Source organism: Mytilus californianus, unplaced genomic scaffold (assembly GCF_021869535.1).
Source record: "Mytilus californianus isolate M0D057914Y unplaced genomic scaffold, xbMytCali1.0.p SCAF_14, whole genome shotgun sequence".
Taxonomy (NCBI): domain Eukaryota; kingdom Metazoa; phylum Mollusca; class Bivalvia; order Mytilida; family Mytilidae; genus Mytilus; species Mytilus californianus.
In genome coordinates this window covers 22085205-22157293 of record NW_026262626.1, presented here as the reverse complement: position 1 = coordinate 22157293, position 72089 = coordinate 22085205, and the positions used below count along the sequence as shown (strand labels likewise).

Genomic DNA, 72089 nt, shown 5'->3' with positions numbered 1-72089 from the left:
ATTTTGTGAGATCTCAACCTTCCTCCTATACCTCTAGCAAATGTGGAACAAACATACACACAGCGATACGCACAGTAGTAGCGCGATATTACATGTACAATAAGTAACTTTAGAAACTAAACACGTGACAATGATCATTACTATGAGGACTACTCGCAACTACTAACATGCCAGCTTCAGACCTCAATTAAATTGATCGTAAGATAACGTTTTTATCATATGAAAAAGTTCTTTTGAGGCTGTCTTCGATCATTTGGCTAGATGTTACGTGAAAAACATGATGAAGTATCGGTATTTCTAGTTCAGAAACTCTCATCACTTCAAAATCCAAACATAAGTTAACCAAAATATGATATCAACTGAACATGTTTTAAGGATTACTGTTTATCTGTTACTTTCCCACAACCATTGCTAGAGGTGGATATTTTCCCTCCGAGTAATAATTTTCTTTTATTGTTTTTCCGTCTTTTTTATCCTAAAAAATCTGCAAAATTTTACAGCGTCAAGTGAACTTCTGATAAAGATCCGACTTTTTTTATCATTAAATTGTAAATGCACGTAGGCTTTGTGTTTCTATAGTCATTCATTGTATCAAAACACAAGTCAGTATGAAGGTTAATAACTTTGAAACTTTTGGAGATATTGCTACAATAGGTATAATATACATGTGTTTTTGGGTTGTTGGGTAGCTGTCTCATTGTCGTATTCCATATCTCTTTTTTCATCAGCAAATAAAGTTTCTCTATAGAATCACCTAATTTGTATTTCACAAGTTCTTTCTATTGGAAAAAAAATATTTTCTTCGGTATTTGTAAGCTATACTGTGCATTTGTCTTGTTAAATATGTTGTAACTGATTGCCGTGATAATGACTAATTCGTTTTTGTTGAGTTTTTTTTTAAAATATCGTTCAAATACTTTTATGTTATTTCGAATAAAGCAAGCACAATGGTATAGACGTTGCGCACGATGTTGGTACTACTTAGCGTTTCACGACGTTCCTCAAAATAAGGCGATTTCGACGATTTCAAAGAAAGTTTCAGGCGTTCAAGCATATTATTGATGATGTCAATTTACTGTTGTGAATTTGGTAACCGATTTTGCTTTGTCTGAAAAAATGCATAAATTTACAAATAAAACTCAAAGTGGTCGTATAGATATTTTTTAAATGAAATTCATTTACAGGAGTTGTCAGTCTTTCCAGGCCATAATTGATAATTTTCCTTTCGGCAGCAGTTCGCATTAATGAATCCGATACAATAATGTCCAAATTTACACAGATTTTTTTTTAATATAAATTAGATTTTGAATTCATATTCTCCTATTTTTTTGCATATTTATTCCTTTTGTTGCATTTCTTCCCGTTTCCTTTTCCTTTCTATATTTTATAATTTTCCGATGCTTTCTTTGTCGCAAAATATTTAGGAAGTTAAACATTCGGGACTCATGTTTTAAATTTTCTCATTTCCGTATTTTTGTGGCATATCCTTTGTTTGTTATAATTGCCAGCAATGGGTTTTCTCTATTTTATTTTATTAACAAAAAAATATACATGTTACTTTTGACGATTTAAAACTTGCAGATAGACAATGTTCCTTATATAAAACAAATATGCTATAAAAAAAAAACCTAAGATCCCGATATTTTTTTTTATATCGATCTCATTTTGTCAACATTTGAATTTAAACTTAAACTATTCCTTTCTCATACATTGGTTGTATTGTAATTTATACATGTATTTTTTATTTTCATTCGAATTAAACTGGAAACAAATAATTACGATATAAAATTAAAAACCAGAGCATGACATCAATTACGTTTTGCGAACGTTGGGACAAAACGGCTATACTTTTTGAAACGATCTAAAAACCTTGTTGCCTAACGAAAAAATATTAAACACTATATTGTTTAAGAAGAAAAACAGAAAAACCTTTACCGCCAAGTTTTTTTTTTAAGATCTAACTATGCTTATTTGATAGACAGCTGGTTAAAACCTCAATTTTAAAGAAAATACAGCGTTTTTTTCGTTGGGACAAGATGGCTATACTTTTTGAAGTCATTGCAATAGAAACTATACGCATGGTTTCCGGCAAAAAAATATCATGAACCAGGAGAAAAGTAAAAAAACTTTCAAAATATAATAAATATTTTTTCTCTCAGCTTTTTCAATTTCACGGTATAAATGCGCAAACCCGAAATATACTTACTTTGCATACGGTTGGACATTTTTCAGACCGTTTACAAAAATAACATTTTCCGGATTACGGTTTCAGTGATATTGATTTTGCTTTAACACGCGAATAATTATAACAATAGCAATATTATTGTGAAGTTTTACGATGATCAGAGAAAAAATACCGTAGGAGAGAAACGGAACTCTGATCTTTTGCACACAAAATGAAACGTTGGACATTACGTTTTTTGCGTAAAAATGGGATAATTAAGTGTTATAATTCCTGGTATTTTAAATTTCGGTTCCTTTTTTTCTTTAATTTCAAGTCTAATAGAATGAATTCAATCAGAAATCACTATATTTTTATCGTACTGACCAGTCTACGTATTTATTTTTTATGCTAATCTATAGCAAAATGGAATTGGTACCAACATCGTGCGCAACGTCATAGTATATTCTATTAGCACTTCTGTGTTCACATGAATTATCATTGATATGGTCAAAACTTTCAATTTTTCGAAATACTAAAGATGTTTGACCCCAGGAGTGGAGTACCTTAGCTGTATTTGGCGAAATTTTTAGGAATTTCGGGTCCACATTGTTCTTCAACTCCGTACTTTATATGGCCTTTTTAATTAGAGTGTCACTGATGAATCTTTTGCCGGACGAAACGCGCGTCTTGCGTACACAATGTCAATCCTGGCATCTATAATGAGTTTATTAACAAAGTTTTATTCAATAGTCTCACAAAACAAAGGGTTATTGGACAAGGCGGATCAAGCCTATTCTAGAATGTAAATGGCGGCGATTCCTTACTAATTTCGGGTCGGCTAATTATTTTTGATTTTATCAAGTCAATTTACAGGAAGCTTTTTGGCTTAAATAACTGTATCGTGTATGTAATGTGCATTACTATATATTACCAAATGAATAACACATTTAGCATGAGAGTATTGCAAGTGATGTTTCAAGTTACATGTATAACAAATTCAATAGAAATGTCCAGTACACCTCAAACCCTAAGGGTTGATTGTTGTAAAAAGGGATGGTCAATTAGAAATCTGTCATCCGTCAGTAAAGTGACGGGAGATTTTAAATACGCAGTTAAGTTCCATAGGAACGCGGAAATTGAATCAGTGCATTGTATATTAGAGTGTCACGCACTTCGCGCGTTAAGGGGCCATTCAAACCTACTTTATTTCAATGTCAGTAACATTTCTAGCCCTTATCCTATAACTTTTTGCAGAACATACTGCAACATATTGATTTAACTGAATATGTGCTTTCGTACATACGGTGTATTGAGTATTAAAGAAATGTCTGCCACTGAACGTCAAGCAAACAACAATCAATCAATCAATACACCCTATTTTCTCTTTTCTGTATTGGCAATGCTCTTACATTATATCATTAATTTGAATGAAAAATGTTCGCCCTTATATAGTTACATTAAAAAACTACATTTGAAATATCGAAACTGGACTTCTCCCTTTTGACAGCAAAACCTTGGAGAAAGTGAGTCGTGCGCTTGATTGTGCGGAATGTATAATTAAACTATTACTTGTCATATTAAGTTTATAAAGTTCCTGTCTTTTTCTTTTTCGTTCCCTCCAACCAAAATCGCACAATTTAGCATACGGGTCTACACAACTAATAGCTAAACAATTCTAAAACTATATAAGGTCTAAAATTATAACGGGACAGCAATGTACCAATCATGTCACAAGTTGTATTATGTTAGATTATAGTAAGATGCATATACGAGTTATTATTTCAATGCATATATAATGATGGAAAATTGTATGCTGGGAAATGAAAGCAGAATAAAGTAAACTTAGATTAATAAATGAATAAATAAATAAAATTGAATTATTACATTTGAAATATATTGCATTGCTAAAGTTTTGAGTCAAAATAGGTGACGTAAGATTAAGTAAATAGTTTCGTCTTTTTGGTAATAATATAGCTAATCTCATTTCTAGAGTTCTTTTGATCATAGCTATTTATGTGACGTTGAGAAATCAAGTACATGTAAATAAACTGTCATCTTCTCAAAGAATAAAAACGGTTGTAATTTGCCCGTAGGAAAATAATACTAAAGTGTTTCTATTGACCACTAAAATAATCCTGTAAATTAAGTAAAGATTTTGATAATCCATTCATTGTATTTACATAACTAAATAAAATAAATGTCAATCATATAAATCTTTTACATAAAAAAAATAGTTGACCAATAAATATCAACTTAAGAAAATTGAAAATTGTCGCTGAAATTTCATAGGTGAATAAAATAATTCCAATCAGCACGTGATGTTGGGTTTAAAAAGGGAAGACCGCAAACTCCCAACATAACATATCACACTTCAAATTAGATTGCTGTTTGGAATAAATCATTAAAACAACATTGTATTTTATTCACCAGGTATGTAAATTGTTTAAGTTTAAACTATTTTCAATTGAATATTAAAGTAAGAATTAATAATTAAAGTTTGATATTTAAAACTTAACTTAAATCTATAATAGAGATTTTCATTAATATAAATAAGTTAAAATAAAGTTTCCTATTCAAATTAATTTGAACACATACATGTATCACACTTCAATGTAGATTGATGTTTGAAATAAATCATTAAACAACATTGTATTTTATTCACCAGGTATGTACATTGTTTAAGTTTATGTTAATGTTAAGAACTATAATACTGAAATGAGAAAAAAGATGAAGGAATTAAAAACAATAAATCCAAAAGAATTTTGGAAATTGTTCAATAGAGGTAGAAAAAGAGAGAAAAGCAATATTTCACTGCAAAACTTATTTGATTTTTTCAAGGACTTAAACAAAAATAAGTACGAAAATGAGTTTTTGATAGAAAACGATATAAATTCTGATACCGTGATGATGACGGTAAATGAAAATTTGAATTGTCAAAATAACCCGGGATAAAATTTTGAAAGCTGTGAAAGAGGCTAAAAATAATAAATCACCGGGTGAAGACCAAGTTATTAATGAATATATTGCTTCTTCTCTTGATTGTATGGTTGATATTTATGTACATTTATTTAATATTGTATTTGATACGGGAATCTTGCCTGAGGCTTGGCTTATTGGAAATGAGGCTTGGCTTATTGAAAAAAACGAAAACGAGGTCGAAGCAAGAAGACGACATCTTGAAACAGAGAAGAAAAATTTGTGATATAAGTAGAAACAAAGCAATTGTGACAACACACATTATCAAAAACATATAAATTAATTGAAATACATCCTATGACATAAAATATTTCCTTAAATTCACAAAAATTTGTGTAAATAACCGATTTTCGGATCTCCATTGTTAGGGGCCGGTAGGAATATACGGGTTAATATCTGTCAAGATAATTAGTTAAGGGCCAACTCTTTTCTTTTTTTTTTTCTTCTTAAGTTTTATTGTAACTAATATAAGTAAATATTGTAATCACTCTCTAGTAAATATCTATTAAATTTAAATTTGAGTAAAGTCTGGCATAGAACGCTGTCCCCCCTCCCCTTCCCCAAAAAGTGAAGATTACTGGTATGTCAACGACAAAGCTCAATAAATACTTACGTCAGCCAACCACTCCAATAACTGGAAAGAAGAAACTTACACCTGTACTCTTTGCAGACATTAAGGGCAACTACCTTGAGAAGCAAATCAAACCAGGCATTGACCACCACATTAAATTTTGGTGTGCAAAGTCCAGAACAACAGCTAAAGGACTACACTGGCTACAGCAAAATTTAGCCCATAAAATCGGCCACCTAGATAATATCTCAATATATATATGGTTTGGTACATGCGATTTGACATCATTCAATCCAAAGACAAGATACGTAACTCTGCATCCTAAACCTGAAGAAGCCGTTGAAACCGCCACTAAAAATTTTCGTAATATTGCAGAACTTCTTCGTCCATATACAAACTATAAATTAACCTTCATTGAAACTCCTCCCTACTCAATCCAACAGTGCAATATTAAACAGAAACATCCGGATACCAACCAATTTATCAATCAGGACAGTGCCTTAAGCAGATATATCTACCAACTGAATCAAAACATTAGAACTATAAATCAGGGATTAGGAGTTGTATCACCGTCACTATCCGTTGACCTAAGCCACTGCCAAAGCAAAAATTCGAAAAATCGCCACAAGAGGTTAGCAGATCAATATAACGTCTCTCTATACAAGGACGGAGTGTATCCAGATCCCCTCCTGGCTCGTGTTTGGATGCGTAAAATTGGCAAACTTATGCAAACTGACTGTTTCGTCTAAATTTAATCAAAAACTACAACTACAACTATACTAACCAGTATCAACAAGAACTTCAAAAGCAATACCAACAACATTATTAACTTTCTTTTTCCATAACAACTTCAGGCTACGAGTAGACACAGAGTGCGATTGATCACTGATTTGCAGTCGACAGTGGGATTATCCACGACGTACCTTATTGCTGATCAACCGTAGTCTAGTGCATTGGACCCAACTATCCCAACTCAAAGAAACAAGGAAAATAAGACTATAGCTTAAAGAGATCAAAAGCACCATCCATAATACTGACATAATACTATAAATAGTGTATACAAAATAGCTGTACTTACACCATAAAGTTGTATTCCAAAAATCAACCATCAAAAGGAAATAATTGGGACTTAAACCTTCTCTTTCTACGTATAGACTCCCGCATACTAAATTCTGAATAACAATGCAGCAACATTTGAACTATTGAAACATGCAACAGTTGCTTATTTTGAGGAATTGCCATGAAATATAGGCAAAGCCACAATTCAAAGAGAAACTGACAGTTCCAAAGCTGCTACGGTGCAAATAACTATAAAACTAAGAGAAAAATGTGGCAAAACCTACACAGTCAACTTATACCTTACTACCTGTACAAAAATGGTAAATGGGAAAAATCCTGAAATTTTGGCTACAGAGACATAAAAGAAATACATAAGCTTATAGAAAATATGAACAATGGAGATAAGAACAAAACCATCACTAAATTAAATGAGATCATGAAATCCAAACTTGAACAAGCTCTACAAGGAAAAAGTGTACAACCGAAATATGCAGATAAAGATGAAAAAGCCAGAATTGAATGTTTCAAATGAAAGAAGAAATGTAGAACAAGAAGCACATTTTGTAGTTCAGGCCAACATTGGGTACACTACAACTGCCAACGTCTTTCTACAAAGGAGATTGAATTGTTAGAACAGGAAGAACTTGAAGTCTACACATGTCGAATATGCGAAGATGTCAACCTGAAAATATTAGACAAAGTACTGTCTCCAGGAAAGAAATGTGCAAACAGTATAACGTCTTACCATCACAATGACGTACCAGCAATCACCCAAGAAATAAGCATTAGCCGTAATGATGACTCAACTGAGAAAAGCCCTGAAACATGTGCTGTATGCGACTCAATAATAACGGATGATAAATATGAAATCTGTGATATTTGTAATGATATAGCTCATCCTGAGTGCATGACAATCAGTGGTAACAACCTCACATGCCACTCCTGTAGCAACACAATCAAAAGACTGAAACCAACACAAGGCGAAAATGAACAGAATGATACTAGCCAAACATTTATAAAGTCTTGTGAACTGCCCGAAGATAAAGAAAACAACCCAGAGCAAACCCAGGAGAAGTCTATTATAAGAACAAATAGTCCGGAAAGGCTAAAATAGTGCTCCTGGAAACTCGGTGCCAATATCTGGAATCCAAGAATTATGAATTGGAATCATTAGTCAACACAATGAAACGTAGACTTGACATGAACACTAACACCAATAATCTACAAGGTATGGGGCACTCAACACCATTAAATGAACAAATGCAAGGAAAGATTAACAACAGAATATTAGCCTATCATGAAAAACTTACAAATCTCGTTATGGACCAGGTAGAAAATCAACTACAGAAAGTAGCGGAAAGCCTAAACATCCCAGAGGCAAGACAAGACACACAGGATCATCATGAAAGTAGGGTCAATAATCCAAGCTATGAAAGTAATCAGGAAAATAGAAGAGCTGCAATAAATATCGCCACAACAGTAAGCCAGAGCGTACCCACAAACCATGAGGTCATCCAGAACCCCGTCCAGAATATACATAACAACGGCGTAGCACAAGTATATGTAATGAACTACCCACCAAGGATGGAGTCTACAAACAATTACCCAGGGTACAATGTATTAACATCAGGATATAATGTAAATGGAGGCCATAGAGGACAATTCATAGGGCCTGATGCTACCAACAACAACGATATTGATAGGTACAACTTTCTACCGCCTATATATAATGCTCACCAGGATACAGGACCAATGACACCTATCATCATAACCCAGATGCCAATAAAACATAATACTACCCCGCAGGAAAGACCATCTATACCGTCTTTATCACAACAAGTAACATCAATCAACAGGCCCCAGTACAAACAACCAAATAATAGAAACCCAGATAGAAAACATGTTACGGTACAAGACCGGAAGCGTAACGCACAAAGCAGAAACAGTAGTACTAGAACCGATGTTTCTGGCTGCATAGATTCAACTAATCACAATGAACAGGTTTTAGTTGCCAACCCGCTAATTCCAAATCACCAACAGCATTTTTTAGGCCAACAAAGCCTCCAATGGCAGATCAGGTAGCACAAACAATAGAAGCCTCAAATACTACACTGCAAATAGTTTCATTCAACTGTAAAAGTATTAAATCATGCAGTGCAACGGTAAGGGATCTGATTAGACAAAATGACTTTGTACTTATTCAAGAACATTGGCTATTTGAAAGACAATTAAATCTGATAGGAGAAATCGACGCAAATGTGAACTATGCCGCTAAAGGTGTGGATAAGTATGATCCACTCCCGCCGATATGTTTGCCAAGAGGATATTGAGGAGTAGCTATAATGTGGAAAATGAAATTGGATAGTATGATAAGAACATTTGACGACGGAAGAGAGCGTATACAATGCATGGAAGTCTTAGGAAGAGATAATAACAATCTGCTCTTAATATCTATTTATTTGCCAGCAACTGGAGGTCGTGATCATTATGAGAAATTTATAGACACTATAGATCAAGTTAATGAAATTGTGCTACAATATCAAGATACCCATTATATGATAATTGGAGGAGATCTAAACAAAGACTTAGGAAACACCGATATCATAAATAAGAGAAAAGACTACCTGGAAAAATTTGTGAAAGAAACTGGGCTTACATACGACATTCGTAAAGGTCAATGGAGAAGAATGTTCAGAATTGGACTACTTCCTACATAAACTTGGTAAAATCAAGCCAACACACAAGCAAGTGATGAATAGCATTATGAACAAAACGTCAGATCATCATCATCCTATAAAAATGAAAATACTATATGGAATCTCGAGCGATGCCGATTGCAAAAATCTAACGAAGGGTTGTACAAACCGAACTGTCAAATGGGATAAAGTTGATATTGACCTATATGTAGCCATGACAAATGAACATTCAGACTCTATACTCAACGTGCCGTTTGATACATTAGAACAAGCTACATCCGTCTTGCAGGTGCATGGATTTCTAAATGATGCAGCAGTTACATGTGCCTCAAACAAGCCTAGGTACAAAGCAAAACCGAAACTGAATGTATGGACTCCAGATATAAAACTAGCCCTAGATGAGATGCGTAAATATTACGCGCAATGGGTCAAGCAAGGAAAAATAAAGGACCCTGAAAATAATATATACCAACAAAGACTGAGTACTAAAAAGGAATTTAGGCGACAGGTGCGAATTGAAAATGCTAAAGTCAAAGATACTGAGAAACAACGCATAATGGAAACAAGAACAAAGGATGCAAAACTATTCAATCATCTAGTAAAAAGCAATAGAAAGACCAGGGGAAATGCTATCATGGATTTGCATGTAGGAGACATATGTATGTCTGGCGAGCAAAATGTTATTGAAGGCTTCAAACTGCACTTTAGAAACTTAGCAACTCCAGAGGAATCTACAGTCCTAGAGAATAGACAATATCATCAGGAAGTAGAATATGAAATAGGATTAATTACAGAGATAGTGAAAGATAAGAATATACCACCGGCCACACTACAAGAACTACAAAAGGCCATCAAATCAATTAATAAATGAAAATCAGCTGATATATATGGAATCACTTTCGAACATATACTACATGCAAGAATTCATTTGGAATGGAATGGTTGCTACTGAACCTCATCAACAAAGCTGGATTGAGCGAATCACATCTCTAGCTAAGCTCTATACCGGCTTTCGATACCTTAACAGTGATATATTCTTGCCTGGGAAAATACATCCAATATTGCGAATCAAGCACCAATCTCCAAGAGACAGCAAGAGAGTACCTACCATGATCAAACTGGAACTTATATACTACAACCTTTAAGATATACAAAGTAGGAACTGAAGATCATTGTATAGCGTGCGACTGTAAAGAAGAAACATTAGAACATTTGCTTATAGAATGTGAAGCGTGGAATTACCTTCGAGATCCAATTCTACAAACAATTAAGAACCTCCTAACCGCAAATGGGTATGTGCGTGAAGAGGACCTTACATGTGAAATGACAATTCAAGTATTAATGGACATTACAAAAATACAAAAGATATACAGAGTCACATCTGACCTGATGTCTAAAATAGAATTCCAATCAAGAAGGATACTGTTCCTCATACACAATGCACGATATCAACTGGTGATAAAAGACCAAGCAAAGAAAAAGGATACCTGAGAGAGGGTGTAAGGATGGGAGGGGCAGCAATGAATAATTAAACAAATATTTGAAAATCTAGTCTATTTAATACAATTTTTTAAAAAGTATAATTCTTCTTATTAAATCTAAAAGTCTCAGTTAATAAATATTCTGTGATTTTACTTTAAATAGTTTTAAAAAACATAACTTTTCAATTTACTCTCATAATACACAGTAAATAAATTAGTGTCAAATTAACTTTAAAGATATAAAGGGGAATTCTTAAATGTCACAGACCATAAATTTTGTCTTTTTCTTTTTGTGAATTATCTAAAAAGTAAACATGTGATTTAATCTGTAAATGTTATTACATTGAATATCAGCAGACCAAAATAATCTAGACTGCTCGAAGCAAAAAATCATAAAAATTCTAAACTTCGCATGTAAACAGTCCTAAAAGCTGTAACCTTTCCATGTAAAACTGTAATCTTCCCATGTAAAACTCTGTCTTGTCTAGGGAAAGTTTTCACGTCAATTCTTAACGACAGACTTGGTGATTTTATTGAAAATTATAGTATCTTACATGAATATCAAACAGTTTTCCTGCAAGATTATTCCCCAACGGATCATATTTTTCCATTATATGCTTTATTTGAATTGTTACGGGTGAAAAGAAGAACTATTTTGTGTATTTGTCGACTTCGATAAGGCTTTTGATTTTATTCATCGAAATTCATTATTTTTTAAACTGATATTAATCCATGTGAACGGAATTTTTTTAAGAATTATTAAAAACATGTATGTTGATGTCAAATCTAGAATTGTTCATAATTCGGAAGTTTCTGGTATCTTTGCTTGTGAAACAGGAGTTATACAAGGAGAAAACATAAGTTTTCAGAGTATTGTAAACAATGGAAATTGAAAATTAATCTAAATAAAACGAAAATTATGATATTTTCAAAAGGTAGAATACCTCGAAACTTGATGTTTAATATAGATGGAAATGAAATTAAGATAGTCAGTAGCTATAAATATCATGGTATCATATTTTCTAGAAGTGGCTCATTTCTTTCCACCAGAAAATATCTACGTGACCAGGCGATTAAAGCAATGTATGCTGTACTAAAAAATCCAGATTAATAAATAACTTGTCGATCGAATGCCAACTAGATCTGTTTGATAAGGCTATTGTCCCTATACTAACATATGGGTGTGAGATATGGGGATTCGAAAATTTAGATATTCTTGAGAGGGTTCATTTGCGTTTTTGCAAGCATATATTACGGTTAAAAAATTCAATCCCCAATTTTATGATCTATGGGGAATTGGAAAGATACCCTATTTCAGTTACCGTCAAGTCACGTATGATTAGTTTCTGGTGTCGCTTACAAGAAGGAAAAGAGAGCAAAATATCATGTTTATTATATTAGCTGTTATATGTAAATCCCAATAACTAAGGTTATGATAGTAAATGGGTATCATATATAAAAAAAAATTGTGATGACTGTGGAATGTCAACTATATGACAAAGTCACAACTTATTTCAAAAACGTTGTGTCGTATTGAGCGTTCAGCAAAGATTAAGAGATCAATTCATTGAAGAATGGTCAACAGAAAGGAACAATTCGCCCAAGGGGCTATGTTATAGATTGTACAAAAATATTTTTAAATTTGAGTACTATTTATCAGTACTACCATTTAATATATTAATAACCTTATGTAAATTTAGGTGTGGGAATAACCGTTTGCCCATTGAGACGGGAAGGTGGCGCAACATTCCAAGATCTGAAAGATTGTGTCACCTTTGCGACTCAGCTGACATTGGTGATGAATACCATTATATCATGTCATGTAATTATTTATAAGATGAAAGAAGCAAATACTTACCACAATATTGTAATAAAAATATAAATGTTATTAAATTCAAACAAGTATGTTCAACCCAAAATATTGTTGAGCTTGAGAAACTTTGTTGATTGATTAAATCTATTTCTGTGAAAGTCTATCCTCCTGGTCAAAAACAACTATATGTTTATTTATCTTTTGTGTAAATATTATCATTGATATTTATTTGTATTTCACACATGCTATATTTAATATTTGTTATTATTGTAATATCTTCTCTGTAACTATGTATTTGGTTTATGAGAATAAAGATCATTCATTCAATCAATTGGATATTAAAGTAAGATTTAATAATTAAAGTTTGATATTTAAAACTTAACTTAAATTTATAATAGAGATTTTCATTAACACAAATAAGTTTAAAAAAAGTTTCCTATTCAAATTAACTTGAACACATATCACACTTCAATGTAGATTGCTGTTTGCAATAAAACATTAAAACAACATTGTATTTTATTCACCAGAGCTAGGCTTCGAAAGAACAAGTGTCCGAGAAGATGGACACGTCTACAGAAGGAATTATTTAAATAAGATATGAGTGAGCTAGTATTCCCCAGATCACCGAAAAAAGCTAGTATTCACCAGGTCAAAATCAGAGTTCCCGAAAGAAGTTAGAATCCCCGAAAAATGCTAAGATTCCTCAGATACCCGAATAGAAGTTATAACTCGAAGAACACCGAAAGAAGCTAGAATCCCCAAATACACTGAAGACCTGAATTGTCCCAAGCGAAAAGATGTACGTTCCCCGTTATTTAGTCTAGTTATAAACGTTTTGGAGGGAAAGGAGAGACAACTCGACAGAGCAGCGTTCCTTTCCCCCTGTTCCTTCATAACAGAATGGTGGAGAAAGAGGAAAGATTCTTGGTACCTCAAAAACCGGCAAGATTTTATTTAAATAGCACTTATATACTGTTATGAATATTATCTAAATGAGCATGAAGTTAACATATTAGCAAATAAAACCTTTGAGCTAGATCCCCCTATTTGAATAGATTATTAGAAATACAGAGTTAGTCCCCGTGAATAATTATTTTACTTTACTCAAATGTCTAATTTGTGTGAGACTGCAATATTATATAATTGTGAATATTATTATGATTGATTAATGTTTTATGAATTGTTTGTATGTTGCCATTCGATCTTTCGAGTTAAAGAAATAAAAATTTATTTTAAAAATAACTTCTTTCTATTTTAGAAAGCTGAAAAACATCCCCTCAATCAGCATAACAGATTCAAAAAAACAACGGAAACGTATTATTATTATTTGTTTTATATTTATAGTTTGATTTGATATCTATAACGATGATATTAATGTTACTTAATAGAAAACAAAACATGTGTCAATATTCGTCTGTGAATTATCCGGATAACAGGTAACATGTGTCTATAACAGAACATACACGGGAGTCGACGAAAATAAAAATACAAAGACTACATAAAAGCATTATCAAAAAAAGTGCCTGTTTATTCATCCTGTTTTATTATTTGCACTATAGACAATCAAATAGACGAAGCGATGGCATGATATAGACTATTCAAGTATAAGAAGACGTGTAAGGACCTTATTATAAGTGAAAGGTACAGTTAATTAAAATCGCAATTAGGGCCGAAGCACATATGAAGAATATAAAGTCATGAAGGCTGACAGTTCGTGAAACATTGTTTCACCAAAAAGATCATAGTTGATATTTTTGACAAGACATGCAACTTAATCAAATTTAGGAGTCCTGTATTTGAAATTCACTTGTACATGTATATGGCATGAGAACGTCTAATGATAAAACATTTTTTGTATAAAATGTGTTATGTAAAGACTATTCACGGACCTCAGTCCTCTTTTTCGTGCGTATAAACAGAGATAAAGTGCAAGTCCTTCTTTTATGGCACATGTGTAGTAAAATTTAAGAAAGGCCTTCAAAAATCTTTGAATGAATTTGCAAAATAAGGCGCACATCTTCTGCATTAAAATATATAATAATACAACAAAATTTAGGAGAATAAAGCTGTAAAAGAAGCAAATTACACATAATGGATACATTCGAGTACGAATTGCAATGATAATTTATAAAGTGTCACTATATGGAAAATTTGCAAAACGTATCCAAAATATGTACACAAAACGATCGAATTTCACATTGAAGTGGTTGGATGAACTATATTGACTTTATCAGACTTCTCATTCATTGTAGAACAGTAATTTCAATTCTATTGAACAGTGAATCTTTGGGGTCATCGTTCCAAAACGAACATAACTGTGTATCTGTACATTTTAGACAGAAATCAGATGCCCTTAGTTAGAATTGTAGTAAAAGCTCTTAGAAGACGTTGGGAAAAATATAAATCAAATTAAGCTTGCATATTAATAAAACCTACCAATCAATTTGAATGACAACCTTAGATTAAAAAAAAATACAATAACATCAATTAAAAGTACACTAGTTACGTTTTCTTCAATTTCAGACACTTGACAAAGCAAAGAGATTATACAAAAAATACGGCTCAAACCTTTTTAAGAGCAGATTGAAATTGAAAACAAATGTATATAAGAGAACTCTGGACGAAAACATCACTAAGTTTAATAGAGAGATACGGATGAAAATGAAAAAAATGAGATGTAAAAATCCAAAAGAATTTGGGAAAATTTTTAACAAAGGTCAAAGGAAAAGAAATACAAATATCACTCTAGATGTATTGTTTGATTTTTTCAAAGATTTGAATAAAAATAAATTTGATAGCCAAAATGACTCTGATATACAAAATGATGTAAATGATGTACAGAACGATTTGTTGAATTGTAATATAGCAATTGAAGAAATAAAAAAGGCAATACAAGTTTCAAAAAACAACAAATCACCGGGTAAAGATAATGTTATAAATGAATATATATCATCGTCTTTTGAGAAAATGAGTGACATATATGTACTTTTATTTAACTTAATTTTTGAAACCGGTATTGTGCCTGAGGCATGGCTTACAGGTATAATAATACCGTTTTTTTAGAACAAAGGCGACCAGCTAGATCCAAATAATAACAGGCCTATTAGGTGTCTTCTGGCTATTCCTACATTTTGTATTTTACTATTCTGGCTATTCCTACATGGGAGGTAATGGGAAGAACAATTATAGGTGTTATCTTATTGTGTTTATATATCTCAACATGTTCGATTCGCTCGTGTATGTAACAACGTATTTGATTTCAACGAAAGAAATCTCTGTATTACTGAAAAATTATTACACCAGGGTTTTCGATATCACAAACTAGTCAAACCATTTACTAAATTTTATCATCGGTACAAGGACATCATTCGTAAATATAAATCAACATGCAGACATCTTATACGGGTTATGTTCTTCTCATATATTTTATGATGGTATGATAATAAACCCCTCACGAGAGGGATTGTACTTGATTTTCAAATGATGAAGACATAATCTTTCAATCAGTTTAATTGAGGTTTAGAGCTGGCATGTCAGTAACTGCTAGTAGTCCTTTGTTAATTTATGTATCATTGTCATTTTGCTTAGTTTCTTTTGTTACCTATTTTGACATCGGACTCGGACTTCTTTTAAACTGAGTTTTACTGTGCGTATTGCTATGTGTTTCTTTTTTCTACATTGACTAGAGGTATAGGGGGAGGGTTGAGATCTCACAAAACATGCTTAATCCCGCCGCATTTTTGCGCCTGTCCCAAGTCAGGAGCCTCTGGCCTTTCTTAGTCTTGTATGTTTTTTAATATTAGTTCATTTATATGTTTTGGAGTTTAGTGTGACGTCCATTTTCACTGAACTAGTACATAATTTTATTTAGGGGCCAGCTGAGGACCACCTCCGGGTGCGGGATTTTCTCGCTGCATTGAAGACCCATTGGTGGCCTTCGGCTGTTGTCTGCTCTTTGGTCGAGTTGTTGTCTCTTTGACATATTCCCCATTTCCATTCTCAATTTCATATGGTATTGCAAAGTATGTTGTTTTAGTCATTAGTGTCTAATAAGGTCACAGGTAACTTTACCTGTGTAAATTAAATAAAAATAATTATTTATATGAAATTTATGTAAAAAAAATTGTTGTCTTTTTTGTTTGTTTGAAAACATGTATTAAGTGTTATAGTTAAGTGTTTCTTATATGGAATTTCTTGAAAATAAAACTATTTAAAAGAAAAGAGGGACGAAAGATACCAGAAGGACAGTCAAACTCATAGATCGAAAACAAACTGACAACGCCATGGCCAAAAATAAAAATACAAACAGACAAATAATAGTACAGATGACACAACATAGAAAACCAAAGACTAAGCAATACGAACCCCACCAAAAACTGGGGGTGATTTCAGGTTCTCCGGAAGGTTAAGCAGATCCTGCTCCACATGTGGCACCCGTCGTGTTGCTTATGTTATTACAAATCCGGTAAATAGTCTAATTCGGTAAGTCACATTCGTGAAAAGGGAGGGTATTGTAGTTACGACATAAGGAACATATTCGATATCATAAAAGGTAATTAAAGCATTTAATATCAAACACAAGAAAAGTGATAAAAATGGAGTAGCACCACTTAGAAGAAATGGGAAAATAGAAACTGACCCAATAAATATATTGTTACCGCAATATTGTCAAAAAATGCAAATACTGCAAAGTCTCTTGAGATATTCAAGTCTCAAGTGACCAAAACCACAAACTAAATCAACAGAACGATTTGTTTTTATCCTTTTTTTAACCTGTTTTTAATCATGCGCAACTTGCCAGAATATTCATCTTGATGAATTTGGGCAGTATTTGAAAGAAGAAGAAGAAGAGGAATAGTAACCTACACTTTCATCTTTAGCTTCAAAGATTTAATTAATTTCATTATTTGAATAAAGTATGATTTTTTAAACAAAAACAGAAGGTCCTAAAACAACAAATCATTTAGAAAGTTGGTAAACTGAAGAAGTTAGCCAATGCACCTCACCCAAACATCTTCAGCATGGTCAAGTTGTTGAGACAAGAAGAAGCCTTCCATGCTCTCACACTTATCCAATACAGAGCCGGTGGAAAACGTGTTCCAAGAAAGAGAAAATACAGAAAAATAGATGACAGACTTCATGACGTCTTTACTCTACTTCCAGTGGATGTTGGATGTGTCCTGATTGATATTCTAGTCTTAGATGCATGACTTTTTTTATTAGTTGTTATTGGCTTTGAACTAGCTGTCAGTAACTGCGAGTACTCTCAGATCTGTACTTATTGTCATTTTGTTGTGGGGATGTATTAGTACCCGTCCATGTCCACTCTGTGTTTTTGTTAGATGTATTTCTATTTGTATCCATCTGATGAGTTAGGCCTTTTTCAACTGATTTTTTATAGTTTGTTCTTATGTTGTACTGTGACACCACTGTCCAAGGTTAGGGGAGAGTTGTCGCCTTCAAACGAGTTTAACCCCGCCATATTCTGTATGTGCCTGTCCCAAGTCAGGAGCTCGTCATTCAGTGGTTGTCGTTTGTTGCTGTGTAACATATTTGTTTTTTGTTCATTATTTTGTACATAAATTAGACCTTTAGTTTTCTCGTTTGAATTGTTTTTCATTTGTCATTTCGGGGCCTTTTATAGCTGACTATGCGGTGTTGGCTTTGCTTATTGTTGAAGGCCGTACGCCGACCTTTAGTTGTAAATTTCTGTATCATTTGGTCTCTTGTGAAGAGTTTGCAATCATACTACATCTTCTTATTTTAATATGCAAACACTGAAAACAAGGTCACAGAATGGTGAACTTACGCCAGTCCAGTATGGAGATGCTGCTTATCTCCTGCACATTGATAAAGAATTTGTATTCTCTTGTGTGTTCAATTTAGTGCAATGTATTACTGTGTTAGTGCTCTGTTTTAATGTCAATTTAGTGTATTTGTCGGTGCTTTGTTTCAATGAATATGTAGTGTAACTCAAAATTTATTGCTTTGTTTCAAAGAATAATTTCTACAATTTTAATATATTTATATTTCAATTGATATTATTTACTTGTAAATATTAATCCAATCTAATCTAATCTAACTTATCTTTAAACCCCCTTTGTAGTGGAACCATATTTTCACATGTAGAACAGGTGCTCTCTTTATATACAGTGCTGCTTCTCCTTCCAACATTGGGCATCTAACCATATTTAGTTACATGCTCTGCTCGGGTGCTCTCTATATACAGTGATGTTACTCCCACCACCATTCGATATCTGATGTGCGCATATTCACATTGAATATTTTCACCTAAATAAGTTCAATTGCTTGTGAATAACCTTGTGCATATAAATTCATATTGTGCTTTTGAATATTATTTACACAAAATGTGCATTGAAATTATTAAATAAAATATCGTAATAGAAACTATTCTTTTTCTTTATTTTTCACAAGATTTTCCTGGATTTACCTTGGTTCATTAGTTTAGTGTTGTTACAACATAATCCTACATGATCCCATTGTTTACATAAAAATTCTGGGAACTCCAACATAAAATTTTACTATTTTACCTATAATATTCAAAATGTAGGAATAGCCAGAATAAACCGCCTATTACTTTGTTGTCTTGCCTGGGGAAAATATTTACATCGGTATTGAACTTTAGATTAAATAATTATCTTGATGATTACATGTTATTACATAAAAATCAAGCTGGTTTTAGAAGTGGTTATTCTACAAATGATCACATTTTTTCTTTATATGCTTTATTTGAGCTATTGCGTTTTAAAAAGAAAAGACTCCATTGTGCATTTTTGGACTTAGAAAAAGCGTTTGACTTTGTTCATAGAAATTCGTTATTTTTCAAACTTTTGCAAAATAATGTAAATGGTAGATTTTTACGTATTATACAAAATATGTATGAAGGGATTAAATCATTTATTAGACATAATGATGAATGTTCAGGGTTTTTTAAGTGTGTTTCTCCGGGCACTCCGGCTTCCTCCACCAATAAAAACTAGCCGCCACGAAATAGCCCAAAAGCGGTGCTTAAAAGTAGCGTTAAAACACCAAAAATCAAAATCAAATTTTTAGTGTGAATTAGGAGTTAGACAAGGAGAAAATCTATCCCCTCTACTTTTTTCATTGTATCTTAATGATCTTCAATCATATTTAGAATAAAATAATATAAAAGGGTTAGAATCTATCAGTTGCGATATAGAAAATGAGTTAACGAGCTATCTTAAAATTCTATTGTTTTTGTATGCAGACGATACAATTTTGTTATCAGAATCAAGCAAGGATTTACAGTTTATGTTAGATGCGTTTTCCAATTATTGTGAAAATTGGAAACTGAAAGTTGATATTGAAAAAACAAAAATTCTTATATTTTCTAGAGAAAGAATTTCAGAAAAAGAAAAAAAATATTTTTGTAATAAAGAAATAGAAATTGTCAAAGACTACAAGTATCTTGGTGTATTTTTTGCTAGAAGTGGATCATTTTTAACAACAAGAAAATATTTAAGATACCAGGGAACAAAAGCAATGTATAGTTTATTGAAAAAATGTCAAAGACATAATTTATCAATTGAACGTCAATTAGATATGTTTGATAAAGCCATTTTACCAGTATTACTTTACAGTTCAGAGGTCTGGGGTTTTGAACATTTGGATGTTTTAGAAAAAGTACACTTGCGTTTTTGCAAGATCATATTAAACCTGAAGCAGACAACACCAAATAGCATTATTTATGGAGAACTCGGACGATTTCCGATCCCGCTCACAGTTAAGATGCGAATTATAAAATTTTGGTGTAGATTAGTAAACGGTGAAGAGGACAAAATCTCCCCAATTCTTTACAAATTGCTGTTTGTATATTTTGAGAATTATGGCTTTGAAAGCAGATGCTTGAAACTTGTTAAAAGTATTTTTGAAAATTTTGGTCTATCAAATGTATGGAGATCCCAGTCTCATTTTTCCACAGATTGGATAGAAAATTGTGTAGAACTTAGACTTGAAGACCAATTTAAGCAAGAATGGTCGTTTGACATTTTTAATTCAAGTAAAATAATTTGTTATAGAATATTTAAGATTGAGTTCTGTTTTGAGCGTTATTTGTCGTTACTACCCTCACATCTTATGTATTTTTTATGTAAATTCAGATGTGGCTGTCATCGTTTGCCCATTGAATCGGGCAGATGGCATAAAATTCAAAGAGACGAAAAAAACTGCAATGTATGTGACTCAAATGAAATAGGTGATGAGTACCATTATATTTTAGTCTGTAAATTTTTTAGTTCAGAAAGGAAAAAAATTGTTACCGCAATATTGTCTAAAAAATGGAAATACTGCAAAATTTAATCAGTTATTCTCATCAACTGATATTATTGTATTAGAAAAACTAGCACGATTTATTAAACATGTATTATCAATTGTCGTCCCTTTTGGTTAGTTAAATTGTGTTAAACATACACAATTAAATGTACTGTCTTTTTCCATATTTTTTTACACATGCACTATTATTTTATTATAATTGTATACTAATATCTCTGTAACATTATGTTTATGAGAATAAAATATTCGTATTCGTATTCATATTTATACATTTTTTTTTTGTACATGTTATTGAAGAGCTTGTTTCCGTTTCTTTGTAATAATTGCTATTTTTCTAATTGTCACAGTGCACATTGAAGACATAAGTCGAGTTATGAATACGTTAGTACCTGTCTACAGTATGTGTTGTTTTGTTGTTGGTGTTTTAATTGAAGTTAAACAATATCTTCTTCCAAGATACGTTCGAGTGAAACTGATGTTATCCCTCTCTTTTTGCTTCCATCCATCTTTTTGTTTCTTCCCATTTGCTGGGTTTGAATCATTTTGCTTTCTACTCTGTCCTCGTGCTTCCCTTTTGTACTTTGTCTTTTGTTTTTGGTGTGTTCACTTCCTCCATTCTTCTTCCCTTTCTTTGTCATGCTCTTGACCAAGCCTCGCACCACTGCCTTAGCCACGTGTTCCCATACTGCTTCTGTTCCAGGCAATAGAATTGTAGAATTTTGTGAAATCATTTCCCCTCCAGTCCATACCGAGTTTATGAAATTACCAACATCCCCGAAGACTGCAAAGAGTAAAATCAAAGTAATGACCTGCTGATGAAGTCTCGTCGTTATTGTTGTGCTTGAATGCAGGTGATAAATCTCTGACCGTGCTATCATACATTGAATTAAGAAAAGATTATAGGAAAGAACTAGATCCATGATAATCCATTGCGTACAAAGCCTTGTATAAATCTAAGCCATTATATAGTATGCTTTTCGGTAAAGGGATCCACACAGAAATATGAAATTCTTGAGCCTCATGCAGAAACTATTTCAAAATAAACAGTACAAACACAATATATATACTTGTATCAGACTGTACTAAAGACACACAACGCAGATATTCAAGAATGGTCAACAGAAATGAACAATTCGTCTAAGGGGCAGTGTTTAATATAGATTGTATAAAAATGTTTTTAAATTTGAACACTATTTGTCAGTGCTGCCATTCAATTTATTAATAACCTTGTATAAAATTAGATGTGGGAATCACCATTTGCCAATTGAGACAGCAAGGTGACACAAATACCAAGATCTGATAGATTGTGTCACCTTTGCGACTCAGTTGACATCGGTGACGAATACCATAATATTATGTCAAAGATGAAAGAAACAAATATTTACCACAATAGTGTAATAATAATGTAAATGTTATTAAATTCGAACAAGTATATTCAACCCGAAATTGTGTTGAACGTGAGAAACTCTGTAGATTTATTAAATCTACTTCTGTAAAAATCTATCCTTCTGGTTATAAAATCTGTTGTCCAAATATATATTATAATATTATATAACAGTCATTTGTATTTCACACATCATGCTATACAACTGCTATATTTAATATTTGTTGTCAATGTAATATTATCTTCTCTGTAACTTTGTATTTGGTTTATGAGAATAAAGATCATTCATTTACAAAAAACACGACCCTGGACTGTTATACATGGTGTCATATGATGTTGATATAATATGAGTAATTAGACAAATTAATTTGAAAAAAAATAATTTGATAATTTTGTGATAATCATCGAGAAAAAAACGATATGCATAGCATAGTTATGTTATCTTATTATATATCGTGTCACTGAACGTAGCTTTAAATGAAAGGATCATGACATACAATGATATTTATTAATTTGTAATTGAGGACCTCAACTTTAAACTAATACACTTAAATATACTACAAAACGAACAGCCTGACCAGGCATTTTATTTAAAATCAGAATTTAATACAGAGTGAAACAAAATAAACAATATTTTATAGTCCACCCTATCGAAAGTTAGTCATCAATTTTCTGTATGTGACGCGCCCTCCCCCACCCCCCTTTTTACCCCTTTGTCTTTTTTATTTTTCTATATTTTTATTTCAGTTACCATACTGTATTCATTTCGCTTATGATTACGTTAACAACGATCAGACACCAGACTCGCAAGGCAATTTTAGGCGATAGTTGTGTATATATACTGTACAAATCTGTAGGTGTAAAGGAATCTTTTCACCGCCCGCTTGCCCGCCTAACACTTCGTCCAACACGGCCAACAATGCGTCCTAAATACGTGACTGTATGTAAAGTAACAGTAGTTGAGTATAGAAAATCTTTTTCTAGGTAATTGTCAAATTAGGAACGAAATAAACGGGTTGCGATTATTTATTTTTATTTTTATTTTTTCTAAAAAGAAGTTATTCAATAAGACACAGCTTTATGAGTTTCGTACATGTAGTGTATAGTTTTACATTCCAGATGATGAGTTACAAAAGTAGATACTCAATATGATATAGTTTTTCAGAACTAGTGATTCGTCTCAAAAGTCAAAATATTTAATCTATTCCACAGCGCTTTTCTTTTCTATTTAAAGTGGAAAATGAAAACAAACGTACTTTAATATACATCTATTCTTATTATACGTAATGCACTAAGAATATTTGATGGTTTGACGTAACCTTACGCATTGTTCACCCAAAACAAACGACGCATGGTACCATCACATTATCTTGATATGGAGGACAACTAAGTGATCCACTTTTGGCTTGTACACCTACAAAAAGTTTTCCGTTATCATTTGCAGATCCATTTTCCAGAAATCTATCTATCTTTCTATAATGATGGAAAATTGTATGTTGGAAAAGGAAAATAAAATAAATTAAAACTTTAATAAATAAACTAAAAATTCGTAAAGGTTCCGCGGAACCCAGTGTCTCGCCTACTTTTTCTGTTAATCGCAGGCGCAACAAAAATGAGGAAGTAAATCAATAAAAATATTCCTCTTGATACTTTCTTTTGATTGTAAGAAGCTTCTGTCCAAGTTTGGTAAAAACCCAGGATAGTTTATGAATCTAATAAATGTTTAAAAACTTTAACTGCAGACTGAATGTAATGTTAACTGGAAGAAAACAAAATTTCCTTCTAGATACTAGCATTTGATCATAAACAAGCTTCTGTCCAAGTTTGGTACAAATCCAAAATAGTATAAGAAAGTTATTAAAATTTTAAAAACTTTAACCACAGAGTGAATGTGTTGTTTCCTGGCAGAAAATCTAAGTCCATTAAAAGTAAAATACGGAAAAAATGGATTTATTTTTTTACAAAATTTCCTTCTAGATACTAGCTTTAGATCATAAACAAGCTTCTGTCCAAGTTTGGTACAAATCCAAAATAGTATAAGAAAGTTATTAAAATTTTAAAAACTTTAACCACAGAGTGAATGTGTTGTTTCCTGGCAGAAAATCTAAGTCCATTAAAAGTAAAATACGGAAAAAATGGATTTATTTTTTTACAAAATTTCCTTCTAGATACTAGCTTTAGATCATAAACAAGCTTCTGTCCAAGTTTGGTACAAATCCAAAATAGAAAAAAAGAAAGTTATTAAAATTTTAAAAACTTTAACCACAGAGTGAATGTAATATTTCCCGGCAGAAAAACTAAGTCCATTTATAAGTAAAATACGGAAAAAATGGAATTTTATTTTTACAAAATTTACTTCTGGATACTATCTTATGATCATAAACAAGCTTCTGTCCAAGTTTGGCAGAAATCCAGGATAGTTTAAGAAAGTTATTAAAATTTTAAAAACTTTAACCACAGAGTGAATATTTGTGGACGCCGCCGACGACGACGACGACGACGACGCCGACGCCGACGGAATGTAGGATCGCTATGTCTCGCTTTTTCGACTAAAGTCGAAGGCTCGACAATAAATGAATAAAATTGAATTAAATTACATTGCTTAACCGTTGAGACAAATAGGTGACGTAAGATTAAGTAATAAATAGTTTCGTCTTTTTGGTAATAATATAGTTAATCTCATTTCTAGAGTTCTTTTGATCATAGCTATTAATGTGACGTTGAGAAATAAATTAAATAAACTGTCATCTTTTAAAATAATAAAAATGTTTGTAATTTGCCATAGGAAAATAACCCTAAAGTGTTTCTATTGTCCACTAAATAATCTTGTAAATTAAGTAATGATTTTGATAATCCTTTAATTGCTTTTATGAAACTAAATAAAATGTATGTCAATCATATAAATCTATAACACAAAAGAGAATAGTTGACCAATTAAAAGTAACTTTAGAAAATTCAAAATTGACGCTAAAATTTCATAGGTGAATGAAATAGTTCCAATCAGCACGTGATGTTGGGTTTAAAAAGGGAACACCGCAAACTCCCAACATCACATATCACACTTCAAGTTTGATTGCTGTTTGGAATAAATAATTAAACCATCATTGTATTTTATTCACCAGGTATGTAAATTGTTTAAGTGTAAACTATTTTTAATTGAATTTTAAAAGTAAGAATTTATCTTCTGATTTAATAACTTTAGTTGATATTTTAAACTTAACTTAAATCTATAAAAGATTTTCATTAACAGAAATAAGTGAAAACAAAGTTTACTATTTAAATCAATAAATCTCAGATCACATATCACACTTCAAGTTTGATTGCTGTTTGGAATAAATAATTAAACCATCATTGTATTTTATTCACCAGCGCCAGGCCTCGAAAGAACAAATGTCCGAGAAGATGGACATACACACAGAAGGTATTACATAGACCGAAAATGAGTGAGCTAGAATTCCCCAGGACACAGCTAGAATCCCCGAAAAATGTTAGATTCCCCAGATACCCAAATAGAAGCTATAATTCCCAGATCACGAAACACCGAAGATATGAATAGTCCCAAAGAGAAAAGGTGTACGTCCCCCGTTAGTTTAGAAGTTATTAACGTTTTGGAGGGAAAGGGGAGACAACTCGATACAGCACGATCCCTCCCCCTTTTTCCTTCATAATATTTCTCTCTTTTTCTCTCATTCACTCTATTTCACCATCGGGCTAATGCAGAATTACTTGCACGCTTTTTTGCTCCATCTGAACATTTTTATCTTGAACCATTTCTCAATTCCGAATTAAGCATACGGAAGTCAATCTTATATAATCGTGTAATCATATTCTTATCGATAATACAATTTAACTTTAATTATCAATAAATACAGAATGAAATGAATCCCATGTGTCATAACAAAAATTGTTTTAACCGGTGATGATAAGTCTACAGGCTCAAATACTCTTTAGCTATGCTTAGCTGTAAAACGTATTGTGCCCAACCCGAAGACATGTATTATGTTTTCCAAGACAAATACATAGTATAAGAGCAGTACTGTTACACCTCCAAAGAATTGAGTATAAAGACGCGTTCATTAATTTTACTCTGATTCTTTGGAGTTTTATCTGAGTAAACGTTTTGTAGTAGTAAACTACACATATGTTTGTGTCGCTGGTTTGCTGACTCATTGACATCCACACGCATGCGGTAAAATCCACCTATGGTTATGATAGAGGAATCAATAAGGGGAATAATGAATGCTTTTGCAAGTTATATAGTCACACCGAAGTATTTTTTTATATTTATGTATCTAAAGAAGGGTAGGCAATTCAAAATGGCGACTAAATCACATTAAGAATTTTTCAGTATTTTGCATTCCCTTTTATTGTATTCACCAGCACAAAATTGTATGACATATGTTGTACTACTCATCTAATTTGCTTATACTTAACAACTTATTGTTTGTCATGTGGTTACGGGTTTCAACTTTGCTCTTTACAATTTAAAACTAACGATAATAACACATCAATAAATGTGGGTCTGGGTGGAATTTACAGACTGAATAGAGAGTACATGTAACTATAAGCAAAACACACGAATTGAGAGAATTGGGTACAAATAACAACTGAAACGAGTACAGAATAAAAGAGTGATAAGTTATAAAGAAAAAGATTTAAGGGCAATACATAATCAAAAGGAAAATATCTTACAAATTAAAAACAGGAACATGTCTAAAATAATAAAGAATACAGAAACGAAGAACTAACTTCCGATATTCCTTCATCCAGACCCTCTTGTATTATCTAACTACATTACGTATGTGTATTCATTTAAAACCCAATTTCTAGTTATTTCCAGTCTATACCTGTTTCGAAAATTGTTAAATGCCATATCGAGGAACAACATCACTTCAACAAGGTGATAACATTTTATTAACGAACAGGTAGGATAAAATTAAATTGTTAATAATGGAAAACTATGAAATATATCTTCTCTAGTTTTTCCACTATTTTCAGATTTCCCAACCGATTGTGAAAAAATGTTCTCCTCACTAGTGAAATAACTGTTCTCGGCAAATGATTGGTCAAAATTTTCTTGATTTCTGAATTTCCTATTGTGACGTCATGAAAAAAGGCGACCATGTCTGATGACGTCACATATAAAAAACTCAACTTTCTGCAAATCTTTGAAAAGGAAGGATAAAAATCATTAGCCTCGCGCTTTAAATATTAAAATTTAACTGTCTCGAGTGGAGAAATATCGCAACACACTTAATTGTTGCAGTTGTGGAATCTATATTTCCTAAATCTACTTTTTAATGGGATTTTCTCATTGTTGAAGCCCGTACGGTGATCTATAGTTGGCTACTTCTACGTAATTTGGTCTCTGGTTGAGAGCTGTCTCGTTGGCATTCATACCACATCGTCATATGTTTTTATATTTACACAAATCATTATATTTTGTCCAAAAAAATATTTTATAGCAGTATGCATGAAAGATAAAGTAAATGTTCAAAAAACTTCAACGCAACACTTAAGATTTACTGCAGATGAACAGTATACGGTTAATCATAAAACGATAACACGAGTTTTGAATTTACCTGCGATTAAGAAACAGTAAACTATTACTCGATTAACACCAGCAAATACTGTTTAAGTTTACCAGAATAAAGTCAATGCTGCTCGTAAACTAGGACATACATATGTATTTTAGAAAAGCAACCTTTCAGTCAAATTTTATATATTATAACACTGGACACTTTTAATTTGCAAAACACTCATTTGCAAATCCGCCGCCGCCTCTCCTTAGAGCTACAGTGTGGTGTATATAACCAAAATGTGCGGAATTACATGGGATTCAATAAATTCACTGCTTTTCTGCTGTTATTATTATATATATTTTGTAATTTGATTTAGAAAAACATGGGATTTTCAATATCCCATGGGATAAGGCAAATCCCATGGGATTGACCATTATCCCATGGGATTTTTGTTAAATCCCATAGGATTTTTTTGGGTCCCATGGGATAATTGTAGTCCCATGGGATATTTGTTGTCCCATGGGACAAAAAAAATCCCATGGGACTATAATTATCCCATGGGATTTTTAATATCCCATGGGACAAAATAAATCCTATGGGATTCAAATTATAAATATACAGTAATGTGTATGTTACAATGAATTCTGTTTGGTAGTAAATTGTTTTAGGATGAATCTTTTTAGTTGAATATCTTTTTTTCCTTGGAAATGTTAATGCAATTTTATTGTTCTATAACTGTTCAAAACTAAACTTTTAAACAACAAAGCAGATAATGTAAGTATCAATATATGTTTATTTATGAATTCTAGAAAACATTTTTGAAACACAATTTTTTCCCATTTGGAATCAATGAAAACTCTATTATTAGGCTTAACATACTAGTAGCTTTTTACATAAATCTAATTTTTTTTCAGGATATCCCTCCACCCAAAAAATTGATAGTTTCTTATCATCCAGCATTGTTTGATCGTAGTGTATAGTCCACTTTTTGGCCATTCAGCACAGAACATTGTCATTATTGTGGTTTTAATATCTTTAGATATTTAATAGAACTTCGATTCATTGACTGAGTGATGAAAATAATAACTGATCTGACTTTTGTCCATGTTGTCTATGAATTTATTTTGGACTTGTTTCTGTGTTTTCTCCTTTTATTCTAAGTGATGAATTTCAATCCTTCTGAAAAAGAACCAATAAAAATCCGAAGTTATGGATTATAAAAAATTGTTTGCATACATGTAGCAATAACATATGATTTTCAATAAAAATAGCTATGGTGCATTGCGGTATGGGTTTTACTGATTGTTGAAGGTTGTCCAGTGTCATCAGTTGCTAATCTCCTACATCCTTTGGTCTCTGGTGGAGAGTTGTCAAATTAGCAATATGCCACATCTTCCTATTCTAATATTATATAACAATCAATTTATGTATTCTTCTTTATAACATTTGGGTATTTTCCCCAGTTATATATATATATATAGATCAATGTTAAAACTTTAGGCAATTACAATAACATTCCATTTTTCACAAGAATTTGCAATATATTATACAAAAAGCCAACAATAGAAACAGTACTTCTATAAGCTTCTGAAGTTCTGAAAAAGTTCCACTTGTTTTTTTATTTCAATGAGAAAATACCTTGAACTCTTTTGACATGTTGGAAATTATAACATTGATACAAAAAATTATATTGTTTTTTTTCTTATTTTTGTGTTGTTCGGTTGCTGTCTCATTTTTATATATGGTTATACATATATCCTAAATCTTCTTTTTGTTAATACTTAATTATTAATAGTAAAAATGGGAAATTTTTTATTTTGATAATCTCAAAACATTATTATTCTATCAAATAACTTATTTCCAAGTTCACAAAACACCAATGTGTCAGATATTAATTTTAAGACATGTATAAACATGATCAACAAGCAGTTGACAGGATGTCATGCAAAAATCTCACTAATATTAAACTTTCACAAAAACTCCATACTCAGCGAGTACTATTAAAGTTCTTAGTACAGGACACCATGCCTGGCAAACACTAGCATGTGTCAATGTCTAGTCAATCATGTAATCAGGCTCAAAATCTTAGGTTAGCACTGAATTTAAAAGTTCACCACATAATGAACATGTGTATGAAATTCAACTTCTGGTAAGCTATGTACCTTAACCTAAAACTTTAACCTAAGAATGTACTATAATTTCACATTATGACATTTCTATGTTCAGTGATCCATAAAATCAGGGTAAAAACAGTAAATGTGGTGTATAATGTATAAACAAGAGTGCACACGCTGAAATGTTGTGCCTTCTTTACTAATCATTGATATCATGTTGATAGTCCTAAATATAAAGCTTTACTACAACTATCACATAAACTCAACATGATCCAAGAAAATGAATTCAAGGTCATATAAACCGGACAAGAAATACATGTACACCTTACAATCATTCAATATACTAAATACAGTTGACCTATTGCTTATCATGCTTATAGTTTCTAAGAAGCAGACTTAACCAAGAAAACTAAACATTGACCAATGAACCATGGAAATGAGGTGAAGGTCAGATGAACCATGCCAGGCAGACATGTACAGCTTACAATCCTTCCATACAACACAAATAGTTGACCTATTGCTTATAGATTAAGAAAAACAGACCAAAACACAAAAACTTAACACTAAGCAATGAACTGTGAAAATGAGGTCAAGGTCAAATAAAACCTGGGAGACTGACATGTACATCATAAAATGTTTCCATACACCAAATATAGTTGACCTATTGCATTTAGTATTAGAAAAAAAGACCAAAACTCAAAAATTTAACTTTGACTACTGAACCATGAAAATGAGGTCAAGGTCAGATGACACCTGCCTGCTAGACATGTACACCTTACAAACATTCCATACACCAGATATAGTAGACCTATTGCATACTGTATAAGAAAAACAGACCAAAGCACAAAAACTTAACTATAACCACTGAACCATGAAAATGAGGTCAAGGTCAGATGACACCTGCCAGTTGGTCATGTACACCTTACAGTCCTTCCTTATACCGAATATACTAGACCTATTGCTTATAGTATCTGAGATATGGACTTGACCACCAAAACTTAACCTTAAATATAAAAAAGAAGATGTGGTATGACTGCCAATGAGACAACTCTCCACAAGAGACCAAATGACACAGAAATTAACAACTATAGGTCACCGTACGGCCTTCAACAATGAGCAAAGCCCATACCGCACAGTCAGCTATAAAAGGCCCCGAAATGACAATGTTAAACAATTCAAACGAGAAAAACTAACGGCCTAATTTATGTACAAAAAATGAACGAAAAACAAATATTTTACACATAAACAAACGACAACCACTGAATTACAGGCTCCTGACTTGGGACAGGCACATACATACAGAATGTGGCGGGGTTAAACATGTTAGCGAGATCCCAACCCTCCCCCTAACCTGGGACAGTGGTGTATCAGTACAACATAAGAACGAACTATAAAAATCAGTTGAAAGAGGCTTTAAACTCATCAGATAGATAAAAATACAAATACTACAAATACAAGTGGACGTGGCCGGGTACTTGTACATCCAAACAACAAAAAGACACTAAGTACAGATCTGAGAGTACTCGCAGTTACTGACAGCTAGTTCAAAGCCACTAATAACTAATAAAAAAAATCATGCATCTAAGACTAAGTTCTTGTTCACTGATCCATGAAATGAGGTCTAGGTCAAGTGAAAACTCTCTGACGAGCATGAGGACCTTGCAAGGTACGCACATCCAAATATAGTTATCCTATTACTCATAATAAGAGCGAAATTAACATTACAAAAAATCTTTTTTTTCAAGTAGTCATTGAACCATGAAAATGAGGTCAAGGACAATGGACATGTGACAGACAGAATTCGTATCATGAGGCATCTATATTCAAAGTATGAAGTATCCAGGTCTTCCACCTTCTAATATATAAAGCTTTTAGGAAGTTAGCTAACGCCACCGCCATAGCCGCCGCCGGATCACTATCCCTATGTTGAGCTTCCTGCGACTTTTGTCGCAAAAGTCGCAGGCTCGACAAAAATACATGAACATTTTAAAGTACTAAATTTTGAGTATATACATGTAAAACCACAAGTTACTAACTGAAGTTCATGGTGAACTGTAACCAAAAACTTTAAGTGGATACAATTTAGAGAAAGACAGATTAATGCACAAACACTATCAAAACAGAGCATAAAACTTACCGAACAAGATGTTTTACATTTATTCTTCAGAAGCAGGAAATTTGAAGTGTTTCTTTTCTTTCTCTGCCCTCCATGATATAAACTTCAAATTCATTCATGCAAAATATGAAAATCTGCAAAGTAGGACCTTGTATCTCAGCTTATCCACATTTTGACTTTTGAACTGCATTGTTCTTTTCATCTTGCTGGCAACCTAAACATAAAAAAAATGATGAACACATAATTCTGGATTAACTTCGTGTATTTATTTTTGTTGGTACAAACAATTTTTTCCAACTTTAAATGAAAACATCATCACAAAAAATGACGTCATACTAACCTCCAAAATATTTAAACAAACCAAAATTAATACTTGATTAAGATCTTGTCATAAATGTATAGCATGGATACCTCTTATTTTTGAAGACCATATGTCTATTGCATACTTATATTCCTTTGTACAAGAGTATGCATATTAATATTAAAGATTGATTCTGTCAGAATCTGAGGACTTTAAAATCAAAGAGGTAGTGCCATTATCCCCTGAATTCATTACACTATACAATGCCATAAGGCTACTCCAAGTTGTATGCCAATCTTTAACATGTTTAATTAGCATGATTAATTTAAGTTTCATAACTCCATGTGTACACTTTGAGAATCTTACAATACTTTTTATTCTGATTTTCAGAACTTATTGTGAGGTTTTTATTAATGCGACTGAGAGCTGTATTGCATTCTTATATCTGATACATATTTATTTATTTCGGGTGCATGATTTTCTCGCCGCATTGAAGACCCGTTAGTGGCCTTCGGCTGTTGTCTGCTCTTTGGTTGGGTTGTTGTCTCTTTGACATATTCCCCATTTCCATTTTCAATTTTATGTATGCAGATTTTTCTTAAATCACAATAATCAATCTCACATTTTTGTCCATTATTCAAAATTAGCAAAAAAAAATGCACACAAAAAATTAACATTGTTAAAGCTTATTTTTTTAAATTCAAAACAGTTGCCTTAAACCATTAAATTCCTTGTTTGATTTATTTTATATTATTCAAAGCCTTTTATGGCCCGAGAACACAGTTATTTCGTAGTGCATTTCTTTTAGACAATAAATTCAAATTAAAAAAATCGCACCTGCTCTATCTCAAAAAGATTTTTACAGTGTAGTGTATTACTATTGATACAAATAATATAAAAATTATAGAAACTTCTACCAGCTCTAACTCAAAATATTGACAATTCTGTGTTAAGGGGGGCTAAAATTCAGTTTGACAGCTTCAGACATTCTAATTTTTGACCTTTTTTAACTGGACCAAATCACTACTTAACATAAAGATTCAGCACCCAAATTTTTTTAACATGTAATTTCATCCCCTTACTTAATATTTCATGCATAAAATATCAAGAAATAAATTGGGAAAGTGTATCAAAAAAAAATGCAAGTTATACACTGTTCAGTTATACACTGTTCACACTAGGGACTATATTCGTAGACAACGAAAACCAAAGGACGATAACTGTGTCCTTGGACCTTATAGCTAGCTAGATGGTATGGCTTTTTCTCATTGTTCCATTCATATCGTTACCTATACCTAACTTGTCATGCTTGTGCATTATTTGGTCTCTGGTGGGGATAGGCCTACGGAAGAAGGTTCAACTTGGAATTTGCCGGATAATGTGTATTTATCCAAAAATGTAGAAGAAAGATATTCATAACCAAAACCAAAATTATGTTGAAATTAAAGATGTAAATTGTCTGTAACATGTTGTTTCATTTTGATTAGTGAGGTACTGGTGACCTGACAAAATTTATAAACATGAACTTTTGACCTAAAGGAGTTACCCTACTGGAGTTTGGATCTAGGTCCAATCGCCCTGATTCACATTCAACCTTAATTACTTGTTAGCCTGAATAAGTTAATATCTGTTTGCCCTGGGTCCATTCGCCCTGATTTTAAATTTTATTTTGTTATCTTGATGTATAATGTTTATTTTTGAATAGAGTATGGTAAAGTTTGTAGAAATTTTGCTCAATATTTATATTGTATTGCTACTACCAGATAATTTACATTATTTTCCTTTGATTTGCACTATAGAATACAGGTATAAAATATTTAATATAATACAACTGATGACTATTTTACAGTGGCGGATCCGGAAATTTTCATAAGTGACTGCCTACAAGGGGCCAGCTCCTGTCATGCTTCAGTGATTCCCTATATAATCAACCAAATTTTTTCAAGAAAAGGGGGCCCCGAACTCCCCCCCCCCCCCCCACTAAATCCGCCTCTGCTTTAAAAAAACAACTGAAAACCATTATTAACTGCATGTATTTATCTTAATTGAAAACAATTTTTTGATTTTTTTCTCATTTGGCGGATCCAGAACTTTTCATAAGGGAGGGCCGGCTCCAGTCTTGCTTTAGTGATTCCCTATATAATCAACCAAATTTTTCCAAAGGAAGGGGGGCCCGGGCCCCCCCCCCCCCCTATGATATGTTTATATATCTCTCTGATATGCCATTTCAAATCAAATGTGTATTAAACAAAACTTTACACTAGAAAAGTAATGAATAGTTACTCATTTGGGAAACTTTCAAATTCACAGCATGCCGGTGCCCATGTTAAAAGTGGTGGGTTTTCATCACCCTCGTTGTATTGCGGAATAACGATTTAGGCAAATTGAGAAAAACATCATGTCTGTGGTTGATAATAGTGTGTGTGCTTTAATTTTCTATACCTTCTTATTTAATATTTTTCCAATTTTGAGTACTGACGGCAAGTATTGTAACGTATAGTGTACCAATGTCTTGAGACCAATGTGCTATTTACAAGTGCGATCGGGGAATGCAGGGGAAAGAAACTTATCAATTATGTTTATTCTTAAGACAAAAATGAGCCGCCGTAAAATGAACCGTGTCGAGGAGGTTACTGACACGTAATAGGGCAGAGACATATATACACATATGTGTATATATGTCTCTGTAATATGCTCATCTCTCGAGAACATTAACTAGTACATTGATAATTTACGCAGTCAGTATCCCGAAAAAAAAAACGTATGGATGCAGAACGCTTAGTGGTTTCGGCTGACTACTTATACGTGCACTTTGTCTCAAAATATCCCGGCAGCGTTAATGTTTAAGTCAGGATCTTGGAGGGGGGGGGTCTTCTTTTTCTGTTTTCTTTATTTTTTTATTAGCTATATTTCTACAAACTTACACTTTTTGCTCATTACTCTCTTTCCTCATATTTTAGCATTTCATTATTCTTTAATCTTTATTGTTTGCCCGTTATTCTCTATTCTGTTAACCCCCATCCATACCCTCTTATGTGGACTTAAGCTTTCGGTAGTTTATTTTATCCTATTTCTGTCTATGTGACTGTAAATTCATTTTTTATCACAAAACAAAAACTTACTAAATATTTTTTATGAAGTCCTCACCAGTTGCGGAAAATGTCATAAGGAGACACTAACTGTCATGCATAAAGAGGGGACCCGCTTCAGTGATTCTCTAAATAATCAATCAATTTTTTTTTCTAAAAAAGGAACGGGCCCCCATGCCCTCACCTTAATCCACCTCTACCCCCTTCCCACTTCGTATCCTTGAATTCAGATTCATGATCTCTCTGACTATAAAGTAAGTAAGTAAGTCACATTTGCTTATATCAGGTTTTTGAATTGAACTGGCCTGGCGGATAGTTGTTTCATTTCCAATCATACCACATCTCCTTATTTTTATATATACGAAAGTTTTATTCATATTTTTTGGTGTATTGATGAATGTGTAAAGATGCAGCAATTGTGTAGATACATTTTAAAATACAGCACAAGAGATACAGATTATATAAAACTTATAAGTCGAAGACATACTGACAACGCCATGGCAAAAACTTAAAAACGACCAAATGACGTACAACAGTCTATAAAACTTTACTATAGCATACAAAACGCAAACATTTAAAACTCATAAGAAGCACCCAGACAGTCAAATAGAAATTAAAAGAATAAATAATTTGTAAAGATTTTCAACTAGGCCTACAGCTATATTTTCTTATCATCTAACAGTAAACATAGGTTCTGGTACTATGTGATAAGTCATTTTTTCATGCAGACCCAGTTTCATTGATACCTTGGGTTTTATGCATATCAGCCCAGATTATGTGTGTAATTTTATTAAACAATTCAACAGTACATGTTCTAAACAGGTTAAATTCAATTTACAAATTTACAAATTCATCAGATCTACTGGCATTCAACACCCAATTACTTACTTGCTGTATATTGCTAACTTTGATTGTATATTGTCAATCCCTCCACATCGTGAATACGCCATGCGAGGTGTTGGCTATGTTTTATACAGGGTGGCGGCTTCGAAGCGTAGAAAAAAATCCAGGTAAATGAAAGTGTAAAATTTTGTTGTTGAAAATTTTAAGCCCTAAATTCCTAAATTTGTACTTAACTCCGTTCTACGGGTAACATGGTTGTTTGATATGAAAATAGGATAAAAAGCATCCGGAAAAATTATCACATTATAAGTATTCGTAAATGGATATGAAAAAACTTAACAAGGAATAATTATTAAGTATTGGTAAACGGACAGAAAGTCGCAGTACAAAAGTTTAAATTAATAATTTTACAATTGTTTAAATATATGAGAGAAAGTTCTTGACGAATTGACTTTATTTATAGATGGTATGATTAATTCGCCTTCAAATAGTTTTTTTTTTATCAATAACTTATAAAAAGGAGACATTTTAGACAGCATGAAGCCAGTTAATTACCAAACCACTTGGCAGATTGTTTTCTTAACAGTCATTGTTCAATATTAATATTCAAAAATAAATTTTGTTTACAAGTCCGTTTCCTTTTAAAAATGTTTCAGAAAAATACTGAAACGTTTTTAAAATTAAGTTTATTCAAAGAAAAAAATATCCCAAAACTAAATCGTGACTTTTTACTTGTTACTTTTTGTTGTACGTTCTAAGTGTCAATCCTAGCAAACACAAATTTGGAAATAAAATCGATTACAATGTAATTTTATAGAAGGAAAAAGGGGGGTTAATGAACAAATTATCCTATTCACTCACATACTTCTAAAAAGATTTGCATTTATAAGCTGTCTATAGATAATGTTAAATTATTTCAGGAGTTTCAATTAATTTAGGAGAAAAAAAAAAGATTATAAACAGTTTAGTTTTCGACGCCTACTACTACAAAAAATAGTGATTCTTTTTGTCGATTTGGTACTTCAGTTTCGACTCAAAATTTCCTTCTATATATATATATATATCCATTTACTGATTCTATAATTTCTTGAGAAAAAAAAATCAGGAGGGAAGTCAGAGGGAAGTGAAACAAACATTTTAAGCTTTTATTAACAAGTGCTGGGAAAACAATAAAATACGACACTGAGTTTTGAAAAAAAAATTTATGATTGGTCTTGATTTTTTTTTTTAATAAAGATAGAAACAATTTTTTGTCCCAAGAAAAAAAAAACAATGCCCTCTTTTTAGCCACACCGACACACGCCGATGAATGGAGAATTCCAAGTAGGGTCACAAGGTCACATTTTAAAACTTTTTCAGTCGCCAAGTCTCAAAAAAGCAATTATGACTGGCATTGTTTTTAGTCGAATTATATTTTTGCAGGTCAGGTTGCAAAGTGGCGGGTCGGATTTGACCATGTTGACAACGGTCCTAAAAAATATCCGAAAAAACGTTGAATCAAACGATATGAACCTACGCAGTTTTATATTATAAGATTGACACACACCAGTGTGCTAACTGTGCTGGGTGAGGTGCTGTAACTTGACATACATGTATCATTAAGTTACAGTACTGTTAGGATTTGCCTGCCTTTTTACAGGGACTTTCTATACTAACTGTTAGTATAGACTGTCCCTGGCTTGAAAGTATGGTTCTCTGTTCAGCAACGGGTGCGTGATTAACAAATCAAATATCTTGTAGCAGTAAAATACCTTGTATATATAGGAAGTGACCCCCCCCCCCCCCCCCCCCCCCCGAGTAAAATACACAAATGTATAATACCTTAATTCAGGAGCACAGTCTGTCTTTACCGTAAATAACTTCGAGATTAATATGTAAGTTTACTTTGCTAATCGAAGTTCCTGTAATTCAGATTTATATTTATTTGTGAGACCCCCATCACTATTTATATTCACTCAAAGAAAGGGGTTCTCCGTTACTGGGAAAATCTTATCTGATTCAGGATCAATTTATCGGTTACACTCCCCTATCACCAGTGATTCTTTGTTGTAAGCTGACATTCAATTTGCATGATTAGTTACAGATGTCGACTCGGACTACTACAAAAGACAATAATTCAGTTCACTGATTTAGATTGAATAGTGGTTCGGTTAATCCCCTCTTCCCCATACAAGTAAGACTTAGGTTACATCTTTTGGTAGGCCAAATAATTATGACGTCTTGCAAGGCTATTTATTTTTTTCTATCTATTTATCTGCATATTCCCGAACTCAGTCAAAACTTTCACTATTACATGCCCAGAAAAAAGTTAAAATAGCCTTGCAAGACGTCATAATTATTTGGACTAATCTTTTGGCAAATATGGTCGTACCACAGGGGTTTGTTACAATTTGCCGGGTTTTCTACCCTTCCGAACTCTGAAAAACTAACCATGCCACTTGCCAGGTGATAAAAAATCTGTCTCCCCTTTTTATCCCATCAGAAAATCAAAAGGTTGTCTCCTTACACCTACATGACAAAAATATATACAGATATGGTATCATTGCCAATGTGACGGCTCTTCAACAGAAACTAAAGACGTAGAAGTTAACAACTATAGGTCACCGTACAGATTTCAACAATGGGCTAAAAAGCCAAACTGCGTCATAAGCTACAAAAGGCCAAAATAGATAGACAATATCTGACAAGGGTAGAAATGTTCAGAATGTTGAAAAAAAAATCTACTGTCCATTTTAAATCTTGGTTAAACTCCTTATATTATACTGCCTGGTCTCGTGGTAGCGTGTTCACCTCAAGTGCAGAAGGTTGTTTATTTTGAACCCAACTGGGTAAAACCAAAGACTTTAAAGTTGGTATTTGCTGCTTCTCCCCTAAGCACCCAGTATTATTAAGGAGTAAGAGCAAATACTGGTTTGTTCAGAGTCAGAATAATGTGTCAAGGTAAGGTGACATGCCTCTCTGAGAACTAGTGTAAGAGATAAATTAGTCCTGGTAAAAATAATGAAAATTGTCTGGTCAGACAAATATAACTAGTATTAAAAGTCCATGGATACAGAATTTACTAGTATATTTAGTCCGATGTCAGTAATTTATGTCCCCAGACTAATTTTCCTAGTCCATGACATCACTATTCTGAGGTAAAAATGTCCAGTTTTTATACGCCCGTCAAATTTTTGACGGGACGTATTATGTTATACAAATGTCCGGCGTCCGTCCGTCTGTCTGTCCGTCTGTCTGTCCGGCGTAAACATGTCGCACCGTAACTTGAGAATGACTTATCCAAATTTCATGAAACTTAACATAGTTGTTTCTTATGATGGTCAAACGATCTGTATACTTTTTGGTGAAAATAAGATTAAAACTTTTTGAGTTACGGGACTTAGTAACTAAAACAGGTGTGTGTTTTTTTTCACATGTCGCGCCGTATCTCAAAAACAATTTATGATTATTGCTTAAAACTTTACACACTTCTTAGTTATATTAATCTTAAGATCTGTATACTTTTTGGTGATGATTCAAAATTTTATTTTTGAGTTATTGAGTATTTTGTTAAAAAGGGGGAGGGGTTTTTCACATGTCGCGCCGTATCTCAAAAACAGTTTATGATTATTGCTTAAAACTTTACACACTTCTTAGTTATATTAACCTTAAGATCTGTATACTTTTTGGTTTTGATTCAAAATTTTATTTTTGAGTTATTGAGTATTTTGTAAAAAAAGGGGGAGGGGTTTTTCACATGTCGCGCCATATCTCAAAAATGATTTATGATTATTGCTTAAAATTTTTCACACTTCTTAGTTATATTAATCTAAAGATCTGTATACTTTTTGGTTTTGATTCAAAATTTTATTTTTGAGATATTGATTTTTTTTTTTAAAAGGGGTGTTTTCACATGTTGCGCCGTATCTCAAAAACGATTTATGATTATTGCTTAAAATTTTACACACTTCTTAGTTATATTAATCTAAAGATCTGTATACTTTTTGGTTTTGATTCAAAATTTTATTTTATAGATATTGAGTTTTTTGTAAAAAAAAAAAGGGGGTTTTCGCATGTCACGCCGTATGTCAGAAACTATTTATGCTTATTGCATAAAAATTCACACACAAGACGACCGGCGTATCATGCGCTCATGGCGCAGCTGTTTATTTTAATACTGTAGTGCAACATGTCAAGTATATTTGGTGTATGAAAATTTTTAAGGATGTATGTTAGTCTGGCATGTTTTATTCGACCTTGACCTCATTTTCATGGTTCATTGCTCAATGTTAATTTTTTGTTTTTTGGTCAGTTTTTCTATTTTCTTATTTTCAAATTAGCAATAGGTCAACTATATTTGGTGTATGGAATGATTGTAAGGTGCATATGTCTGACTGAGAAGTTTCATCTTACCTTGACTTTATTTTCATTTAATTAAGCAGTACATCCTATTTAGTTTTTATACGACCGCAAAAAAATTTTGTGGTCGTATATTGGTATGACTTTAGCATCGTCTTCGTCGTCGTCCGAAGACACATTGGTTTTCGCACTCTAACTTTAGTTTAACTGAATTGATCTTTATGAAATTTTACCATAAGGTTCAATACCACAAAAGGAAGGTTAGGATTGATTTTGGGGGTTATGGTACCAACAGTTAAGGAATAAGGGGCCAAAAAGGGGCCAAAAATAAGCATTTTTGTAACTTCCAGACATAACTTGTGTGTTAGTTTATGGATCTCTCTGACATTGTACCACAGGGTTCCATACCACAAAGGGAATGCTGGGATTGATTTTGGGGGTAATTGCCTCAAAATTTTGGGAATTAGGGGCCAAAAAAGGGGAAAAAACAAGCGTTTTTCTAGTTTCATGACAATAACTTGTGTGTAAGTGTATAGATCTTTCTGAAATTGTACTACAAGGTTCCATATCACAAAGGAAAAGCTTGAATTGAGTTTGGGGGTAATTGCCCAAAATGTTTAGGAATAAGGGGCAAAAAATAAGCATTTTTCTAGTTTCCAGACAATAACTTGTGTTCAAGTGTATGGATCCATATCACAAAGGGAATGCTGGGATTGATTTTGGGGGTAATTGCCGTAACGTTTAGGAATTAGGGGCCAAAAAAGGGGCAAAAAACAAGCATTTTTCTAGTTTCATGACAATAACTTGTGTGTAAGTGTATGGATCTTTCTGAAATTGTACTACAAGGTTCCATATCACAAAGGGAATGATGGGATTGATTTTGGGGGTAATTGCCTCAAAACTTTAGGAATTAGGGGCCAAAAAAAGGGCAATAAACAAGCATTTTTCTAGTTTCATGACAATAACTTGTGTGTAAGTGTATGGATCTTTCTGAAATTGTACTACAAGGTTCCATGTCACAAAGGGAAAGCTGGAATTGAGTTTGGGGGTAATTACCCAAAACGTTTAGGAATAAGGGGCCAAAAAGGGCCAAAAATAAGCATTTTTCTAGTTTCCAGACAATAACTTGTGTTCAAGTGTATGGATCTCTCTGAAATTGTACTACAAGGTACCATACCACGAAGGGAAGGCTGGGATTGATTTGGGGGTAATTGCCTCTAAATGTTAGGAATAAGGGGCCAAAAAGGGGCAAAAAACAAGCATTTTGCTAGTTTCAGGACAATAACTTGTGTGTAAGTGTATGGATCTTTATGAAATTGTACTACAAGGTTCCATATCACAAATGAAAAGCTGGGTTTGAGTTTGGGGGTAATTGCCTTAACGTTTAGGAATTTGGGGCCAAAAAGGGGAAAAAAAACAAGCATTTTTCTAGTTTCCAGACAATAACTTGTGTTCCAGTGTATGGATCTCTCTGAAATTGTACTGCAAGGTACCATACTATAAAGGGAAGGCTTAGATTGAGTTTGGGGGTGATGAATCATAAGGGGGTTCAAAAAATTTAGAGGGAGGGATTTTTTTTCCTTTTTTTTCTTTAAAATTTTCCATTTTAATTGGTTATTTCTGATTTATATGTAAAAGCAAATAATAATGATATGGTTTGAATAGGTTAATTAATAATTTATAAGTTCTTAGACCACATTCATTCTGTGTCAGAAACCTATGCTGTGTCAAATATTTAATCACAATCCAAATTCAGTGTGTATCAAGCTTGAATGTTGTGTCCATACTTGCCCCAACTGTTCAGGGTTCGACCTCTGCGGTCGTATCAAGCTGCGCCCAGCGGAGCATTTTATTTCACATCTATTCCTTTCTGATTGAGGATAGTTGATATATACGTTAATTGATAGTACATAATAGACGATCCTTAATTAAAAGAATAGGCACGTAAACACTGAGACTACTATATATAATAATACAACCTTTGGGCTACACATCGACCATCCATCTTTTGACACTCACACACAGTTGATGCCCAATGTAGAAGTCCATTTCTGTTCATACCATCGTGACAAAATTCAAGAAATTCATATTTTCTGATATCCTCTACTGTAAAATCCCTACCTGCTTAGGAATAACTATGGTCATTACACGTAGATCTGAGAGTACTCGAAGTTACTGAAAGCTAGTTGATTGATTGATTGCTAACTTGATGTCCAGTGGCAATTAGTTATGCATGTACAGGACAAAACAAAATTTACAATAAATACAGGTAGCCATTAGGTCCTGTAATAGGGGTCGTCCAGGATGAAGGTCTGAAAATTTGAAAGTGCCATTAGAAAATTAGGAGATAACTGAATTGTATTTTAAGCGTGGCCTTCGCACACCGTAGATTTTACTGTCGCAAATTGAGTTTACATAGGGACGCCTAGCATTGCTAGGTAAATGAAGGGTTAATTGGATAGGGACAGAAATTTTGCCTTTCAGCAGACCACCTACGGACCCCTCAAAGAGTTGTTGCAAGTGTTCTTAACGTGCAAAGAGCGTGGCATTCTCTCTACACTAGCCATCAGAGATAACATCCCCTTTCTGACCATACATACAATTCTACCCAATACTCCATTCACTCAGGATGATAGACTAGTGTACAAATTACATTTGATAATTAAAGAATTTTGACGACTTCATGTGCATCTACAGATAACGTTGTCATTATCTTTTTTAATACAAAAATTTTTTTTTTTTTTTTAAATATGTGTAGGCACGTGCCTAAAGTGCCTAACGGCAGCTACGCCCCTATGCATGTCTGTCTGGCAGATTCATATAACCATGACCGCATTTTATGGTTCTTTGGTCAATGCTAAGTTTTCTTGTTTTTTTCATTTTATCAGATATTATAAGCATATGTCTACTTGTTGGTGTATGGAATGACTGCAAGTCGTCATATAAAAATAAGAAGATGTCTGTCTGCCAAGGTTAATATTACTGTGACCTCATTTTCATAGAATATTGATAATATTAAACAGCAAAAATGATGAGCAAGACAAGATATACAAATGATCCAAAATTGTCAGTTGCCTACTAGTACTAATTATGTAATAGTAGTTATTGTCATTAAATGATAATGTTTACCCTTTTATGTGTAGGGCAAGAACATTAAAGATAAAGGGAAACTATAAACAAAAGAAATTATCAACAAAAATAGATTTACAGACGTCAACAAAGCCTAAATGGTAAGTCCACTTCTATAAAAGTTATTGCCCTTGAATAATAATTATTATGAAAATAAGATGTGGTATGATAAATGAGAAAATTATCCACCAGAGTTCAATTAAGTGGATGTATGCAATGCAGTTACTTATAAGAGGCCAACAGACCTGTAAATAATGAGAAAACCCATACCCTATACATGATATAGACATCTATAAAAGACACCATAAACAAAATTTGGAACAAGACATCAATTCAAACTTCAAATAAACCAGGCTAATTTATAAAAAAAAACAAGTTATGAAAAAACAAATATGACGGACGTGAACCAACATCAACCAATGAACTTTGGACAGGCAAAATATGGCATGGTTGATATAAAGATATGAAGCGGTATGATTGCCATTGAGACTTTTCTCCATTAGAGATCAAATAACATTAAATTTAACAAAATTGGTTCACTGTACAGCCTTCGACAATGAGCAAACCCTATACTGCATAGTAATCTATAAAAGGCCATGAAATAACAAATGTAAAACAATTCAAAAAGGGCATGGTGTCTATCCATGCTAAACATGCTTGGGGGAAACACCACAAAGGCGAAAGCTAAGTGCCTGATTTTTGCACAAAACAAAAAACAAATATGATATATAGCAACAATTGACAACCACTGAATAATAGGCCCCTGACTACAAGTAATAAAATAAACATTTTGTGAGCACCCAACCCTAACCTGGGACAGTGGTTTTAATAACAGCACAACATTTGAACAAACTGTAAACATTTGTTGCAATTGGCTTAACTCAAAAGACTGCAACAAGGCACAAAATACAACTAATATGAAAACCATAGACACAAAGCACTGAAATAAGAGTTCTTACAATTCTAAATATTCAAATGAAAGTTTTATCAAAATGTACATAAACATGATAAAATAGCCATTTTATTGCTGTATTTCTCTTCATTTATAATTTTTGAGTTTTGTGTATTTGTAGGTTAGACATCTTGGTTTTCATGATCATCATTCAACAAGTCAATACTGAACAGAAAACTTAAAAGTTGATATTTTTCTACATAGTGTGACTTTTTTATTAATTTGAAATGGAATGTGTTTTTTTCCTACATACGAAAGAGGAAATTTCATCATAATGACTATAAACAAAAAGGAGTCATATCATCATGATCCTAGATGCACAAGAACTTAATCATGTAAATGCAACAACATAATTATCAATTGAAAGAAGGGAGGAATGAAAAAATATATTAGTATTTTGTTGTCCAAACGAACTTGCTTTGTCCACTCATTTAAATCACTCCATCCAATAAAGATGTACGGAGGAAGATTTTTGAAGAACAGATTGCAAAAATGTTTTGTCTAAGAATTGTAGGAATATTCTAGTGGATGAAATAATTTATTTACTTGACTCTTATATAGTGGACTGAATAATTGTACATAGCAAGCTGAAACAAGAAAACTAAAATTAACAGGAAAAGTGTTTATTTTATAAATTTGCAAATATAAACGTAATATTATGAACACCACAAAGGTATAAGATTCAAATCGATTGCATATATTCATGTATTACAATGGAACTATAACAAAGAAAACTTTAACTCATGAAAAGAGTAAACTATTAACTGTGCTTTGTCAATTTATTCAGTCAAAATATGAAATATTTTTTTCAGGTATATTTTTCATAATAAAACAAACAAGACAAAGATTTCAAATCAATATTTTTTTCTTTTATTAAGACATGTCATAATTTTATTTCAGTTAAAGGATTTTATTTTTTGACTTTAAATAGTATTATACTTTCCAAAATAATAATAATCTTTATTGTCATATAAACAAATTAAAAACATGTTTGTGACAAAATGAAAAAAACCAAAATACACTCATATATATTACAAACTTTTTACTACCAAACAGAATTCATTGTAACATACACATTACTGTATATTTATAATTTGAATTCCATAGGATTTTATTTTGTCCCATGGGATATTAAAAATCCCATGGGATAATTATAGTCCCATGGGATTTTATTTGTCCCATGGGACAACAAATATCCCATGGGACTACAATTATCCCATGGGACCCAAAAAAATCCTATGGGATTTAACCAAAATCCCATGGGATAATGGTCAATCCCATGGGATTTGCCTTATCCCATGGGATATTGAAAATCCCATGTTTTTCTAAATCAAATTACAAAATATATATAATAATAACAGCAGAAAAGCAATGAAATTATTGAATCCCATGTTATTCTGCACATTTTGGTTATATACACGACACTGTAGGTCTAAGGAGAGGCGGCGGCGGATTTGCAAATGAGTGTTTTGCAAATTAAAAGTGTCCAGTGTTCATTCATCATTAAGTGTCGCCAGTTTGGATAACATTACATTACACAAACGGTATTTTGATGAGAGGCTCATGTGGTAATACTAGTAATTTCAAGACAAAATATGTTAGCTTGGACTACTCATTCGTATTCTTTAAGAAGAGACAGTGTCTGTAATTTTGACATTAAATGTTAAATCTCTATCATACATACACTTTTGCAATACAACTGCACAGTATCGGGATATCGTTGTAGTGTGCTCGCGCCGCCATGAGTTAGATAGTTTATAAGTTCGATAGGGTAATATATCCTCAGAGTTTCCATCTTATACTAAGCATGGTTCATTCTTAAATAACGGTTCCCTGTTATTGTCCTACAATGCATATGATACGTGCTACATGTCGTTCCAAATCATTCATTATCATAATCACTTATACGACTGCGTGTCAGTCATCGCCTGTACCTTTTTCAAAGTAAACGGTGCAGAAATTTCTAAATCAGAACGATTTAAGTAAGTTGTTATAGTGTATCATTTCAAGTTGTTAATTATACATTCACTCTTATATTAGAAATGATACGACTTGTCCCTAAGTTGACCATTAGTTGTTCTATTTTTGATATTTTTATTGTAATTCAAATGGAAAACGATATATTGGATTTCGCCAGTGCGTATATCTTGGATATAAAAAAGCTCAACCACACAACTAAACTTACATTTCACGGTTAAATGGCTTTGATTGATTTATATGTCACATTGACCTGAAACAGTGCATACATCTCAATTGAGTAGCCTTAATTTATGTTTGAACGTCTTCCATACTGTTGTTACAAATAAGTAAATAACAGTCTCCGGGACAAGTTTGCACTTCCGCTGAGTGCAAAAGTTGTCACCTTAATTTTTGGAGTTAAGTCAAAATGAAGTTGATAACTTGGTTGGTATTGGTTCCCTGATATTTGTCCTAAAAATTTTTGGCTCTAGCACCACTGTTGAAAAAGTTATGCCCCTTTTTTCAACAATTTCCTCAGAGGAAAAGTAGTTTTCCTCAAGGGAAATCAAATTTCCCTAAAGGAAAAAGATTTTTCCTTAAGGGAAATTGTATTTTCCTCAAGGGAAAAAGATTTCCCTTAGGGAATTTGCTGCATTAATATTTCCTCTGAGGAAATTCTATTTCCTCTGAGGAAATTTGCGGCTTCAAATTTTCCTTTGAGGAAATTCTATTTCCTCTGAGGAAATTTGCAGCTTCAAATTTTCCTCTGAGGAAATTTGCAGCTTCAAATTTTCCTTTGAGGAAATACTTTTTCCTGTGAGGAAATTTTGTCAACTGCAATTTCCTTTGAGGAAATTTTTAACAAACACTTTTCCTTGAGGGAAAATTCAATACCACAAATTTCCTCTAAGGAAAACATTATTCTCCAAACTTCCTCAAAGGAAATTTCTGTACATCAACTTTCCCTGTAGGAAATGGTTTCCACTATTTTTACTCATTGTAAATTTCTTCACTATACAAACAGTATGAACATAATGTTTACAAGACTTAATAAATGATACAAATGATATTTAAAACTTTAATAAATTTTTGCCTCAAAATTATCATGACATACAAAAACAATACAGTGAGTCTGACTGTTTAGGTCAAGGTATTGTACATACTTTATATGACTTTAACTTTGATTTATAAAATATTTTTTGTAGCAAAGTATTCTGTTTTCTTTGTTATTGTTTCAATTGTATACATTAATAAGCAACCAATTTGAATGTCATACCATTTGTGGTGTTCTTAAGAATGCGTTCATATTTGCAAATTAAATAATAAAATAAACACTTTTCCTGTAAATTTTAATTTTCCTCTGTTTCAGCTGCTGTGTCATGTGTGTACAGTTATTCAATCCACTACGTAAAAGTTCAATGCATAAATTATTCCATTCATTAAACAATTTCCTTCAATTCTTAGAGAAAACATTTTTGCAATTTGTTCTTCGAAGATCTTCTTCAGTATATTTGATATGAGGTAATGATGTAATGAGTGGATAAAGCTTGTGTTCCTTTCAACAACAAAATACTATTTTTTTCTTCATTTCTCCTTTCTTTCGACAAATATATATAATATGTTGTTGCATTTACATGTATACAATTGTGAATTTCTGCATCTATGATAGAACTCCATTTTGTTTATAGCCATTATCATGTGATTATGATGAAATTTCCTATTTCTTTTTTGCAGGCAAGCACACATTCCATTTCACATTAATCCAATTAGCGCACCATGTAGATAGATATCAACTTTCAGTGTCCTCTTCAGTATAGACCTATTGATCATGAAAACCAAGATGTCTGATCACCTATAAATACACAAAATAAACAAATAAAATGTTATAAATGGAGAGAGAAACAGCAATAAAAAAGCTTATTTTGTCATGTTTATGAACATTTTAAGAATATTTCCTTTCTAACTTGTGAGTTCTCTTAATTCCGTGCTTTTTGTCTATGGGTTTTTATATTAGTTGACTTTGTGCATTTTATCAATCTTTCGAGTTGAAGCAATTGCAACGGTTATTTTACAGTTTGTTCTTTATATGTTGAGCTGTTAAACCACTGTCCAAAGTTAAGGTAGGGTTGAGTGCTCACAAACCTGATTTTTTTATTACATGTATTAGTTTTTATTGATTTTTAACTAGCTGTCAGTAACTGTGAGTACTAACAGATCTTTGTGTCTTTTCGATTAAGGGAAAGGTATTAATTTCCTGCTCAGTCCGGACTGTTTATTTTTTTGCAGGAAATCTAACGGTATGTCATTTCTTGTCTAGTGAAGAGTTGTCTTATTGACAATCATGCCACATCTTCTTATTTTTATATAACCTTGCCATATTCTGATTGTGCCTGTCCCAAGTTCGGCGCCTGTAGTTTATTCTGACACTAAAATTTAGTGGTTGTTGTTGTTTCATTTCTGTCATATTTATTTTTTTTAATTTGTTTTGTTATAAACTAGGCAATTAGTTCTACAGTTGGGATTATTTCAATTTTTCATCTGAGGGCCTTTTATTATGACTACTTTGACAATAGGGCATGGATTTTCTCATTATTGAAGGCCGTCTCTGGCCTATAATTGCTTTCTTAGAGCCATGACCAATAGTTTTCATATTTAATATACCACATCTTTTTATTTTTATAATAATCATGATAATCATCTTTCAAGGGCAATAATTTTTATAAAAGAAAAGCTCACTTGGCCTTTCGAGCCAGGTGAGCTAAAAAAGGACATGCACACAGTGGTATTCATTGAAACAAAACATGAAAATAATTTGGCTCCATTTAGGGATATTGCAAGTGTATATAAGTTTAAGGCCGTGATTTTTGAACAAATACAATTCTAAAACCTTCCAAAGTGTGAAAATGGACAATTTTAAACAATTTTCCAACAACTAAATTTCCATAACTCTGCATCTTATATAAAAATAAATAGGGGATGATACTCCGGCTTGCATATCATATAAAGTTATAAAGGAAGATTACTAAGAACGGTAAAATTTATTCTACTTAAATTTGAACTTGATCCGATTTTGTGGTAAAAAGTATTGCGTTAAAGTTTAATAAAATTTGGTTGAGGCAAACTTAATTTAGAGGACGGAAACGAAAAATTCATCATTTTTTCCATTTGTAAAGGACATAACTCTAGAACAGTAAAAGTGACACCACCAAAATTCAAACTGTTTTTTGTGATAATAAGCATTGTGTGCAAATTTCATAACATTTGGTTGAGGCAAACTAAAGTTAAAGTTAGAGAGCAGGAAACCAAAAATTCAGCAATTTTTCCATTTGTAAAGGGACATAACTCTAGAACGGTAACACTGACACCACCACACTTGATCTGAGTATTGTGGTAATAAGCTTTTGTAAAAGTTTTATAACATTTGGTTGAGGCAAACTTAATTAGAGAACAAAAACCAATGACTTTGGGACAGAAGGTCAAGGGTTGACCCACTATGGGTCATAAAAATGAAAAGGGAGTTTATGTCAATATATAAAATCAATTCACCAAAGTTTCATAACAATTGGTGAAAGCATTCTTGAGACTATCCAAAGTCCCAATATACAACAAAAACTTAAATCAGAATTTTTTAAAATTGAAAGGGAAATTATCATGATTATCAGTCAGGGATATAACTCTATAGGGTTATTACAGAAAATAACTTGCATGTGTTATTACAGATACTTTCATGAGTTGTCTACTCTTAAATCCTTAAATTTTCTAAATCTGTTATAACATATGTTTGTTATTTGTAAAATAAATCATAAATATTTTGATTTTTGGTAGGCTCTAGGGAACTCTTGAAACTTTGCGCAGAAACTAAATGCATAGCCTTGATAACTAATTTTTGAATTAAATTAATACATTTTTCATTAACCATGGCAAATCAATGAACGAGGCTTTTAAGGGATCAACTTAGCTGTAATAACAAGGCTTATGTTGTACTGTTACACCACTGTCCCAGGTTAGGGGGGGGGGGGGGGGGGTTGGGATCCCGTTAACATGTTTAACCCCGCCTCATTCTGTATGTATGTGCCTGTCCCAAGTCAGGAGCCTGTAATTCAGTGGTTGTCGTTTGTTTATGTATTACATATTTGTTTTTCGTTCATTTTTCGTACATAAATTAGGCCGTTAGTTTTCTCGTTTGAATGGTTTTACATTGTCATTTCGAGGCCTTTTATAGCTGACTGTGCAGTATGGGCTTTGCTCATTGTTGAAGGCGGTACGGTGACCTATAGTTGTTAATTTCTGTGTCATTTGGTCTCTTGTGGGGAGTTGTCTCATTGGCAATCATACCACATCTTCTTTTTTATATTAGTTATTAAAGGCATTTAACTTGTTATATAAGACACTTGGGAATTACTGGGAAGCTTGCACAGAACCTCATTACATGCTCTGATCATTATTTCTTACAATAAATTAAAATACATTGTAATTAAGCATGATGAATGTCTGAGCAAATGCTTAGGAATGATGTAGAGGAGCTGTAATAACACCCGTTAGTTATTATAGGCATATTTTTTTCAGTAATAACATAGGTGTACTATGCATGATTGGCGAGCTATGAACTGTTATATCTTTCTATAGTTAAGTATACATGAAGACAATAGTAATATCAATAGAACCTGTGTACATTTTAAGAAAACTAATGATGTATATTGTCCCTTTGAAACATGTAACATGCATATGTTATCACAGTTCTTTGATTTTTTAGTCCACAATAACAAATGTATGTTATTTTTCTGTAATAACCCTATACATGCTATAGAGTTATATCCTTGACTGATTATGTTAATTGGCAATATAAGTAAATGCATGCAATAATTTCTGAAATTTACAGTATATAGGCTTTTAACCCCACCATATGTTTGCACCTGTCCCAAGTCAGGTGCCTGTGGCATTTGTCAGTTTTGTATGATTTTTAATTTTAGTTTCTTTTATATATTTCAGAGTTTAGTATGACGTCCATTATCACTGAACTAGTATACATTTTTGTTTAGGAGCCAGCTGAAGCACACCTCAGGTTGTGGGATTTTCTCGCTGCATTGAAGTCACATTGGTGATCTTCGACTGTTATCTGCTCTTTGGGCGGGTTGTTGTCTCTCTGACACATTCCCCATTTCTATTTTCAATTTTAGTTTAAATTCTATTTTAAATGTTAGGCTTCTTGTTTTTTTTTTGTTTTACATTTGTCATTTCGAGGCCTTTTATTATATTTACAGCTTTCTATATGCATAGGTGCTTGAGGACAGGATCCTGGTTTGAGGCCCCCCCCCCCCCCCCCCCCCCCCCTCCACCCACCCCACCATAGTCCCTCCCCCTTCTTACCATAAATCTTAGATTTTTCAATATATATCACTTATTTGTACCATATATATATACTAATATACCATATTTTTACTCTTAATATGCATGTTTACTATCAATGTGAATCTCGACTCCTGTCCTCAAGCACCTATGTCTATATGGTGTGAATTTTGCTCATTGTTGATGGTTGTACGGTTATCTATAGCTCAGCGAAGCAACATCACAACTGTTTCCAAGTTTGTGAAGTCAGAGGACTATATTCATCTTTTCGACTTTCGGATCATTTGTTGATTTTTCATGAATATGTGCCATTCCAATATAAAAATAGCTATATCATATTAAAAAAAACTTTCAACTAGGATACTCATTTGGGGAACTAATGATTTGTTGGGTTTTCCCTAGTCCAAATAATTATGACGTCTGGCAAGGCTATTTTAATTTTTTTTTCTGGGACGCCTAAATAGCCTTGCAAGACGTCATTTTCCCCACCATCGACATCGTCCCAGAAACGAGTTTGGCGCATTAACAAAAAGATCATGTCCGTAGTGACAAATTAGTGTGCATGCTTACCAATATTTGAATTTTATGAGCCTTCTTTTTGAATATTTTCTTCATTTTTTGGTACAAATTATACTGATGTCGAGTGCTGTTGTTGTGCTGTTTATTTTTTACAAAAGCGATCAAGTAATGCAGGGGAAGGACACTTACTTAAAAGACCAAAATGAGCCGCAACTAATAGGTATATAAATATTTTACTATGCAGTCAGTATCCCGATATACATGTATATACTCTTAGACTCATTTCACAGCGTACAAGTGAAAATACTCGTTAGTCATGAACATTTTAGATCACTTTAATTTTAGATTTTATAACTTAAATTACGAAAGATGATAATTTGTCAAATGAGCCCCTGTAACCAGGTGCTGCATTTTTTAGCACGCGTCAAAAACAGTTAAAAATGCCGGGATCTGACAGAACTTTCAAGAGCTATTTCTGTTACTGTGAGTTTATTATATATTTATCACAAAAAGCTAATGCTAATTTCGTTTCTTTTAGTATGAAGCCCCCCCCCCCCCTCCCCAAAAAAAAAACCCTCCTCCAGCTTATCTGATTAATTCACGATCACTCTGAGTAAAGAAAGTAAGTCACAATTGCTTATATCAGGTATTTTAAATTCTGGTTGATAGTTGTCTCATCACCAATCATACTACATCTCCTTATTTTTTTTTTACAATAAAGCTATATTTAGATGCGGTATAGTGATGAATGTGTAAACATGCAGCATTCTTGTAAATAATTGTTAAAATACAGCACAAAAGATGCATAATATATCAAACTCGAGTCAACGCCATGTCAAAAACTAAAAACAACAACAAAAAACCCCGACCAAATGACAAATAGTCTATAAAAACAAACTATAGCATACCAAAATATATAAGTTGTAAAGACTTGCATGCAACTAGGCCTATATATACAGTAGCTCTATGTTCTTATAACATTACGATTATGTGTGTGTAAGTTTATTAGAAAATTCAACGAGACACGTCCTAATCAGGTAAAATCCAAAATAACAATTTACAAATCCAGATCTACTGCCTGTTGTATATTACTTACATGACTGTATATTGGCGAACGAATAGAAATGTTTGGTACGGGATGTCGGCTTCGAAGCGGAGACAAAAAGACCAAGATAGATGAAAGTGTAGAATTTTGTTGTTGAGAATTTTTTTTTTTATAAAGAACTAGATTCGTATCTCAGAATTTGAACATAGCATCTCTTTTTCTTTAGATAAATTGTTAGCTATTACTGGCTATAATAATTACCCTCTTATAAATATTCGCAAAACATGAAGTTAATGATCAATGAATATGAAAACACTTAATAAAGTATAAATATTGGTAAACGGACAGCAAGTCATAGGACTATTATAGTTCGAATAAATTAGTTTACAATAACTGTTGAAAGGTTATGAGAGAAAAATCTGGATGAATTTATTTTTTTAGAATGATTTATTTTACAGTAAAGGCTTCATATTTTTAATCAGTTATTTGTAAAAGAAAGGTGACATGTTTAACACCATGGATCCAGTAAATTAACAAACTACTATGATGGATTTTTCTTTACAATCATTGATCATTATTAATATTTAAGAATAACTTTTGTTTACAAATTCGTTTTAATAAATAATGGTTCAAGAAAAAACTTTTTGAAAATTAGTCTGTTAGTTTCCAAAGAAAAAAATATCTTAAAAACTGGGGTACGTCTAAACACCGCTCAGGACCTCCTGAGTGCACTCTGGATATACAATGTGCACTCAGGACCCTTTATAGTCATCGTATTTGCACACAGGATGGATGAATATATTCGTTACACGCTGCTTATTTAAGAGTTAAATTTTGGTACAATTTGAAATCGAACTTAGATAGACACGTTAATTCTTATGAAATAATGAGGGCACGTGTCACTGATTACACAACTACTGAGCCGTGAATTATCCAATCAACAAAATTGATTGGATTATCTTTATTGTTGTTTATGAATTGTGTTGTTAGTACTGTGTTACGTTTAAAATGAATAACACGATGTTATTAAGTTTTGTGAAAGTTGCAGTGTAGAGACTGAAAAACATTTCCTTATGGAATGCACACTTTATGACGATATTCGATATAACCTTTTTCATGAATGTTCAAAATTTATTCAAGATCTTCACAGCCTTGATATAGATAACAAATTTATTGAAATTATGAACTGGTCCTATATTTTCAATGACAATTTTTAGAACTTAACCTTAATAAGACAGATCAGTATTTATTTATATGATTTGCTAAGTTTAATATCTTGGCTGCGTACGTGCTGTCCTTGGTCTTTTCCTTTGGTTTGGCTTACGAGCAAGTTTTGGGGGTTTTGGCACTTCAAACTCTGTGCACGAAGACTTAGTCGTGGTTCGAACGGATTTCGTTTACTTACAAATTATTTAGAAATAATACCCAAATATGATAATTTTCAGAAAACGGAGACAAATTAATTTTTCAGAATTTATTTTCACATTGGAATTCGTTCAAGGCTTGTATTACAGCTAGACAAGAACAACTTTAATGAGAAAGATAAATCTTAATAAATGCGGATTTTTAAAACATTCGTATTACTCAAGAATGAAATTACTGGACAAGAACGATAAAAATGAGAAAGAACACTAACTATATGAGATTTGATTATTTGAAAAGCGTATTTTGGCAAGTACGGCTTCTACAGTTAAGAACGGGTTCCATTTACAAAACTAAATCTTAATTCATGAAAAGTATGACAAATTTATTTCCCTTTTCAAACTCGTTTAAGGGATTTATTACTGGACAAGAACGAGTTTCAATAGAGGAATAAATCTAACTAAATGAAATTTTGATTGAATCGTTATGTTATACATACACAGCCTCTCATTGGTCAAAAAGTTTTAGTTATTTGAATGAATCTCAAAGACAAGAAAATAGAACAAAACACACACACACAATTATATAAATAAGAATTAGAACGCAATGATACCAATATTATTTTTTTTAATTAAACGCTATTTTTAGTGAGTGATCAGATTATCTGTTAGCTTGAAAGTAAATTATAAAATTAATGGTGTTTCACCGATTCTTTGTTTTACTATGGAACAATGCAATTAAAGTCTATTGTAATATATCTAGAGATATGAAAATACGAAAGAATTATTCATCTTAATTTTTGAACTAAGAATAAAACTAAACTTTTTATTGCACGAAATGTTAATAAAATACGAAAATCTATACAAAGAAAATAATAACGATATTTTTTTTATCTATTAAGTCAAGGATTTGTATAGTGAGAGTCTCACTATACAAATCCTTGATTAAGTTAATGAAATGAAATGAATTGAATGAAAATTTCCCAACTATATATATATAGATTTCTCATATTTCTCGACTGGCTTCAATTATTACAAACAAAAAGAAAAATGTTTATTTAACGGTTTTTTTCTAAAACAATATATCTTCATTGTTCTTTATTTTTCAAAAGACATCTTGATTTTGTTTGTTTGCCAAGCTTACTTGTATGAGGTAAGTACCATCACTAATCACTCCTAATTATTAAAGATCAAACGACCTAATCAACTTGATAATTGGTATTCAATATAATCTTCGGTCATGCCTGACATATTTCATAAAAACGGCGCGTGCCGATGAAAACCTTAATAACTTTTTAAATATTAAATTGATTTTATCAAAACAAAAATTATAAGATGAAGAATTAAATAATCTATCGAATGCATACCTTCACCACTAACCAAAACATATATTTCATGTCCTGAGTGCACTTTGTATGTCCTGAGTGCACTCAGGAGGTCCTGAGCGGTGTTTAGACGTACCGTAAAAACTGAACTGCATGTGAGTTTTCAATCGTTACGTTTTGTTATACTTTTTTAGTGTTAATCTCAGCAAAGACAAATTTGGTGATAAAAATCGATTTGTTGGTCTTTCGTAAAATTAAAAAAAAAACATACGCCATAATGTAATCTTATAAAAAAAGGGGTGGGGGGGGGGGGGGCGATTGGAAGAAATTCAATATTGATCCTTCAAGGGACAAGAGAACGTGGGAGATATTCATTCCCTACTGTAAAATATTGAGTTTTTGGTTGATTAATGTCGGGTGTGTCTGACGTACCGAATAATATATGATAGGTACATGTAGGTCTTGTAATTGAGACCGCCCGTGATACGGTCGGAAAATTTCGACTGCCTATGAAAAAGGAAGGACAGAAAATTGGCCTAATACCAGGCTACTTACAGTCCACTCGAAGAGTTGTTGCAAGAATTCAACGTCCCCATTCGGACGTGGCTGAGCACAGCCCACTGGACGTTCCACTTTCATTACTGCTAAGGTTTTCACATGATTGCCGGTCAGAAGAAGACCTGAAACGACGCTATTTCTATAGTTACTCTAGTTCGCTAACGAATTCGCTTCTTGTTCCATTGAATATAAAGGAAAGAGTTATCTAATATATCTATATATATATATATATATATTTTTCTTGAACTACTATAAATAAAGTAGTTCATTTTAAAATGTATTGTTTAAAGGTTAAGAAAACAATAAGTTAAAGTGGCTGGTACGTATACATACATGAAGCTTCATGGCTAATACCAAAAAGGTATAGCCAATTTCCCGTCAGTTATTTTTTTTATTTTTGGTTCACATGTTCAAATTTAATAAATTGATGAATTTTTTAATTGTTCTATATAAATAATCTTACTATAAGTTATCTCAGGTCTAAACAAAATGTTGCTATGAGTGTTCTAATGAGTTTTGTTTGATAATTTTTTGTTTAATTCAGTTAAAAGTTTGGTTTTTTTTTACACGAGAAGGTCTGCTAAAAAGTTTATGATGATCTCTTTTTTTTCAGCGGATACTAGGTGGACTTTCCTCTGTTCCGATGAAGGCAGTGCACGTCTTTCATTTAAAAGATTAAATCGTAGTTTTGCAACAGACGGCGGCACATCGGGCATTGACTTACCATTTTATAATTTGTAACAATTATGATTTACGATATATTTATGAGTTATAACAAAATTATTTTTTGTACATCTTTATTTAAGATGATCGAGATTTGAGAATGATATGAAAATAATAAAATATATATTACAAAAAAAAAGTTTTTCTCAGGTCTAGTTATCTAGTATGAAATATATCCTCTGGAAATAAGCCCTTTAAAACACAAATCTCCGTTTACTCATTGCTAAGTTTATTTGCTAGTGTTTTTTTAATGATTTTATTATATTATCTTTTTTGTGAAATTTTTGAGTGGTTGAACATGAAATGGACACCGATGCTACAAAGAAAATTTGTTTAATGTCATCTGTTGCAATATATACTAAGTATTACACGTGGACAGGATGTTCCTCAGAAAATTAAGGTATTCAAAATAAGTTATACACACCCCAAGGGTACAGGCCACTGTTATATGGAAAATTACTGGGTCGCCAGTAAACTGGTAATCAGCCATGCAACTAATCAGTTGACTGACCATGCCACTACAATTTAAAAAGTTTGTCGTTAGATCAAAATGAAATATTTATTTTAATTTAAAATTGAAGAACTAAAAGGATTTATCGTAATTATGAAGGGAAATAATTCAACAAAATCGGATTATTTCCCAAAAGATTATATTTTTTAAAAAAAAATTCCGGGGAAAATAGAAAACTGTATATATAAAGGGTCCCATCAAGGATTTTATAGAAATCCTTGGTCTCATGAAATGGATCTCACACAGACATGCATAATTAAAATTTATACATTTATTGATTCTATGATTTCTTGAGAAATCAGGAGCGAAATATAACAAATATTTAGTTTTGAAATTAAATTAAATTTACCTTTCCTTGCTATAATTCATTTGACATAACATTGAGGGATTTAAGGGTTTGTCCGTACAACGTGTTTGTCATTAGTATTTCACATGACTTATTGTTTTCACGCTTCGCCTTGGAGCTCATTATTCAGACTGTTTCAGACAAGATGATGAAAATAACGTGCAAGGCACTTTTTTTCGATTATCGTGAATGCACTCTCCCCCCTCTTCAAGAAGAATGCAGGACAGAAAGTAACGGACGAAAAGTCACAGGACAAAAAGTCACAATTCAGTTTTGAGATTATTTTTCTCTGAACAAGAAAACACTAATTTTAAAAATAAATTTTTGATTTTTTCTTGAACTATAATATATGAAGCAACATTGTAATAAAATTTATTCAATAAATATCAATGATGATCAAATAATTGTTATGATAACAAAATGTCAAAGAGGTTTGGCACTTAAATGGCTGCATGGTTCCAAAAAATATATCATTTGCATGATTAAAATTTAATAATTTTTCATTTATCAAGGCTTATGAACAATTTTCTAAACTTAAAAATGAATAAATGTAAAAAAAAGAAATTATTTGAAGATCTTTCTCTTATATATTCAAACAATTGTCAACAAATTATTTGTGACTTTTTGTCCTATCCCATTTGTGACTTTATGTCCTCTGACTTTTTGTCCTGTGACTTTCTGTCCGTTTACCTTCAAGAATTGTATATTTATAAATCCTCGTCCTTTTTAAAATTACCACACTCTTTGTGATTACCGTTATGCTATTATGCTAACAGTAACCCGGGACTTGATTTACATGTAATATCAGGGGCGATTCCAGCCAGGATAAAGGGGGTCCAAATATATGTCTCCATTAAATGCATTGATCGTTCACCAAAAGAGGAGTCAAACCCCCGGATCCCATCCTCCTTCGATCCGCCACTGATTGTGAATATAAATATAATTGTTACTTATTAGTCATAGACTAGTACTAGCTCCGAGCACCTGTTTTGGGATATATACAGCTAATTAACCGTAAATAACTGCGAGATAATGAATAACAAGTTGATTCTCTGCTAATTAATGTAACCTGCAATTCACCCTGATTCATTTGTGAGACCACCGACACTAATAATGAGGGGATGGAAAGGGGGGTACCTTTCTCCTTTCTCCCGCCCCCTTTCTCCCTGTCTCCCAATACCCTTTCCACCTATTCAATAATATTACCTCAAAGTTAGCAGGTTAGAGGTTCTCCGTTACTGGGAACTTCATATCGGATCCGATCAATTTATTGGTTCCTTTCCCCCTGGTATTAATGATCCTTTTGCAGTGACGATGACAATCATAGGTATACTCATTACTGTTGATTTTGCATGATAACATACATGTTATGTCAACTCACTTCTACTTCCTACGGCGTCAGAGAGAGAAAAAAAAGCCTTGCAATGCGTCATTATTATTTGGACTACTTCCATATCACTTAAAAAAAAACAAACAATAATTTATTTCACTGACTGAGATTGGGCTGACGAGACATTTCAGCATGTGAAATCTTAACTGTTATTCCAAGTACATAGTTATCATCCATTGATTTTCATTTTTTACAAAAAGATTCCTTAGTGTGGACCATGTATTACTTCAAAATTTATTTATTTATATTTTTTATGCATAAAAAGTAAACTTAATTGTACAATGAAGTAGGGGGATGAAATTATTTTATTTTAGTTTGAGAATCACTCATACTTCTTGTATGATGTCACCTTAGCCTACAAATTACCAAAAAGAAACCCATTTTTATTTCCTCTAGCTTATGCATTGTTATGTGTATGCCTTTTCATATACATGTAAAAATGTGTTACTCACTATATTGACCTTAAATGTTATTCAGTCTTGCATGGCCTAATGGGACCTTGTTCTACTCATGTGGTATGCTATAAGCAGATAAATAACTTTCTTTCCTTTTGAAATACAAATATCTTTATCAGTATACATGAAGAATTTTTATATTAGCCTCCTCCCCCCCCCCCCTTAATTTGAAATCTTTATTTTCAGGCATAGGCTCATATAAATTCGACTTTTGAAGAATTGAAATAAATCTGAGACAGCAAATGAGTATTCAGCTGCTTTACATTAAAATACATCATGTACATACATGTGACATACACAATTATATATAAATAGTTATAAAGACATTTTAAAAGCAGTTTTTTGCAAAATTTAAATTATGTAGGCCCAAATCTTGATAGTTAAATGTTAAACATTAAACGGCAAAAAATTAACACCCAAAGTTCAAATATAAGAATGAACTTATAGTCTTTAATGTATATATGCTATTGCCACAAAACTAGGTAAACTGTCTTATAATTCCCTAATCTTAGTTCATGCCAAGTTTGATTAAAATTAGTATTTCTACTCTGACTACATGCTCTATTAGGTCTATAGTGTGGATAGTGTATAACTTGCAAAGGGGGACGAAAGATACCAGAGGGACAGCCAAACTCATAGATCGAAAACAAACTGACAACGTCATGGCCAAAAATAAAAAGACAAACAGACAAATAATAGTACAGATGACACAACATAGAAAACTAAAGACTAAGCAACACGAACCCCACCAAAAACGGGGGGTGATCTCAGGTGCTCCGAAAGGGTAAGCAGATCCTGCTCCACATGTGGCACCCGTCGTGTTGCTTATGTTATTACAAATCCGGTAAATAGTCTAATTCGGTAAGTCACATTCGTGAAAAGGGAAGTGTTGTAGTTACGACATAAGGAACATATCCGATATCATCTGTGAAACGGTTATTCCATAACGGTCAACCAACTCGTGATGGCGTCCGTAAAATTTAAGAAGGGATGACTTCAACTTCACCATTTGGAACTCTTGGTTTAATAGCTTCCTTGTGAGCAGCAATCCTCTATCAAGGAAATCATGATAGGAAACACAAGCCCGGGAATATTGTATCAATTGGGAGATATATACTCCGTATGCAGGCGCTGCTGGAATGTTGCTACATAGAAATGGAAAGTTCACAATTGGGAAGCTGAAATCATCTCTTTTGTCGTAAAGTTTTGCAAATAGCAAATTATTTTCATACTCCTTCAAAATTACATTGGAAAAAATGTGGCAATTTTTTTAGGTTAAGGATGTTCGCTCCTCTTGATTTTGAATTTTTACCAGATATTCGGAATCCTCTGGTTTTATCCATGCAGTGCCATTAAAAAATTTTGCCCGCAAATCCCTACTTTTCTCTTCATATTTTTATTATATAGTTTAAAAAGCCATATTTGAAAATCTTATAAAATCCTTGTTATTTTTCCATAGCTTTTGAAAGAAAAAGGTGCCAGTGTTAAGTGTATGAAAAGTCTAGAGAGAATCACTTCCTGCCAAATTTTTAATGGCTTATATCTTAAAAACAAGCACACGGACCCTTCATTTTTCTGTTTTTTTAGTTCCTTTATTCATATACTTTCAATTTATAACAGTCTTTTAAAAAGCTTGTTATTTTGAAACAGAGTAGCGAACATACTTAAGTAGTGATTTGGTAATGTATAGTTTGAAAAGGTCAAATATTAGTATGTCTGAAGTTGTCAATCTAAATTATAGACCCTTTAAACATAACATTGTCAGTTTTTGGCTTATATCTCTAACACTAAAGCATTTAGAGCAAATCTTATGTGAGGTAAAATTGTTCATTATTTCAAGTTCTATCAGTCATTAAATTTTCAGATGAATCTAACAATCCATTGTTTGGTTGCTGCCACTAGATTGGTAATTTTAAGGAAACTTTGCAGTATTTATAGGACCGCAAAAAAATTTTTCGGTCAAAATATTGGTTTGACGTTGGCGTCGTCGTCCAAAGACACATTGGTTTTCGCACTCTAACTTTAGTTTAAGTAAATGGATCTCTATGAAATTTTACCTTTAAGGTTCAATACCACAAAAGGAAGGTTTGGATTGATTTTGGGAGTTATGGTACCAACCGTTAAGGAATAAGGGGCCAAAAATAAGCATTTTTGTAACTTCCAGACATAACTTGTGTGTTAGTGTATGGATCATTCTGACATTGTACCACAAGGTTCCATATCACAAAGGGAATGCTGGGATTGATTTTGGGGGTAATTGCCTCAAAATTTTAGGAATTGGGGGCTAAAAAAGGGACAAAAAACAAGCATTTTTCTAGTTTCATGACAATAACTTGTGTGTAAGTGTATGGATCTTTCTGAAATTGTACTACAAGGTTCCATATCACAAAGGGAAAGCTGGAATTGATTTTGGGGGTAATTGCCCACAATGTTTAGGAATAAGGGGCCAAAAAGGGGCCAAAAATAAGCATTTTTCTAGTTTCCAGACAATAACTTGTGTTCAAGTGTATGGATCTCTCTAAAATTGTACTGCAAGGTACCATACCACAAAGGGAAGGCTGGGATTGATTTTGGGGGTAATTGCCTCAAAATTTTAGGAATTAGGGGCAAAAAGGGACAAAAACAAGCAATTTTCTAGTTTTAGGACAATAACTTGTGTGTTAGTGTATGGATCTTTATGAAATTGTACTACTTGGTTCCATATCACAAAGGGAAAGCTGGGATTGAGTTTGGGGGTAATTGCCCTAAATGTTTAGGAATTTGGGGCCAAAAAACAAGCATTTTTCTAGTTTCCAGACAATAACTTGTGTTCAAGTGTATGGATCTCTCTAAAATTGTACAGCAAGGTACCATACCACATAAGGAAGGCTGGGATTGAGTTTGGGGGTGATGAATCATAAGGGGGTTCAAAACATTTTGGGGGGGATTTCTTTTCCTTTTTTTCCTTTTGTTTTCTTTAAAATTTAGTTATTTCTGAATGATTTATATATAAATGCAAATAATAATGATATGGTTTAAAAAAAGGTAAATTAGAAATTTTTAAGTTCTTAGATCCCTTTCATTTTGTGAGCCTCTTGTTTTAATTGCTTCTGTAAGTAATATATTAATTTGAAATTTTGACGACAGACACATACAGATTATACTGTTAACAATATTTCAGAGTTTAATGTTGTCAAGCACACACATCATAGAAGAATAGATAATCATGTCAGTGTTGTCCATTGAAAAATTAGTATGAACACGATGAAAAAGTACGGGAATGTTTGTTTGTTAAACTATTGACCGTGGTTATGTCTTTGAAACTGTTGACTGGCAAATAGTCTGTGAAATGAAATAGCACAAATATTTCATTCCTTTTTTATATATCATGGTATATAGAAAAACACATACTGATGTACAATAATAGTTATAGTCATTAAATTATAGTTTTTACCTTTTTTGAGTTTAGGGCAAGAAATATAGAAGATAAAGAAAAATATAAACAATTACAACTGTACAGTAGAAATGATCGGCAAAACAACATAAACAGAAGACAACAAGGCCTAAATGGTAAGACCACTTCTATATAATAAAAGTGATTGCCCTTGAATGATGACTATTATAAAAATAAGAAGATGTGGTATGTGAGTTATCTATCCACCAGAGTTCAAAGAAGTGGATGCAAGCAATTAAAAACCAATGACGGCCTTCGATAATGAGAAAACCCATACCTGAAAAGATTTAAACAATCCAAATTAGTTCAAAGCCAATAACAATTAATAAAAAAATCATGTCTGTGAGCACTCCACCTAACCATAATCTAGGACAGTGGTTCAAATAGCACATCATATGAACAAACTGTAAAAACTGTTGCAAGTGGCTCAACTCATTATCACTGCAAGGCATTAAGTCATGGTCACAAAGCACTGAAAACTGAACTCATAATCATGATTAGTAAGAATATCAAATTTAAGTTTCTCAAAATATTCATATTAAACATGGTAAAATAAGCTTATTTCATATTGCTGTTTTTTTCTCAATTTATTTTTTTGTGTATTTATAGGTGAGACTTCGTGGTTTTCATGATCATCAACAGGTCAATACAGAAGAGGAAACTTAAGGTTAATAGTTTTCTACATTGTGTGCTAATTGGATTAATGTGAAATGAAATGTGTGCTTACCTGGAAAAAGAAAATAGGAAATTTCTACAAAATGGCTGTAAACAAAATGGAGTACAATCATAGATGCATAAGAACACAATTGTGTAATTGCAACAACCTACATATTCACTGAAGGATTATGGAGAAATGTAGAAAAAAAAGTATTTTGTTGTCGAAATAAACACCTGCTTTATCCATTCATGTACATAGCTCTGTCATATCAAATATACAGAGGAAGACGTTTGAAGAACAAATTGCAAAAATGTATTCTTTACCAATTGAAGGAAGATGTCTGGTGGATGTAATTATTTATTCACCTGACTGAACTGTTATGTAGGGGATTGAATAGTTGTACGCAGTAGCCTAAACAGAAGAAAAGTTAAATTAACATGAAAAGTGGTTATTTTATTTAATCTGCAAATATGAGCACAATATTAATAACATCACAAATAGTATGATATTCATAGCGTTTTGCTTGTTATTGTATTGTCTCAAACAGCTAGCCTATTGTTTTTGTATGTCATGTTACTCATCAGTGAACATTTTATTAAAGTTTTAATTATCCTTTGTATCAATTATTCAGTCTCAGAAAAATTATATTCATACTGTTTTTACTGTTTTGAAATTTTCATAGAGGAAAATTGAATAACAGAAATTTCCATAGAGGAAATTTGGAGAACAATGTTTTCCTTAGAGGAAATTTGTGGTCTTGAATTTTCCCTCAAGGAAAAGTGTCTGTCAAAAATTTCCTCACAGGAAATAGCTGTTGACAAAATTTCCTCACAGGAAAAAGTATTTCCTCAAAGGAAAATTTGAAGCCGCAAATTTCCTCACAGGAAAAAGTATTTCCTCAGAGGAAAATTTGAAGCCTCAAATTTCCTCGGAGGAAATAGAATTTCCTCAAAGGAAAATTTGAAGCCGCAAATTTCCTCACAGGAAATAGAATTTCCTCAAAGGAAATATTAATGCAGCAAATTCCCTAAGGGAAATCTTTTTCCTTTGAGGAAAATACAATTTCCCTTGAGGAAAAATCTTTTTCCTTTAGGGAAATTTGATTTCCCTTGAGGAAAACTACTTTTCCTTTGAGGAAATTGTTGAAAAAAGGGGCATAACTTTTTCAACAGTGGTGCTAGAGCCAAAATTTTTTAGGACAAATATCAGGGAACCAATACCAACCAAGTTATCAACTTCATTTTGACTTAACTCCAAAAATTAAGGTGACAACTTTTGCACTTAGCGGAAGTGCAAACTTGTCCCGGAGACTGTTAAATACGTAATTTCGAAATTACAATGACATATTAAGAACAGTTCATTGTTACAAGTTTTAACTAGAAAAAACCCGCGCGAACGCGGCTTGAAGACTACTTGAAATGTTTATGGTGATACACAGCTTGGGTTCGTGTTTCTCAAACTGTTTTATGCACTGATGCGTTATGTTGATAGTTTTTATTAGATTGTCAGTTCTTCTTCCATAGGAGTTTGAATGTCCAATTAGTAGCTTCTGTCTCGGTGTTACACAGGTGTTCTTAGAACGGAGGAAATAACTCAGAGGAGAAGAAGACAACCTTGAACACTGATGATTAAAATATTTCTCAGTGGTACTAGTTTGTAGTATTTCTCTTTTTTTCGAAAGGTGCGAGTCAAGTTCTATCTCTGTGTGATATGGATGCTCCAAGAACGGAGGAAATAACTAAAAGAAAACAATAGAATTTTTAAACACATTTTTTCGAGTTTTTTATACTGTTATATTTCTTTTTTTTTTCTTTTTTTTTTTGAGTGGTACGAATTTGATAAAGTGATGCAAGTTGTTATAATTAGTGAGCGTGCTTGAGTGGTGGGAGTTGGCCATAGGCCGAGTTGTCATAAATTCAAGAAACCCACGCGAGTGCGGCTTAAGACTAATTGAACTGTTTATTGTTAAACCCAGCACACCCCTACATCGTGTAGTTGGGTTCGTGTTTCTCAAACTGTTTGTGCACTGATGCATGATGCTGATCGTTTTTATTAGTTTTTCAGTTTGTCTTCAATAAGAAGTTTGAATGTCCAATATTGGTAGCTTCTGTCTCTGTGTTACACAGGCGCTCCGAGAAAGTAGGAATTAACTAAGAGAAGACAAAAACAATAGATTTTTTTGATGATTAAAAATTTCTTCAAGTTTGTAATATATCTTTTTTTTCTCGATTCGTGTGAGTTTGATATAGTGTCTCAAGTTGGTAATACATGTAATTGGTGCAAGTGTGCGTGGGCCGAGTTCATTCAAATTCCGCATGCTTAGAAAGCGTAGATGGTAATGAACCAGCAACGGAACTCGGGCCTGTCGATCATAGCTGTTGGAAACCATGTTTTTATGAGATGTGATACATTAACGATAAAATATTAGAAGGGAGTTGATAAAAGTAGTTTCTGTTTGTTGAAAACATGAATTTGCCAAAGCTGTTGATATATTTGCAAGTCGCATGTTCATGATGTTGATCAACATTTGTATTAAAGTGGGACGAACATTTGATTTCCCGAAGAATACCGAGTGGTCGTCACCGTAATTTTAAAGTCACATTGGCGGAATACTTTCATGTGGAGGGATGATGATAAAAATGATAGTGTGAAATGCACTTTCGAAATTAATCTGTAATATCTTAATGAAAACAAAAAATGGATCCATGGTTGGGGGAGGAGACGGGGTTGTTCCAAAACTGCACAATGCATTAATTACCCTGAGGGTGCATTACACAGCCACCACATTCCTGTTGGAGGAGGAGAGGGGGTGTTCCCAAACTGCACAACGCATTACACAGAGGGTGCATTTCATAACGACCGCTTGCAAGAATTTGTCTGTTTAAAGGGGAGAGGGAGGGTACATTTCCACAACTAAGGGAAAGTGTGTGTGTGTGTGGGGGGGGGGGGGGTCCAACCTGCACAATGCATAATCTGTTTTGAATTCCGAGTCCGGAGCTATTTTCTGACTAGGCCGCTAAGCAAAAAACTAGCTCCGGACTCAGAATTCAAAAGGAATTACACAATGCATAGCCCTGGGGGGGGGGGGGGGGGGGGGGGGGGGGGGGGGGGGGGAAGGGGGTACATTTCCAAACGACCGCCCTTCTTTTCTAATAAATGTTTGAATATCGCAAGTGTGTAAGTTTGATTTTAGTTCATTTTTTTAATTCTTGAATTAACCATTTTCGAATAAATATTTTTTTGTATTTTGGTACCAATTGCAGATGTTTAAAACAGATATAAAACCATTTCCGCCTGCTTACAAAACGTAGACTGTAATTAAGGAACCATCTACGGAACTTTATTTTGGAGTTTAATTAATTAAGCTAATTAAAGCAATTACTATATCTATTAAGTTATAAAGTACATTATATACACTAACTATTTATCATTATATAATACTTCAGACGATCGTCGGCTCGGAGACAAACCTGCTAAAAAATTTTGGTTTACAAATTCAGTAGTATAGATGGTTCTATATCACGGGTATAACCGCCATACAGATTCCGGACTTTGCTGCGAATCGAATCGAAGTTAGTAAATAAAACGTCCAAATATTAATCTTCAAAGACTTATGGCCGTAACAGTAGATTTCAAAGTTACTGAATAGAGAGATAGTTTACTGCTTCCTTACAGCATTGTATATCATTTATAATACATGAACACAATTATGAATTTAATAAAAAAAAAAAACAATAACTAAACATACGGTCACGTTTAGTTTTCGAGTCAACATGCCATGCTTTTTTCAATAATTTAATCAAGTTTGTGTTACACAGAGTCTTTGTTTCGTGATGTTTACAAGTAATATTTACACGTCTATTCAAAATAGTCACAACTAACGTTACACCCCAGTTCTATTGTTATACTTCATAGTTTCTATTTCTGAAACAAGTGTAAATTGAATAGATCTATTGTTACGAATAACAATGGATTTTGACCACCGGGTGTTACGAGCGGGGTTTCTAGAAACCCCTGCTTCTACATCCCGCAAACAAAGTCCATTGTTATTCGTAACAATAGAAATTGATTATTTTTTTAAATAGCATGAGCATAAGAAATTACTAATAGTGTTCACTACAAATTGTTTCAAGATATTAAAAAAACACATTTTAGGAAATTCCAATAGCGAAAAAAAAATTAAGCATCTATTTTGAATACAAAATTATCCTTTAAATACTCCTTTGCTTGAAGGTATATTTTTTTTTATCCCAGTCATATGTCTCTATTCTAAATTCTAAAGCATTGAAAAACGGGGATTCTAACTCCCGGACCCCCTCCCCCTCGGTTACCCAGTGGCCGATCAGGGGGTGGAGGTTCCGCGGGTTGGACCCGACTTTTATTTAAAAGATCAATGCAATTTGAATGGTTGGACCCCCCCCCCCCCCTTTTTTTCTCTTGAGTTTGGAACCCCCGGCTGGATCAGCCCCTGATTGCCCCCAAAAAGGGAGCTCCTAAATAATAAATCTGTATCTTTGTATGTTGAGCGTGTCTGGTAGTCGGGTTTCTAATGCAGACACACCTATCCCTTAGTATGTCCGAATATGAATGGATTTTTTTTTCCCGAGAAGAGGGGGAGGGGCTTTTGTTCCATAAAACCGTATTAAAGATATAAAATAAAGTTATGATTACCTTTATTAAACTGATACAGGTAAGTACTTTGGGTTATAATATTGTCTTCATCTTTAGTCTCTTCTACCAAATCCAACGCTTGCCACAAAATGTCGTCCGTCTTATACCCGTCCATATTGACAACTGTATACCAGGAGCATGATGTATTTTTTGTTTGTAAGAAGAATTATACACGAAACAGTCAACCTTGACCTGCTGATCCATATTAGCACATGGATTTAACGGGAATATGTAAAACAACTTTGACATTTGTAAAATATACTCACTTGTCAAAGTTTGAACGAAGATAATCAAAGAAAGGTTACTAGTGGGGTTTCATGTAATAAAAAAAATTCTTATAAAATCATGGTTTGATATTATCAATAAATATGCTATAGTTTTTTTCATTTTTTTTTTTTCATTTAATAATCAATGTTAACAAATATAGGGTTTAGAATGGGGTGTAAGTTAGTTATACACCTCGGGATACGGCGTGTCTGGATAAGAAACCCCTCCGGCCTCCGGCCGACGGGGTTTCTTATCCAGACACACCTATCCCTCGGTGTATAACTATTACAGACACCCGTTGGTATGTTTAATTTATAGATGTTTAAAGACTAATCTACGAATTTCGTCATGGTTTGTTGTCTTTATATACTAGGTAGTTTGTTTGTTATGTACACTTTATTGCAAATTCTTGTACTGTTCGTTGTTCGTTTTGACTAGATTCAAAGCCGATCAATATGGTAGACTTATGTTACTACTACGCATGCGTATTTAAAGCTGAAATTAGCAAATACTAAAAATATTCAGGAAAAATCGCCCGAATAAAATTGCGTCACATTCTCGGATTTTCTGCTCATGAATATTTTTGAATCAATGACACATTAATTGCAAACTCATTGAAAATATTTGTATATGTATGATATGAACGTGTATCATCTCTAGATGATGAGTTTGTATATCATCATGACCTGCGTGTGACCTAGACCTCAAAATCAAAATACTAGATGTTTAGGGATATTTTAGCGAAATCTCTCAGAAACTGGATTGCAATCAGGTGCTCACGAACAGTGTGCTGTGCTTGCTCCTGTGAGTTCTGTTTCAGGCTAAACATAATTATACAAAATCAATTTTCCATATGATATGTTAAAGATAGCAAGTTAGTAGTTAAAAGGTTACAAAAATAAAAGATGAGTATTTCAAAAGAGACAGCATAATTAAGTTCTTCTCGATGTTTTTACCAACGAAGGTTACATTACTATTACGAAAACGTTTAACGAACGGTGCAGTAAACGTCATAAACTGATGACTATTTTAGAAAATCGTAATACTTACAAGGAGCTAGGTTCATGTATCATACATATATATATATATATATACAACTACAAGTCTATATATATAAAGTGTATGCTTCTGTGTTTAAATGAAAGACACTTACCATGTATATAGTATTGTATAAAATCATGAACAGAATATATATTACATGATTAAATAGAAGATCTTAAGTTTCATTTCCATTTAAATTGTATACCTCACCAAGCATGTTACAGTAGATTTCCGTGCATTGTCCACAAGTTTAGTAGTACTGAGTAGGTCGGTTATTATTGCATAACACCTAGACATATCCAATTACCTTATAATTATAGATCAATAAAATAACTATAGGCTCTCTTTTTTTCGCTCACGTAAAATTATTATTGTTTAAATAATATCGAATTGTCTACCTTACGTTTCGAGTTTGAATAAAAAAGTCATTGAAATTTCTATTGAAAAAAATAAAAGGTTGACATTTGAAATTTCGAAATTTCGATCCTTTCTCAGCATTTAAATATAGGCGAAACTCAATGAAAAAAACCCTGAAAACTGAACGAGTGTTTTTGTTTTTGATAGGGTTAAACAAAAACGAAAATGTCATGAGGATTTACCTTCTCTATTAAGTATCGAGTTGGTGTCATTTAAAAGTTGTCAATGTTTTCACTCTTCGTTTCATTGTCATTAAAATTGACAAATGTCAACGTAGTTCCATTTCGTGAAGGCGAATTCAACATTGGCAAACTTTATGAAGAAAAAAAATCCTGACTTGCGAATAAGGAAAATATGATATATAAAACAATGACTTACATTGTCTTATTTTTAACTGCAATTAGAAAAAAAAACCTTGTTAAAAAGTAGTTTTAAATGGATTTTGAAATTATAGAAAACAACAAAATATGGTACAATGTAGAAAGAAGATGGTAAATACATGTAGCCTAATCATATGATTGTGACGTTATAAAAACACAAATTTTGCTCTTGTTTATATTTTTTGACGATTCGTTCATTTGAAATTTGCTTTGTACTGACTAAGAAACCATTTAATTCCTCCTTCAGAAACACTCCTGTTTTTAATTTTTTAACATTAAACCTCGAACATTATGTTATCTAATCCTGTTTTAATATATAACCCTAACCCTAACCCTAACACTAACCCTAACCCTAACTTACTTTTAATCCACTTATAATTACGTGTCTTTATTATTCATGTTAAGATTTTTTTGTCTGATTTATTAAGAGATTTCACCTTCTTTGTTTATAATAAAGTTTCTGTTTACAAAATAATCTGTATTCACCGCATAGAACAATTGTTTTATTTATGGATACGAGAATTTGGAACAGCCATCCCTTACGGATTCAACAACAAAATTGATGGTGCGGGTATTTTTTCTAGGCGTAGTGATATCAACAAGTTATATTGCCCTGTTGGAACAAATATTCTATACCCTAAACTCCGTTATAGAACAAATACTGCACCCCTCATTTAGGTCTTCCGACTGGTAGGTTAACCATGCCAAATTTAATTGGGCGTCCATTTGGGAGTGACCATGTCCGGTCAGAATGGGAACGTTTAATGCAATGCCTGGTATAAAGAGAGTGCCAATCAAGAACCTCTGAAACAACTCTTTGAGG

The 72089-nt window shown here is 32.7% G+C and overlaps 4 long non-coding RNA genes across 4 annotated transcripts; 2 read left to right on the top strand and 2 right to left on the bottom strand.

Moving 5' to 3' along the window:
• Positions 1–43573: 43573 nt before the first annotated feature.
• On the top strand, positions 43574–45625 carry LOC127724400 (uncharacterized). Its single transcript, XR_007992485.1, has 2 exons — positions 43574–44010; positions 44983–45625. It is a non-coding gene; the product is annotated as an uncharacterized LOC127724400 (long non-coding RNA).
• Positions 45626–47884: 2259 nt separating this feature from the next.
• On the bottom strand, positions 47885–53242 carry LOC127724399 (uncharacterized). Its single transcript, XR_007992484.1, has 2 exons — positions 52737–53242; positions 47885–48672 (listed from the first exon to the last, which is right to left on the bottom strand). It is a non-coding gene; the product is annotated as an uncharacterized LOC127724399 (long non-coding RNA).
• A 3310-nt stretch (positions 53243–56552) lies between these two features.
• LOC127724398 (uncharacterized) lies at positions 56553–62538 on the bottom strand. The gene is made up of 3 exons (XR_007992483.1): positions 59761–62538; positions 58122–58215; positions 56553–57096 (listed from the first exon to the last, which is right to left on the bottom strand). It is a non-coding gene; the product is annotated as an uncharacterized LOC127724398 (long non-coding RNA).
• A 907-nt stretch (positions 62539–63445) lies between these two features.
• LOC127724394 (uncharacterized) lies at positions 63446–65102 on the top strand. Its single transcript, XR_007992479.1, has 2 exons — positions 63446–63948; positions 64442–65102. It is a non-coding gene; the product is annotated as an uncharacterized LOC127724394 (long non-coding RNA).
• The last annotated feature ends 6987 nt before the right edge of the window (positions 65103–72089 follow it).